General features: G+C 44.1%; 1 protein-coding gene and 1 long non-coding RNA gene across 6 annotated transcripts; one reads left to right on the top strand and one right to left on the bottom strand.

Moving 5' to 3' along the window:
* Window positions 1-19,288: 19,288 nt before the first annotated feature.
* GDNF (glial cell derived neurotrophic factor) lies at window positions 19,289-41,456 on the bottom strand. 5 transcript variants are annotated; one of them, XR_010608618.1, is made up of 4 exons: window positions 39,947-40,520; window positions 38,502-38,699; window positions 21,159-22,142; window positions 19,400-19,451 (listed from the first exon to the last, which is right to left on the bottom strand). XR_010608618.1 is itself a non-coding variant. In XM_065661934.1 (4 exons), exons 2-4 carry the CDS (start codon window positions 38,671-38,673, stop codon window positions 19,442-19,444), a joined length of 651 nt encoding a protein of 216 aa, XP_065518006.1. In that variant the 5' UTR covers window positions 38,674-38,699; window positions 39,947-40,520; the 3' UTR covers window positions 19,403-19,441. The 5 variants fall into 5 exon arrangements, 4 of the variants coding, with proteins under 4 accessions (XP_065518005.1, XP_065518004.1, XP_065518007.1 ...); XM_065661934.1 differs by having other exon boundaries at window positions 19,403-19,451; window positions 21,674-22,142; XM_065661933.1 differs by lacking the exon at window positions 39,947-40,520 and adding an exon at window positions 41,367-41,456 and having other exon boundaries at window positions 19,289-22,142.
* Window positions 41,457-42,085: 629 nt separating this feature from the next.
* LOC136005679 (uncharacterized) lies at window positions 42,086-43,303 on the top strand. The gene is made up of 3 exons (XR_010608832.1): window positions 42,086-42,459; window positions 42,729-42,913; window positions 43,006-43,303. It is a non-coding gene; the product is annotated as an uncharacterized LOC136005679 (long non-coding RNA).
* Window positions 43,304-62,271: the final 18,968 nt, after the last annotated feature.

Below are 62,271 nucleotides of genomic sequence, written 5' to 3'. Positions count from 1 at the left end.
AGTGCCATCCTTTATCCATTAGTTTCTTTGACCTCTGATGGCTTTGGGGGTCTCCAGCTTGAAACATCTGTAGCTCTCATCCTCCCTTAATACTGAATTGTCTGAATTTTGATGTGGCCTGTTAGTCACAATGGTATTGCAAAATCCTTCTTCTATTTCCTTGTCATGTTAAATGCCTGTATATCATCCTGTCCTGCCTCTTGGCAGTGGGAACTTACTGAAAGCACTGTGTGCCCTCATTAAAAATCAGTAGGCCCTTGCTGACTTTTTACCACAAATAGACTAGGATTTCGTGAGGCTCTGTCCCCTGTGGTTGATCCCATAGCTCTCGTCATCTGTTGAACTGTTTCATGCATACATGTAAATGTAGAGTTGGATAGTTGGCCAGCAGGGATGTCCTTATGCTTGCCTTGCGTTGAATCATAGACACATTTTATTATATCAGTTTTTAAATCCACTAGGATTTTTGATTAATACCATTTAAACACAATTCTGTATACTTCATCCATCCTCTGGGACTCCATCTAATTGCTTCATGCAGTCTGGATAGCTCTGGAACACAAGATAGAGAAATATCTGTAGCATGTCATCCTGGGTGAAATTTGCCTTTGTTCTCAAAAGCTTCCCATCCTACATACATGCAAAGGTATATTAGCACGCTGGCAGTCTCCCACTTTGGCAGCAGTGTCTTACACTCAGATCGGCGTGTTGGAATCTCCGTAGCCTATGTGTTGGTGGAGTGCTTTGGCAATAGTTCATGTTTTTTAATGGCTGATGATCAGACAGTATGTTCATCTTGTACTCTGAGAGATGACTCAAACGAAGGCTGATTCAGAAAGCATAGCCAGTAACTCTTCATTTTGTTGTTTTTTTTTTTTTTTCCTTTATTTTCTTTTCACCTTAGCTGTAATGCAGGGCTGTTGTATGTCATGGCTAGTACTTAACTCTTTCAAAAAAGTATTCCTGTATTCTTGTGGACTCTGGCCTTTTTCCGTATTGTATCATGAGAAACTATGCAACAGATGAAAACCTGCAGTAGATAGAAGGGTCCTTAAGAAGTTATGTAGTCCATCCTTGACTCAGGTTACAGCTGTACCTGAACCAGGTCTGTCTGGCATGTTTATTGGAACAGCTCTTTAAACACTCACGTGATAAGACAGTGCACAATCTTCTGAAACAATGTTTCAGTGCTTCATTCTGCTTAACAGTAGAAAACTTTTCATAATCTCTAAGAAAAACATTCTTGCAGCTATTTAAGCCCACTATTTCCTATCCAGTTCTGAGCAGCCATGAAAGTCAGTTTATGACGTTTCCCTTTGCAGAAGTTTTTTATTATGTTTGAATTTTTTTATCTTATCCTGTCTCCTCTTATTCTTTCAGTTTTCTTTTGTGGTTTATATTTTCTGGTATATTATCATTTATTTGATATATAAATATATTTGTGTATTATTTGCTTTTTCTGCCTTGTTCTGATTGCCCACGTTTTTTGAAGTGTTTCAGATGAAGCTACCTTTTTAGCACTACAGAGTAAACAGCAAAAATGCTTGCATGTCTCATTACGGTCACTTTTTTCTCTGCAGTTTGGCATTACAGATTTGTAATGTCCTAATCCCCCACAGACTTCAGAACCTTCAAAGCTGCTGCCCAGACAATTGACTGTCTGGGGTTATGTGTATATCTTAAGTGTTGGATTTAGTCCTTTGTACTGAATTTTATTGCATTTTCTCAAAATATATCACCATTTTGTTGAGATTAGTTTGAATTTTCTCTTGGCTCTGAAGTGCCTGTAGCTTTTTACAGCTTCTAGTTGTCAGCAGATGTAGCGAATGTATGCTTTGTTCGTTCAGCTAAGCCGTTACTGAAATCAGTGGTTAGTGGCAAATCCATAAGGTTTTCCGTATATAAGGGAGGGAAATGTTTCATATGCTGTTAATTTTCTTAAGGGTTCATAAGCTTTCAGTTATTGTACTCGGAAATTTTTTGGAAAAAGAGTCGGCTTTCCTAGAAATTGCTGGATTCCCTTCATATGCTTTGGGTTGGGATTTTTTTTTTAATGGCTCCGTCTGTGTCCAGCAGGAATCCTTCTGATATTAACAGATGTGGGAGACCTCAAGACCTCCTTATGTTCAGCATATCAGTACTCCACATTCTAAAAGTTTTTCCAACTTGTCCCAAATACGTGCTTTGGTCCTGAATTCTCACTTTAAGTTTCCTTCTACAGTAAAAGGTGTGTCTTCTGCTATTATCTTGTGTAACATGTGAATTAGCAGTGGGGCTAGCCACACACCAAGGGGTGTACATCTGGTCCGATCTACGCAAAGACTGAACATTCACACCTGCAAAGAGCTGTGTTACTGCAGTAAGATCTGTGGTTGCCTTGCTTGTCGTGATTTGGTGATTGTGTTGCCCACACACTGACTTCCTGAAACTCCAAGCATGATGGAAGCAGCAGTGTTTCTTGTTCCTTAGTTTCCCTGTTCACCATCTGCTCTTCCGGTGGCCTCAGGAACATTTTACTGAAAAATCATTCTTTAGTAATGGGCTAGAGAAATGACTAATGCTTGTCAAGATCACCAGGACTGCATTGCAGCTGATTTAAGAACACAAGAGTGTATGTGATGCTTATCTTCCATTTGTTAGGTGATTAGGTGGCAGTGTGCAGGTTTCCATAGTGCTCAAATGCTGAGGATCTTGGAGCGAGTTAGAGATCTTCCCTGGAAGTCTCTGTCTTCAGGCATTGTCTGCACTTCAGTTCCTTGCATGCCACTGACCACGCAGTATCTCTGTTTGCCACATCCTCAAGGGCACCATTGTTCCTAGATGGGAAATTGCCTTTTGCTGTTTCTCCTCTATTTCTGCGGAGTGTGCACCTGCCTGTGAAACTTGTGTTTCTGATCCATCCCTATCCTGTGTTCCTTAGCTTTGTTCTGTGGCTCTGCTGTGCAGCCTAGGATGCCCTTTACTATGGAGTTGCCATTGCTATTAACTGGCCAAGGTTCTGTATTGAGCTAAAAGGCCTCGGGACTTACCTGGGTTTGGATCTGGCTTGGGCTGCCTGCAGCTTTGTTTGAGCTTTTTTAGCTACTGTCTAGCAGCTAGGTGATTGCTGCTTCATTTATGTAGGGTTTTGCTTAGCTTTGTACAATGATGGGGAAACTATTTCATGGGGAGAAGTAATTCCATGTGGTTGTTCCGTATTGAATGAACTACTGATGACCCTAGAATTCAGATGTACCTTGGAGGTGTACAGTCATGGAGTGAGAGCAGAGGCTTCAAAGGTGTAGACACAGAACAGTAACAGCAGCCCTAGAGTGAATAGGAACTCACCAATGGTAATTACTGGTCATTCACAGAATGTTTTGGGAGCTGGATATGCTGGTTTTAGGCATAGCAAATCAAGTATCTTAACAAATATAAAGCAGGCCATATATGGTAAATCTGGCCATAACATACAGAGCAGCAGAGAAAGAGCAAGGGGTTAGTATGTCTTGCAAAATGTATAGAAAAAATTGCATGCTGACTCTAGAGGAGGAAGAATGCCATCTCATCCTGCCCTCCCCATCAACATCAATCTCCTGGTGAAGAGGTAGGGATGTTAACAACTTGTCACAACACCCATCTCCCTGTTTGCCTTTCAGACTCGAGCCATGAGCTTAGGACCCAGAGGGATGGCAGAGGGTGAGAAGGGGTACCTCCTAAGGATTGTGTGTGTACCAATTTTAATTGTATCCTTGTGCAAACTTTTGTAGAAATAGTATTTATTTTTGAGGTGGTGTGCATAGGCATGTTTCTTCATCCCACATAAACTGTGCAAGATGTAGTACCAACATTCTATACCATTTGAGGATTATTGTCCTTTGTATTAATCACTCCCCTTGTTACTTGGTGGTATCTCTTTAGTGCAATGGTTATGCAAGCAAAGGACTCCGAAACTTTTGAGTCTGCATGTGATTTTAGTAAAAGACATGTCTTAGCAAACAAAATGCAGATTTTTCTAACACTGTGACTTGCAGCATCAGCAAAGGGGCCGCTCTGCGATGAAGCTGGTGTAGTGTCAGTTGGCTCTTCATTTAAAATTACCTGACTAGTCAGAGGCAAACGTCAGGAGTTTTCCAAATAGAGGTCAGCATCTTCAAAACAGGCATTGCAAGCAATGCTATCAACAATGGCTCATCCACACCCATTGATTCATCCACACCCATTCTCCCTCTCCCCCACCCCGGGTAAACAGTATATAGGGATCTCAAGGAAATACAATGGCAAAAGTTTTTATTACATTTTCCAGTAATATCTCCTTGATTATTCATAGAACAATTTCAATGTGTCTTGATAGATATTTAAATTAAGTGGCTGAGTTGAGTAAAATTATATATTTGTTATAACTCTTTGAGGAGAATCTGAAGTTTCTAGTATGTTACAGTAATACCACTATACTTTGTAACAGTAAAGTGCCTATAGCCGTGTCCCCATAGCCTGCTAGTGCATCACAGAACTGGGACAAAACTGTTGTTATTGCAATGATTCAGAGAAATTTGATTCAATCCTTAAAGGAACAAAGGACAAAGGAGAACCAGAAGCAATCCCAGACTAAGAAACTAAGGCCCAGTGACGTGGGAATTTTCACCTGAAAATGGCATGTCATATGAACACAGCATGAGCTCTTGCATGACGAGGAAACAGGTCATGATAAATAATAGGGCACAGAGACGAGTGGGAGGTGATCAGTGGGATGCTGCAGGAATAGGGAGTTTATGTCCGGTTTTATGTAACATCATTTTAAAGTACCCCCTTTGAGATCATTAAACAGGATGTTAATGAAATTAACAGATGATGCAGATGAATACTGCAAACACCACTGAAAAAAGAGAAGCAGGAAGTAACGGGGAGTCACCCTGACAAATGCAAGATAATACATCTGGAAAACAGTAATTCAAAATGTAGATTAGTTTTTCCTCTGTGGTGGGATGAGTCTCAGCTACACCAGAGTTGGTGGATGGCAGTTCATGTTTCTGTGTTCCCTCTGACAAGGCAGACAGAAAAATGCACGTGGAGCTTTTGCCAAAGGGATTGCTCCTGTCTGAGCAGCTGGAGTGACACCAGGACTGTGAACAGAGCATGTTCTGTCTCGCAGCCACTGAGGAGCACAAAAGTGGTTGGGATGGCTTTATTCTGAAAATCAGCTTGATGCAGAGGAGAAGGGTCTCCTTTTGCAAGTACCAGATGCTGATGTCATGTGTGCTACAAGTAAAAGTTCTGCTCTCTGTTTGCAGTCTTGCAAAATTAGCCGGCTCTCTGAGAGGCCCGCTCTTGTCTGCTATCAGCTTTAAAAATCTGCTTCTGCTCTCCTGCATGTAGTTGCAGCAATTTGTGTCCTTAAAAGCCTAGAGTTGTCAAGGGATGTTGCAGGAAGATAGGAGACTTTTACTCCCTCTTCCCCTCTCTAGTTTGGAAATTTTCGCATTTCAGAAAGCAGTTGTACTGATCTCTCCCCAGTCATGCTGTTCTACATACGGATGTGCTTCAGGTGCTCTGTTTTAGAGTTTCTTAGGAATGTTGAATTGTTGGGACAGATTTTTTTTCCCTGTTAAAAACAATCTTTAAAGATTTTGGGGTTTGATTCATCCACACCCATTCTCCCCCCCCCCCCCCCCCGGTAAACAGTATATAGGGATCTCGAGGAAATAAATACAATAATGAAAAAATAAGCCTGTTATTGGGCCTGCCAGCTTATTACAAATTGTCCACATGTAGTGAGATGGAAAACAATTCGTGGTTTCTTAATTGACTAAACAGCCTATGCTTAACTTCCAGATCCATGATCCTTGTGAAATTTGATGTTAGGACCAGCACAGCGGGCTCCTGAGTGACAGAAGGCTCTTCCTCATTCTGCAGTGACACCACTACTGGTGACTGCTGCAAGGCAAATTATCCTTAAGTGCTTGGAGTTACCTAGAAAATTATTCTGAGAGGTCACATGCTAAAGGAACTGACATCAGCTTCATCCTTGCTTTGTCTTTAATGTGATAACAATTTGTATACATATGTATGTATACATATATTGTTTCCATTATTGATGGGGACATGCTATGCAAGCAGTTATACTTGAGAGGTAACATGCATTTTATCTCAAGTGTATGTCATATCTTAACTGTACAGATGAGCAGTTAATCTGGTGGGGTGTTTACCTAAGTCAAGGTAGTACCTTTGGTGAAATGTACAGGACCAGAGAAACTGAAGCTGGCCGTGGATCAATGAGAGGCACGGTCAGTGAAGGAACAAGTGGAAGAATCGGCAGTATTTTAATCTGAGAGACATTGAGTCTCCCTGACCCCAGCTGGGGTATGCTGAGGGAAAACACCGATATTAACACTTTGCAGAAAGGAACAATGCACTAGGATAGCCTTGAAAGCCACAACATGGAAAAAGAAAAATAAATGTAAAAAAACAGGAGAAAGTGAGATTGACATGGTGCTGAAAATGGTCTTCTCTGTGAGATTTTCCCCGCTGCTAAGCTACCCATTTTTACTTATCCTCAGCTCTGAAGTTCAGGCTTGCGGGTATCCTATTGCACTAACACTTTTCTAGGAAACCTTTCAGGATTGTTTGGGCTGGCAGATGGGCGCCCCAGGCCGCTTGTAGAATGAAGATGAGGGATGAAGATGATGCACACCCATGCACCACAGCCCACAGTCATTAAAAAAAAAAAATAATGATTCCCCTTTCAAAGGTACCATAATGTTTTCCAAAACCATTAAAAGGTAAAATCGTCCTGTAGTGCATGAAAGATTATGGAAGAAGAAAGTTTCCATGAAGATGATGGCTGTCAGATTCCCAGCTACAGAGAGAGATTTTGTTGTTCACAAAGTGATGACATTTTTGGTTGAGGCTCTATAAAATGTCCATTTGCAGGATTCTTTTGTTAATTTTTACTAGCTTTTAACTCAAGTTTACACTAAAAAAATAAAAGGGAAGCTTTGGTTCTGGAAATGAGGTAAGTATCACAGTAGTATATGTATTCCTCTGTTTCTTTTAACCACTCATTTTACTGTCTAGCATGCTGTCCTACTGTGGGACACAATACAGTTTAAACTGTTCTATATGAGAAGTTGTTAAATAATTTCATTTTATTGGGGAGGGAGGGATAACTTCATCAAATCCTACAGAGTATCCCCACTTCCCACGCTTCCTTTTTGCTGTGCAATAAGAATCCTTGTTCAAGTTCAGGCTTTTATTCTCTTAGGTGCTTCTCAAACATAGAATTATAGAATCATAGAATAGTTAGGGTTGGAAAGGACTTTAAGATCATCCGGTTCCAACCCAGCTGCCATGGGCAGGAACACCACATACTAAACCATGTCACCCAAGACTCTGTGCAACCTGGACTTGCACAGTGCTAGGGATGGAGAAGAGATAGTATCATCTGCTCTAAGAATCCAAATCGGAAAAACAGCTATTACTGCAGGATTGAAGAAATGGAAATACTAGATGAGGAGAGTTTATCAAAGTCACTTTAGTGGTAGATCTAGGAATTCTAGTTCAGCTATTTCAGCGTCCCTTTGGTGCTGTTCACAGGCATCTCTCTGCTGCTGAGAAGTCTGTATGACATCTTTTCAAACCAGGGAAATACTCTTTATCTTGTGGTTGTAATCTTATTTTTGTGGGTTTATGCCTGTAGCTGAGTTACAAAAAGCGCTGTGTAACTGCACCAGCAGCCACCTGGTTACAGGAGAAACTGAATCCTTTTGGCCTGGCTATATCACACTGGGAATTCAGGTCGAAATGGCTCATTTGGAAATACACATGCCTGACATGTCACTTAATTCTGCTCTGTGCTTGTCTGCCTTCACTTTGCTCCTTACTTGCTCCTCCCGGTGCACCATTCTCTGCGCATGACTGAGGAGTGTTTCAGTTTGGGAATTGAGGGGTTTGTGCTGCTCTCCACAACCAGGCTCAGTGTTGGTGTTGTTTATTACTGAATCATGCTATGCTCCTTCGTAGCCAGGGTTTTGTTAATTAAAAACAATTGGAATATCAAATGTGGGGCCCTCTGCCTGCAGGAATGAATGCAGGGGCTGCAATCCAACAGTCCTGGGCAGAATCAAACCTTGCTATTTCACTCATGCTGTTTATAAATGCCTCGACAAATAGACGGGACTCCAGTGGGACAACTAAATTGTCTTCTTGTCCCAAGGCATGATCAGCATTCCCGTTTGCTTCACTCAGAATTCCTGCATGGTTGGGCTTTGGTTTAACTTTTAATCTGTTGATTAAATGTGATTTATGTTTTAAAGGAAATCATACAGTTTTTACCACGTGGAGGATTTTTGCTGTTAATTACCATGGTTTCATTAGGCATAGAGTAGATGCTTGGAGGGGTGAAAGCTTTGCATATCTAGCTGCCCTCTGCAGCACAAACATTCAGCTCCCAACATTAACATGATTTGTTTGACGCCTACTAGTACCACAATCAAAAATATTGTGCCAGTAGTGCAGAGTGAATGGGAGTTCAAGAGCCAGCATCTCCACTGATGGAAATGAGTGCTAGGGAGCTGCTGTTACTTAAGCCAGCAGAGGATGTTGCTGTGGGTTTTAGCATGTTTGTTTTTCCAGAAATTGTCACAAAGACACTAGTTTTGTTTTAACTGGATGGAAAGATGGGACAGAGTTCTGTCTGCAGAGCATAGCATTGCAAAATGGAAGAACTGAGCCTGCGCCAGCACAATGTGAGCATATCTCTGAGGTGAGCTAGTTGATTACACAAGGGATGGAGACTGCCAGCTCTCCCGGCTTAAGAGCAGCTCTGGGCAGCAGTGAGGGAGAGTGTGCAGAGAGAGAAAGTCAGATGTCCAGTATGGGGATGGGGGAATTAGCAGAACTGTGGTTTGGAGGATCATAACATATGAGTCAGCTTTTACATGTAATCTCCTTCTGCATGCTCCATAATGAAGTGCCTTGGTACAAGCACTATAGATAATCCTCTATCTTTTCTGTAATTGTGAGGAAATTGTTCTGCCTCTTTTCAGTAAGTTTCTGTAGGCACAGGAATTTCTGAGCAATTAGAACTTCATAGAATTAGTATGTTAAGTGATTTAGATGAAAAGAACTGCAGAAATAGGGAGGGATTTTTAAAGCTACGATTCTCATTGCCAGAGCATAGTTATGTCAAAATATCAGGGGGGAAAAGAAGCTGAAGAAAGGTGAATTGCCTCAAATAGGATCATTGGATTGGTTTTGTATGTGGTGTGATCTCTGGAACCTGTATGTGCACTGTGCATAATATGCAATTTACCTGGAAGGCGTGCACAGTGCCTGGGTACAAATTGTTCATGTGATTCCTGCAATAAAAGCCCTGCTTTCTTTCTTCTTTTTCAAAAGTGGAATATCCATCTGAGGGATTTCCAGCACTACTGCGGGCACATCTAAGCTACCACATTGAATTTGTATCTGGAGTTTGTACCACTAAATAGCATCAAATATGCATGTGTCTGCTGTTAATTGATTGCAACGAATAGGGGCTGCAGATGCTGCTGTTGTAGTGCATGGCAAAAAAGAATTCTTTCCCCCAAATGTTTCTGGTTTAAAAAGTATTTTCATAGATGTTTTTTAAATCTATGGGAAACCAACCAGGTGCCTTTACTTGAGTATATGTATGTCTGGTGCTTGAATTAAGACTTGTATCAACTTACTTATTTGTTAGGCTGTACTTATTGACAGTTGTTGTAAAATTCCTAGGTCCTGCACTGAACATTAGTACCATGAGCACCAATACAACTGTGATGACCAGCTAATGATGTGTCAAGCTGACCAGGAGCAGCAGAAGTCTTGAGCATGTTTTGAAGAGAGGGTTTGCTTAAAGGGAAAATAACACCTTGAGATTTATATAATAAAATAATTTTAAAACAGAAAAATAAAATATCATTGAAAAAAACATCTGGATATTAGACAGTTATTCGGAGCTCGTAACACACTGTGGTACTGTATGTGGCTCACTCAGTAGCTAAAATTAGGTGATTATGTAAGGAGACCACAGCGTACATCTGAATAGCTACTGTATTGGGTTAATGATGTCACTCATCTTTATTGAGTCTTTAGCTATTCTATGGCTTGGCTGGGGGCAGCGTGAATTCAGGAGTCATGAAATCATAGCCAAGTTAAACTTTAGTGAAGTAAACACAACAGAGCTTTTACAAGGGAAAGCAAACCAACTCCCAACCAAAGGTCTCCTGTCAAGACTCCCAGGTGACATTATCGCTGCTGTTATTCCCTGTAAACCTTCAGGAAAGCATGCTTATAGTTTGTAAACCAATGATAATAGAAATGCTGTGATTAATCTGTTGTCTTGTAATTGGTTTGGAGAGATCAGACAGATAAACAATTAATTTTAGCGTTTTGATTGTCAGCTATGGAACTGGCAATATTTGCACAGAGGTCCTATCTCCAAGACAATTTGTGAACTCTGTACTGTATACAGTGCTGATGTGTTTAAATAAAGACATGTATGCCAAAGGTAAAGTTAGAATTAAATTTTACCCACACATAATAATATGGCTTAGCTTTCACACCAGATACAATCCAAATCCAGTCTCGTATCGTATTTTCCATGAAAGTGGGTTTATTTGCTCACCTATGTTACATGCTGTACCTTTTTCACACTTAGTGGTATATATGCCGTACATTTCTGCACCTAGTTGCTGAGCTCTTTTCTGAACAGTTGCTAATTCTGTATCAGAGAAGACCAAGGAGCATCCCAAGTAAAGGTGTGGATATAGAGACAGACAGGTTGGTTTCCGCAGATTTCATGTGGCTAAAGGGCTCTGAGCTGTGTCAGCAGTCACTCTCTGTCATGGCTCTGGTGCCTTCATCTGGAACATCCCTGTTTTGGTGAGCTTTGGGGCTGCCTTTAAAGTTTCTCTGTGGGTTTTCTCTTCCAGTGGCCTTGGGTGCTGGTATCACAGGCCCTGGCAGAGAAAGCCTCTGGAAGTAGATAAAGCCTGTTTCTCAGAAGGTGCCCAGACCTGCAAGGCGACAGGGCTTTAAAATGCCGGAAGGAATTGTTCTGGGGAAAACCTGGCTATGAGTGACAAGGGTCCATGCTGGGAGCAAGGCATTGGTGGTGCCTCTAGTCTGCAGCCCTAGCAGTGCCTATGTGAGCACTTCTGCTGGCCACAGGAAGAGCTCTGCTCCTGCAGAACAGAAAGCAAAGGCTGCATTTGGAAACTTACTGTGTTCCTATGTATCTGCTCCCTTCTTTGAAGTACCCATTCTCACGCATTTCCCGTCAGGGGTCCCCTGGGCCCCCACATTCTCTTTTCACTCACTTCTTCTTTAATCCAGCAAGCTGCCTGCTTTGGGAAAGTTTGCCTGGGATTTCACTGTACCCATTTGTTTGCAATGAATGAGAAGCATTTTTCATTTTCTCTCAATTATTGTTGCCAGATACCATGTGTATACATGTTGCAAGCCATCTTGCAGAGGGAGCTGGCAAATCTGCAAAGCTGATGTGCATGGCTTCAGCAGCTGAAATGAACTTCTTTCAGCCAGACCCCTGCTGAAGGCAGGAAACACACAGGTATTGATCTCTGTAAGATTTCAACAAGAGGGTTTTCTTCAGAAGGATTGAAACAGTGATATTGCAGCTTGTTCTCCCATCTCCACGCATCTTTCTGCTTTCTCACTGCATTCTCATCCACCCTGTTTGGTGAGTGTTTTGGCAATTCTCAGCATCACAGACAACCTAGATCAAGAGTTAGGCTTTTGGAAAACACTTAGGAACCACATGGGTGATGAGATTAAAACTATGTGATTTAATGCAGTATTGGAACTTTCTTTTTCTTCTCTGGGACTGGTGTATCCCGCCTGTCACCAGCAAACCAGGTGTCCCATACAGCAGCCCGTGACTGAAAAACCCAAACCCCTGCTTTTAAAGAGATTTTGCTTCTCAAACTCTGATGTGAAAGGTATTTCTGCTATCTTCTGCTGTCTTCAGCAGGATGGTTCTGTAGTGGTTAGCTGTCAGAAAGGAGTGGCTTTTTACTGCTTTTTTGTTTGTTTCACGGTCCTATAAAGTGTGAATACCTATGCCCTGATTAGCATCCCGTCATTTGGATTATCACAGGAACCATCAAGGTGGGCACAACCTACTTGCAGACCAGTTCTGGAAGTGAAGTGCCAGGAGAGGGTAGCTAACAATTTCTTTTAAAACCTGGTGGGATATTTCATCTGTGCAATGCCAGAGCACTTTGTTTCAGCTTTGATATATAGCCTGATATATGGTGTGAGATCCACGGGAGAGGTGACCTGATGTCACTTTATTGCTTGCCATAGCAAGCGTTGGCTGCATGGATGAATTATCTCAAAAGGTTTCCATTTTGCTGAGCTGACTTTTGATAACGAAACAAAGTGCTGTGTTTGAAAAACTGTAGGAAAACCAGTCAGTCTTTACTGTTCTCATAATATTTGTACATGGGAATGCATTAAAGTCCGAGAAGCAGGTAATTTGCTTGGTTCCTCTCCTAAACAGTTGCCTGTGTGAATCCCTGTAGGTCTAAATGAGGCTGATAACCACTAAGGTGTAATCATTTCTCCATGGTCTTTGTGTGCTATTCCTTTGACAAAGCTTAGAGGACATTCTTTAACTTGGTCAGCTCTGAACTGATCAGGCAGTTGGACTAAAAGATCATTGCAGGTCCCTTCCAACTGAAATAGTCCAGTCTAGTCTATTCTGAGACTTTGTATGCACACAGATGGCCCTACAGTGTGGGTAAATTCTGTGCACGACGGAGGCCACTACACATTTTCATACCACCAGTTTGCAGTGTCTTGCTACTAGTAGTAGACTTCTGCTGGATGTGAATATGGGCACATTTGCGTTTCTCCATTGCAGTGGCCTTTTTGCCCACGGTCACACAGTGTTTGTGCTCAGGGAGGGCAGCAAGGGCTGGGCATGGAGAGCAGCAGCCTGGTGCTGTGGACCACGGTGCCTACAGCTTCTACATTTGTGTTACTGAGCAGAGCAGGAAAAGGTTTTTTCCATGGGGCCTCCTGAAGAAAGGTAAATCAGTACACAGTGAGTTTCCACTGCTGGTTATGGCTTTTGGATGGTTTTGGACATAAAGATCAAGACATCAGTTGGGTTATTTCTAGCGTATGAGAGATCATTGAGCCAAAGCACTAAAAAGTGGAAAAGAGGCACCATTTTAAAAATATGCTATTTCTTGGGAAAAAAAAAAACAAACCAGCCATAAATGTCATCAGTGGGCTAGAGAAAAGGCAATAGCACCAAATGATGAGTGGGACTAGGGGGGATGTGTGTTACAGAAAGCAGGTCTCTCTCTCATAAGAAACAGCGCTTGACAGTTTGAGAAGAGCTGACAATAAAACACATGATTAAATGAGCACCAGAGAGCAGACTCAGCCATAAAACTATACATTTAGTGGCTGTCCTAGCTAAGCCATAGCAGTATTTATTGAGTATTACACCGGAAAAGGTGAATAAACATGACTGAGACCATGAGGGCTCAGATGGATTACCTTTGTTTTTAGGGCAGGCTTTATCATATTTGCTCAAAAATCTTCACGCAGTATGATATTAAAGGATGCTTGTGAGTCTGTAGTTAGTGTCAAAGAAAATAGAGGAGATGGTTTATCATGAGATGGGTACATTAAACTAATACATGAAACTTTTAATGAGCTTTCGTGTCCTAACTGCAATAGCATCACTGTGGCCTGTGATTCTGGGCACCCCTGTTTTCCATTTATCCTTCAGATGGTGGGGATGGAGAAACAATTTAAGGCTGTGCATTATTTCACTTTGTGCAAAAAAGCATGTCATGTCAGTGATATCATGTAGGAAAAATATATGTGAGATTTTTTTATTTTGTTAAATATAGCCAATATCACATCTATTCTAAAAGAATAGACATTTAAACAGATTTAAAACCGTCTCGCCAGAGCAGCTAGCCAGAGAGGTATCATATGACGACACAGAGGTGCTTCACTGGTTCACACTAGCACATGGCAAATAATACACAGACTCAATCACAGTCAACTATAAAACAAATCTACTACTGAGACTTAACTTGCATTGTCCTATACTAGTCACATGTTACTGACACTAAGAAATCAGCCTAAGATGTTACCAAGCCTTTCTTAACAAATCTACGGAACAAATTCCAAAGTTCTAGAGAACATTTTTTTAATAATTCTACATTCTGTTTCACCGGTTGTCAGATTCAGAAAAGTAGGTTTTTGCACCACATGCAAAAATGCCTTGAAACTGATTTGTTCTGGGTTTTTAATTTAGATTCCCACTTGTAGCCATAACCTTTCCTTCAGGAATTACTGTTTGAAAGAAGGGCCAACATACTGTTTGTGATTCGTTCTGCTTGAAGGCAGTCCTCTAAGTAGATCCCAGAAGACAAGATCCCATTAACTTTCTGTGAGCAATCAATGACAAGATTGTTCCTAAGTCAGATGGTTGCCTCAAACCTGGAGACTGTGTATCTCCATATGCTGACAGCTCTGGGACATGGGTATCAGCTGGTGCTGCACAGTGGCCCAACCCTAGGGCAATGCGTTGTGGCTCCACAGCAGCTGCACACAATGGTTTCACATCAGAAAAATTCAATCTTCTTTTGGCCACCACATGATATCTTGTACAGATCAGCACAACTGGAATTAGTTGGGTTCAGACCTGACGCATGGCAAGAAGTTTGTTGTTAAATAAAGGGTGCTTTCAGAAAGATGCAACATGTTGCTTCTGAAGTCATGTCTCTGGTGAAGTCATGTCTTTGATGAGTTCCCCATCCGTCACCTCAAAGGAGTTATTGGAAACAGCATGGAAAACAGAACAGAAAATACCATTGCACCTCTGTGGAAACCCATGGTTTGCTTCTGTCCAGCATTCTGATGGAAGCAACTTCCCCTCAGGAGGAACATGGTCTGATTGGAAGATAGAAGATACAAATGGTGAGAGATCATAGAATCATAGGATGGTTAGGGTTTGAAAAGACCTTAAGATCATCTAGTTCCAACCCCCTGCCATGGGCAGGGACACCTCACAATCAACCATGTTGCCCAAGATTACATCCAGCCTGGCCTTGAACTCTGCCAGGGATGGAGCATTCACAGCTTCCTTGGGCAACCCATTCCTCATCACCCTTACAGTAAGGAATTTCTCCCTTATATCTAACCTGAACTTCCCCTGTTTAAGTTTTAACCCATTACCCCTTGTCCTGTCACTACAGTCCCTAATGAAGAGTTCCTCTCCAGCATCCTCATAGGCCCCCTTCAGATACTGGAAGGCTGCTCTGAGGTCTCCACACAGACTTCTCTTCTCCAGGCTGAATAGCCCCAACTTTCTCAGCCTGTCTTCATAGGGGAGGTACTTAAGCTGCTTTATCATCCTTGTGGCCTCCTCTGCCCTATCTATCCATCCGTTCTGTAGCCCAGTCATAGAAGGCCACCAAATCGGTGGCCTTGGTCAGATATGAGGGCTCCTTAGGTTGGACAGATCCATGTGAACTACAAAGGTGAAGGAGAATTGGCAACTCATCAGGACACAGGAACGAGTGTGCAATTGATGAAATGGAGATTTAGTGCCAGCAGAGAAGCGCTTACTCTCATTGCACAGAATGAGATTGCCCCAGAGTACAGGGGAGCCCGAAATAATAAATTCAAAGAGAAGGATGTTGGGTGCCTTCCCAGGGAGAGAAGACCTGCCAAAGGCTGTTGGACACCAATAAAACATCTGGCTCAGAAAGTTCCTGAACTGCAAATTGTTGGAGCTGGGGTGGGGTTTCCAGGGAAAATATCACTCTCAACTTGCCATTTTATTCTACTCTTTCCTTTCCCAGCTGTCACTACCAAGGCAGGGTATTGAGAGATCTTCATCCTCGCTCTGGCTGTGTAGCCACTCTCACCCCCAGAGGACCTGCATAGTCCTGCAGGAAAGGAGTCTGTATATTTTGAAATTCAGAGTTATCCAAAGTTGATCTCTAAGCTCTGGGATTTTGTTGAGGACATTTTTCATCTCCAAATTAAAACTGCTATTAAAAATAATACCAAATGCTAACAAGGACTGCCTGTTCACCCCTGTTTGTATCCTAGAGGGGGGATGATATTAGCATGAAACAAGAGAATATTTGGACATGTTTACAGCATCTGTGGTGCCAGAGATGAATGTGGAACTGATGAGATAATCAAGAAAAAGAAAGAGAGCACCAATGGGGAGGGAACAAGGAAGGGCAAATTATAACATGGTAAGAGCACAGTGAAATGCCTCAAAGCTCTGGAAATCCCAGGATGCATGAAATTAGTAAGAGAAACTGGAAAAGGAAAGCCAAGGGAGATTGTACAAGTCTTTGTACGTGAATACTTCAGAGAGCATCAACAGCTTTGATATATTTACTTCCATTCCTATGAAACTGGAGATAGCCCACGACAGTCAGTGGAGCTCCTCTGGTGAGGATATTGGTGGCTTTAGACCTGCAAGGAGCACTTGGGCATAAGGTGTGCAGCTCTGGGCCAGGGACTGACGTTTGTATCTTCCCTGGGGTGACAGAAACAGAAGCATTCCTCTTCCATTGTGCTGGCAGATAGGAAACCAAAGGTTTGGGGCAGCAGGAAGAAACCTGTGGCCTGTGGCGTTGCTGTCAAAACCCTAGAGAAGTTGCCCACAAAAGTTCGACCTTGTGAGTAATTAGAGCAGCCTTTTGTACCCTTCAAAAGCCCATCATATTCTTTTTCATTTCAGCTGCAAAGCAGAAAGGCTTGTGAGTGACCTTTTTGGGAAAAGTGAAAAAATGCTGCTGTTTCAAAGCGAAAATATGCTGCTCTTTCAAAGCAAAAAGGCCGACAGCAAGTGAAGATGTGTTAGTGTTGCCTCTAGTACTGGTGCTTGCTGCCTGCCCGAGGAAACTTCCTGGCATCAGGCTGAGGTGAGCACTGTATTTCTCTTCCTCGCTGCTGCAGCTTGCCTGAAAGCCTCTGGGAGTAATACTGCTAGAATATATGGTTTGTTTAGTTATTTTTATTGACTTGTGAATATATCTACTGAATAACTCATTGTAACATTAGTAGTTCAGACCTGTGATGTTTGATATAGAAAATCTTGTCTTCAAGACAGTGAGAAATTTTGCTAGGGTGAGGAGTGCAGGCCTGGCCTCTGATTTGCCTTTTTTTTTTTTTTCTTTTCCATTGCAACACAATTAACTTTTTCATTAGAAGAGCTCTGTTCCAAATAAGCAAACTTCTCAATGTGCATTACTGAGCCATTTCAAGCTGTCTCTTGCTTTGGAACAAAACATCTTTGTTCCATCCATGCATGACATTTGAAGACCTATTTATACAATGTGTCAGTTCCATTTGTTTTCTTCATCCTGATATTTTCCTCTGTATATTCCCCTGTATTTTTGGCTAGCTATACAGGCTGCAAGGAGTGAGGCTGCTGCTGGTTTCCTCCTGCCCTCGTTCAGACTGAGGCACTGGCTGCTTTTGGCCTTTCTCCCCTTTGAGGGCAGAGGTGAAGCAACCCAAAATCTAACACAGGTTTTCCTACTTTATCCTCTCCTCACTGAGATTCAGCACCACCAGACAGCTGTGGGATGCGGTATTATCATAATTTCCCTCAAATCTCTGATAAGCCCTTCTTGTCTGACAGCACAATGGTAACTGATGGCACAAAACCGAGTGTAAAACTAAAAAACCTCCAAAGATCCTTGTTGAGATATTGAGTAATAAAATGTTTTCCTGACTTTAGTATTAAGTGTAAATAATTATGGGGGCTGGTCCATCCTCTCCCTTGTAAATAATTTCTCTAACTTGGGACATACCTTCTCCTTCCCGAAGGGGCACAGGTTAGTGCTGCCCCTGGTACTCAAGCAGTGACATGTCCCCCAGCACTGGCACTACCCAGTGACAAAGGAAAGCTCAAGTCCTTTTTGAAATCTTCTACACAACCTGCCAGCTGAAGGTTTCAAGCTAGTCTGATGGCTGCAAGATGCCAGGGAAATACTGCAAAGCCTTATTGTAACCAGAAAATGAATCTGGAGGTGCCAACCCAGCAGCGGTGAGCCTGGGGTTACAATGGCAAAAGCCCATCTTCTCCCTGCAATTTTATCCTCTCCAGAAAGGCTGGGGAAGGAGCATAAACAGCTCCATGCAAGCAAGCCTGCTCCTTCCAGCTGTTAAAGGCTCTGATAAGGCCAAGCAAGACTTCAGTGTTAACCTTCTTCTTCCCATCCACATAAAAGGAGACAGAAATTTTGGGCTATAAGATCAGAGATTAATCTTCAGAGCATCCCACAGTTGTGTTTTACATAGACACTCCCTCCAGCTCTTGCTAAAGTGCTCGATTTCTGCTGAACAAGAAGCTGCAGGTTATTTTCATGCCAAACACTGCACGTATACCATATTAAACCAGACTGCAATCAGCAGCCTTTGTGCGTGGTGGATGAGCTTCTGCTGCAAGGAGTGGAGGTAGCGGCACATAAGCAGGAATGCCTTCGATACCGTGTGCTTCAAAAGCAGTGTTTGAGAGCTTTGTTTTGTGTTCCAGTGCTGGGCTAGAGCTGCGTGCATGGCCTTGCTCGGCACAAATGAAATCAAGGCATCCATATGCTTTATATTAAGAGTGTTTGATCTCCTGCTCACTGGCTCACTGCTCAGACGCTCCCTCTTCCTCTCTGTAGCAGTTTTGAGCTGTACAGAGCCCGGTGTCTAAACCTGTAAGTCTGCATGCGTTTCCCAGCTCTGTGATGGGAACCGCAGCACTTAAAACAGTTGAGAAAATGTTGCCAGCCACAGCCACAAAACCTGCTGTCATCTTTTCCATGATGGTGATGGAAAAGAAAATTCCTCAATTTTCCTTATTAAAGATGAAGAGAAAAGGACTGCCAAAGTGGGTGGGATCTAGTCCAACTGATGTAACGCCTGGGCTAGCAAAGCAAAATACAAATCTCCTTCGAGTGCAGAAATTGTGGCCATGCATAGCCAAGGCCACCATGATGCTACTGCAGCCCTGCATGGGCAAGAGACAGCTTGGGTAACACCAGGCTTCCACTGTGTTGATTGCTGTGTCACTGCTTACCATGCATTTTCCAGTCATTTATTGCAGTGGCCTAATGATCAACTCTGACCCACAGTAGAAATGCTGGAGAGATAGCAGTGGGAAGCTTCACTTCATAGAGGACTTGCTGGCTCTTCAGCATTGCTCCATGTGGGTTAGGAACTGGGAAATACTGTAACTTGGAAGTGGTAGGATGGCGAAGAAGCACAAGCAACAACCAGGTAACAATAGAAATGAGTTTTATTTTGTAAAAAGTTATAAAATGAGTATTGTACAAAAATAAAGTCTGTAGAGAACTTTGGTTGATTAACACGAATGACTTGAGACATAAATCGCAGGTGAAGTAAAAAACTCCAGAGAAGCACACTCCTGTCTTCAGTAAGGTCTAAAAGATAAAAAAAAAAAATCACAAACTTTACCCTTTTGTATTTTGAACATAGTGCTTTGCTTTTCTTACAGCCTCTTCAAGCTGTGCGGAAAATGCTTTGGGGCAAGTAAAAGTACAGCTCTGAGTGCTGCCTCTGGGCAATTGCCCCAGCACAGCTGACACTCAGCTTAGCCTTTACTAAGCTTTAGCTTTAGGCCTTTACTGCCCAAACCATACCAGTGCTGGTGGTACCAGCTATACCAGCCCTGGCCAGCGCGGAGGGTGAGGTATCCCCATGGCAGTGCAAGAACAAACCCTGCAGGTGGGCTCTGCGCCTGCCCTCCGTCACCCAGGAAAGCAGAGGAGGCCAGGGCTGAATTACATTTCATACACTTTGTATATCTTTCTATGCCTGTTTTCAACTTCCTTGACCTCTGGACCCTTCTTCTGTGGTGCCCTGAGGGGCCCAGGGCAAAATGAATATGGAGAGCCATTGCATGCATGAGATAAAAGGTCAGACCTTTGTTTTTTTTGGGTTTCAGTAGGGATTTTTTTTTCTTCCTGTTGTTTTTGTGGGAGTTGATGCTTCACTGGTTTTCAGGTATGACTAGTGACCTGCATTGCTGCTCCTTCAGGAAAAAAGTCTCCAGAACTAGGGCTTGCATTATGAATTCCTTTGCTCTACAACCTCCCTCATCCTAAGAAAATTCAAACTGTTCTGCTGTGTGGGTATGTTTCAGCAAATTATACAAAACACTTTGGTTATTTAACACAATTGTTTACTTGCAGGCTATATTAAATCCAGGGCTAACTAATAGGAGGGATTTAACCTCTTCTATATGGAAATACGGAAGGAAAAGCTCAAATAAATACAAAAAGAAATTATAATGCTAAATGTGATTATTTTCCATTTGTCAATAGTTATGTGAGGTCAGTTGGCAAAAACTGTGAGAAAAAAAAAACGTGGCTACATTTAAAATATGACTAGAATTAGTTCTTCTAACAAATTGCTAATGTTGAGCCAAGTCCTGCAACCCTCGCTTGTCCAGAGCCATTGCTGCTCCTGCACATGTATGACTGCAGTAATTTTTACAGTATTAGGTGGAAGGGCTGCAGGCTTTGGCACTACATTTTGCGAACACAATCAGGATTTTGTTTTAAAGAAAAAAGGTAAAGTAAGTGATTTTTTGCATTCAAATTAACTATTTCAATCAAAAGCATGGACTGTTGCTCCCAACTTCATTGTCTCTCTGTATCTTCCAAGCACCTTCTACTTTGGCACCTTTGAAAAGAATCTTCAATAAATAAGGAAAGGAGACTCATTACTGAACTGTAATAAATAACAATAACTTAATCTCAATAAATATCTTCTGTATATTTATGTCTCTGAATGGATGCATTGCATCAAGTAGTCTCTGCTCACTCACAATGACCAAATAGAAATGTAGTTACGCAAGTGATGTTAGTCCTTTGTAAACCAAAAGAAACACGTTTTGTCTAGGCGGGGCTTGTTACTTGTCTTACTATACTAGGAAGAAGTGCTTAAAAACTCAACTTGTTTTCATAGGTAGCAGAAGAATGAAATCCTACACTCCTTTTCAAAAACACGAGATGGAAATAATCAAACTTAACCAGTAAGTGGAACTGTTTTGCTTCATATCGGTACTGGCCCTAGAGAACTTGAGCCTTGAAATTTTGATATTTGCCTGATATCATCTTACTTACAATGTCAATCTTATTATAGTTTTGAAGTTGTCCTAAGCGCTTAGGAACCACCCTTCAATGAGCAGTAGCACAATGTGTCTTTCAGTAAAGCTGAGGGCACAGGGGATGAGTAAGGTATTCCTAAACTACTTCTTGGCTAAGCTTCCTGGCACAGATGGTATAGTTACAACACAACATGGTATGGCAGGGTTGTGTTTTTAAGCACATTCCTCATGGATCCGAGTCCCACTGATGGTGAACTGTGTCAAACGGGAAAGGGAGCACGCATGCCATCCAGCCGTCAGCATCTCCACCTGAGCTTTTATGTACTTTCCCGTAGGACGTCAAAAGCCTCCATCCTCCTATGCCGCCTCGCGCCCTCCCCAGGCTCTCACAACACCTCGTTCTGCATTCTTGGTCCTTTTTTCTGCTCTGAGCAGACATATCCCCAGGAACCTTGGTCCCTATTTTTGCGTCATAGCAGGAATGCAAAACAGGCGCTGCCTCTGGCGTGCAGCAGTCAGACACATCCACACCTTTTTGCGGAATGTTTTTTCAGTATGTGGTAAACCAGGTTATCATCCAAAAAGGACAGGTCATCATCAAAGGCTGTGGGTCTGCAACAGGCTTGCTTCACTTTGTCAGTGACTAGTTTCTTCTTTCTGGTTAGGTTTTTTAAAATCTTGTCATAGGTGGTCTCTGCTGCATCACAAGATCCACTGCAATACCGGAAAATCAGCTCTTCTTTGGTTTCATATCCCAAATCCAAGTCAGTCACGTTTAAATGTATTTCTGTTAAGACACATCCCCGATTTTTTCCCTTTTGATTCCTTCTCCCCTTTTTGCTGGTATTCTCTGTGTGTGCGGCTGCGTTTTGCCGGTTTCTCTCCCGCCTATTAAAAATTGGGGTCTGTTTATCCGGTGACCTCCTCAGTCTTTTAATAGTGGCTTGAATAAAGTCCACTACCTCATCAAATTGATCTGGATAATCCTCTGGCATGTTAGCTGTTTGGAAAAGGAGAGAAAAGGTTTTGTCACAAGGCAATTTTCATTAAGTTAGTCCATTCATGGCTCAAAAACAACAGACACATGCAAGCTGCTCTGCCCATCACTTCAGAGTGCATGCCCAACACCCTCAAAAATCAGGGAGAATTTGGAATGGTTTGGATCATCATGGAAACTCATTTGGAGAAAAATAAATGAGATACGTATCTCCATAGGTGTCTGATGGTGCTTGGTAGCACTCCAGCGAGTATTTTAACACTGAATGAGCTCTATCAAAATCAAGGGAAGGAAAAGGATGCCATGATACGAGTATTAGTTAATGGATGGATGAAACTAGTGTAGAGAGGTTACACAGGCACCAGGCTCTTCCCAGCAAAGTAGCTAAAGGGCAAGGTTTTCTTAAAGCAATTTTGTGATTATAAATGTTAACTACTGTATTTTCACACCAGCAGTGGTTAGGATTTCCAAATACACCTATTGATAAGGTTTTGGGGTAAGACAGAATTTCCTGGGGCACCAGGCTGAGCTATTAATCCTGGCTGAATGCCTACTTTTTTACTGCTTCTAGGGGATAGTTAGTATCAGGGGTTTTGAAATTTTCTCGTTGAAGTATTTTGTAGCACAAGATGCTGATTAGACTGTATAGAAATAGTTCAGAATAGAATTATTATGCTAATTTTCAAATGAAATGTTATTAATTAAGTTTCTTTTTATGAAGTTAAAATACCTGTTTCATTTTTCACTTCATACATACCCTAACAGTGAAAAATTACTCAAGCAAATGAAATGTTTTGATACTAGCAGAATGAGCTTCTTCAAAGAGGGTGAAACTCAATGTGTTCTGGAATGTTCTAAGATTCCAGCTTTTCAGCATGATTTGGAAAAAAAATAATGCTTTGAAATCTTTAAACTTCCCATTGACCAACCCCCTCAGCATGATCTACTTTAGTGAACACAGTGATTTAATGGAGAGTTGGGCTGTCAGAAGTGTGCATGTAAGGTGTTCTTATATTGTATTATTAGTAATTGTCTTTTAAACACATAAACTACCTTGCAGTGTTGAGATTTTCTTTACTCATTCATTGTGCCAAAATCAAGACTTGAGGACTTACTTCCTTTCCAATAAGACATAAGAGGATGCTTCTTTCTGCATTTAGTTCCTAAGTTCCCACCCATGTAACAGACCAGTGTCATGCACCCAGCCCTGCATGTATGGGAGCTCCATCTCCAGAAGGACCCCTACAAATATCCCAGAAACTACAAACACTGGGAAAGGCGATACCCAATGCAGTGCATCTGGCCAGGGGCTGGTACTTCCAGCTGAGCCACAAATGCTCTTGCCTGGTCAGGTGCTGAGATAGAAACAGGTCCTTAGCAAAGGCTCAGCATCACATTTCCCTAATGAGCACTGTAACAGACAGGAGCCCTGATGGGAGACCAGGCACCATAGGTACCCAACTCACACCTGGTGGCATGGACTCTTTTTACAGGCATTGACAGAAGAGAGGAAGAATGAGACGGCTGTTTCCCATTGCCTAGCAAAGGTTCACCTTCGTATCTTCAAAGGAAGCACCAAACAGAGGAGATGGGGCAGTAGGATCTTAACTCATCTCGCGCAAAAACCTGCTAAAACACTGTGCATCTGCACATAGGGAAGAACATGGACCCCTTCCTGAAGCAGCCACATCCTAGAGGCCCCCTCCTCCTTGACAAAACAGTGATGGATCAGAAGTACAAGGTTTTCAAGGATGGCTCCAGCAAAATAGCATAGACTCGTAAAAGAATGAAGGCAGGCAGTCTTGTACCTTCACATAATGAGGGTGGCAAATGGTAAACAGGATCCTATAAACTGCAGAGTTTTGGACTGCAAAAAGTGAATTACACTTTGTGTTACAGACATCCATCCGATTTTGCAGACCAGTGACTATCAAAAGACACGAAGGAGGCATGACTGCTATCTATACAGCTATATGGGACCTGAACAAAGCAGGACCCTTCAGCCCCATATAGCCATGACACCAATGGTAAGTGCACCCTTCTTACACCCCTCATTACCTGTGTAGCAGGTATCAAAATACACACTACAAGCCACCCCTACTGTAGGGGGGGTCACTTGGATAGATGTTTCCATTGGATGCATCACCCAGCTCTGTTGCAGGACAGGCTGGTCTGCCTACACCATATAAATACTGCCCTACTGAGCAAGGCCCAGGTTGAGGTGATGGGTGGGCTACATTTCTTAAAAGCAAGAAAGGGTAGACACCTTGCTAAACACAGGCAAACAAGATGACCCACGTGGAGTTGGCATAGTCACCGTTGCTGTAGTACAAGCTTGGCCCTGGCAGAGGTACAGATGGAGAGGGGTTTGGCAGGAGGCACTGGCTGCTGTGGGACTGGGCGATTTCTAGGTTTCTTGTATAGAAAACTAGGTTTCTTAGCTCATAACCTGATAAAGGAAGAATGTGGCTCTGAGGAGATAGCTCTGCCTGTGCCGTTTTCCACTCTCACCTCCAAATTATCCTTCTCATACCACTGTGACTACCCCAGCCTACACCTTTGTCATATAATCCTGACCCAACCCTTGTAGCAACACTATAACACAACAGCAGGTTGGCTACAGAGAGTGAACTACAACCATGAGAGAAACATACTAGGGTTTAGTGGAATTCATGCAATGGTCAACCATCAGGAAGAGGATGGGAGACTGTCATGAGGAAAGCCAAACTATACATGGAGATTCCTGTCTACAACCTTAGCCCCATATTGGGCTGCCTCACAGATGTGGCCAGCAGATCAAGGGAGGTGATTCTCCCCCTTTACTCTGCTCTCACAAGATCCTACCTGCAGTGCTGTGTCCAGCTCTGGGGCCCCAACACAAGAAGGATGTGGACCCGTTGGAGAGAATCCAGAGGAGGTCACAGAGATGATCAGAGAGCTGGGGCACTTCTCCGTGAACACAGGCTGAGAGAGTTGTGGTTGTTCAGCCTGGAGAAGAGAAGGCTGCATGGAGACCTTGGAGCAGTTTCCACTGTCTAAAGGGGCCTACGAGAAATCTGAAAAGCGACTTTTTGCAAGGGCATGTAGGGATAGGATAAGGGGGAATGTCTGTAAGCTGACAGACGGGAGATTTAGATTAGACATTAGGAAGAAATTCCTTACTGTGAAGGTGGTGAGGCACTGGCACAGATTGCCCAGGGAAGTTGTAGATACCCCATTCCTGCAAGTGTTCAAGGCCAGGTTGCATGGGGCTTGGAGTAACCTGGTCTAGTGGAAGGTGTCCCTGCTTATAGCAAGGGGTTTGGAGATAGATGATCTTTAAGGGCCCTTCCAACCCAAACTATTCTATGATTCTGTGATTCTGATACTTACCTCAAGCCCAGTATGCTGCCAGTGAAATGAGGGGAATAAATGTCCCCTACCTATGAAGGGAGAAACAGAACTGTGCATTACCTGAATAGATAACAAACCCACTAGTCACATCATATTTAAACTGCTTGCAATTCAGGTACGAAACTACCACCTACCCCTGTAATAATGCTATATGAAGGAGTCTACTCTGGTTAAATATTAATCAGACAGTTACAGGATTCAAGCACTGTCCTGCCCAAGCTAATCCAAGTATGCCTTGGAGGGTAGATAAAGAGGAGGAAAGGCCCACGTTGTGAACTGTGTCCCTTCTCAAAGCCCACGCTGACCCCTATCCTGGTTCATGCATGATCACTGCCCCAACCTGAACAAGGGAGCTAATGTTGCTGCAAGTGGCCTGTGATGTTTAAGTTGGAGGAAACACCATAGAAGAATTTCTGTGGTCTGTAGTATATGCAGGACTAACCATGCACACTGGTAATGCAGGCATGGGGTATCAACATGATAGAAGGTGGAAGCATTAGGGCAAAAAGCAAATCAAGTAATCAAGCCAACAGTGTATCCAACTAGAGAAGCCTTACCTACACGCATGGACTCGTTGCAACCAGAAAATGGGTTAACTGGCAGAATCAGTGGTCCTGCTGATTTCACTGGGTTCTAATAGAAACCATGGAAGAAGCATTCCAAGATGTAAGATGTAACCTGGGATGAGTTGTGTGTGGCTGATAGCTCTAAAGGAGCTGGAGATCCCTGCTCAGCTTATCTCCTGTTGCAGCATTAAGCTATTTGGGAGACTCACTCTGAGGGATTATTGAGGGATGCCAGCACTATGAGTAAAGTGAATGCCAATTTTCTCTCTCCAGGGTGAACTGCAGACTGGAAGATATTCCAAGCAGAAATCCAAATCTCTTGAGAGGACTTCTACAGTGACCTCCAATATTTGGAGATTACATTACTGGAGGAGACACAAAGTTTATGGGTTGTATTAGGGAACCTGTGGGAACAGTGGGCACAGAGCTCCACTTAATAAAATCTGTTGGGCCTCTTAATCCTGGTCAGTGTATGCCCACCTACAACCACACATGCTGCTCTTACACAGCTATGTAGGTACAACCTCATGAACACAATGCCAGCTGCATTACAAGGTTATGAAGTGATCCTTGCAAGTTCCTATAAGTAACTCCCCCTCTGCCTGTGGATCCCCAAACTAGTCATGCAATGATTCTCTTTCAGCAGCTTCCAACTGGACTGCCAATGTACCCCAAGTCTGCTTCTGTAAGTTAGCACTATTTGAGGAACACCTCCAGTCCCTGCTATCAGCCAGCCTCTGGCTGGTGCAACTCTAAATTATTATACAATCCCACAGAGCCAAGTTTCAATGCACACCCGACAGCATGGGCCTGTGCTCTTAGTACTGCATCAAGTGCAGTTGGACCCAGCAATCACTGAAACATGGACCCAAACAATGGAGCTCATACTGATCATATGTGGCCTGGAGCTAATTTTGCGATGCTTTACAAAGCATAATCATCAGCATGATTACAAACAGTCACTAGGAGTAGTGCACAGGGGTTTGAGGAGAACCTTGACAGGCAGGAATGAAGTGACAGTTGATTTAGCAGCCTATGCTAAGGTGCCAGTCAGAACTCAGTAAGGATATTCAGCTTTCCAATGAGCATTGGTGCAAAGCCTGAGAGCTGGAAACAAATACTCTAAAAAACTGCTCTAGTAAGATCCTGGGCAACCAAGTAGAAATGTCAGCATTAACACCTTGTCCAGACATGCTGAAACAAGGCACTAGAGCTAAGGAAGCTTCCACCAGACATCACACATGAATAAGCAATAAACCTTGACCAAGGAGTAAAGACTGTAAAAGGCTAATGGACAGAAGGGAAGGTGGAGTAGGCCGACAGCAGGACCACCTCATCCTGATGGGCACTTCGTAGATGTGTCAAGGGATGCCGAGACCTCTCTGCACCACAGCAACCACATACCGAGAGCTTGTCTGGTCTCTGCACTGTGGAAAGTGCTGCTGGGAGTGAAGGGGGTGCTGAGCTGAGCTGCATGGCCAGGGAACACCACTGGACTCACAGGGGCTGCCTTAGCATCAAGTGGCAGTTTGTAACCTTAATGAAGCCACTTGACTGAGGAGTGCTTAGTTACCCCTACGCCTCCAACGCTGTTTGGAGAACGTATATCCTCAAATGAAGGTCAATAGCCCGGCAGCTTTGCCTTTTTAATACTGTCTGTGCTGACTTGACTGAGCAGCAGACAGAGCTTCTCATGGGGATTTCACACCCTAGGGGAAGCATATATTATTATCCCTTCCTATAACATACACAGATTGCACGTCTGCATATATGTGTTGTATTTACACATACACACATGCAAATATATCTGATTATACATACACATATTTTTTTGAAAACAAACAAGTTTACTGACAACACTTGCCTTCTGGTGGAAAAGCTGAGAGAACAAACACATGACAGATGCCTGTCACACTGTACAAAGTGCCAGCAGAAAATGTTCAGATACCATGGCAATAAAAGCAGTAAGGATCTCTGAGCAGTAGTCCCTGGTCACAGCTCCAGTGTGTGAAGGAATTAGAATTTAAAAATCCAAAACTATCCTGATTAGGACAGGATAGAATGGGACAGGACAGGTTAGAACAGGATGGGATAGCCCACAACAGCATGTACTCAGTTAACTAGGTTAGTGAAGGTTGGCTCACACAATACACCTCAAAGGAGGTGCTTCCCAAGAGAAAGGACCACATGCCCTTGAAATTAAAATCAGGGAACATGGGACCTCAGTGTATCTTGTTCACAGCATGGGAAAAAGGCTCACAGACCATACTGTGGCAGGGTGATGGGTTGAGCCCCACCACTTAGACAGCAGTGCCATGAACACTCACAAGACTGGTGCAAAGTCATGAGGTTTTGTTTGGGTTTCATGTGACGTTTCTGAAAGCTGTTTCCTGACCGTCCAGCTCGCTGGGGAGGTCTCTTGAAGGCAGTCTGTGTGTGGGCACGTGCATGCATTTTGCATCACCTCTGCCTAGCACCCTGCTGGCAGGAGTGTGGGGCAGTCAGTGGTGCCTGCAGGAGCTGTGGCCAGCACTCTGTGTTCTGCTCCCACTCGTCTTGCTCTCCTACAGCGCCCTTCCACACTCCTTCTTCCAGTGCTGTGCCAAGGACCTGGCCACCCAGGAAGAAACAGGCAGAGCGTTTTCCTCTGATGGCAACCAGAGGATGAGTCTGCTCTGAAGAGCTGGAGTATCAAGAGTGGGGGTTATGGGTGGAAGCCCAAGTGACAGTCTGGCTCTGGGCAGCTTCTCTGCCTCCCATGCACAGCTGAACCAGGGCTCCTGATCTGACAGGAGTTTCTCACATGACCAGAAAACAAATAAAACAAAGAAAGAAAGAATGAAACATCACAGCACTGGTGCACATGGGAATCCAGAAGAGTGATCAGGCTGGGGGCAGAGCTGGTGAACATCAAGTGTCCAGAGCTCCAGGAGTCAAATAGAAGAAGAAGACATGGTACTCATTTAAAATACTAATTAAAAAACCCTAATAAAATCCCACAAGAATATTTGCATCTTCTGCTTACTTTTTGCAAGCTGTTAGCTTCCTTTCTGAACCTTTAGGGCACACTCAGATCATCAATTTGACACATCCTCTCAGGCTAGGAACGTCCCTCTTGAATGCAAACTGAAATTCTCGCCTCACTGATGCCCTCTGGAACCTGAGGCTTTGACCTGCTGTCCTCAAGCACAGTCGTGTCCCCTGGCACTACAAGAGCTGGCAGTACAGGTGCAGGATCCTGAAGCCAAATACCCATGGCGCTCCCCATCAGCCTCTGCTCCCACATAAAACCCTGGAGCTCTGCTTTGGAAATGCAGGAAAGCATGCCTTCCTCCCAGCATCTTCCCCACTGAGAACCCTCCAGAGCCTGTCCTTGCATTTCCAAGTAATTAAAAGCACCACGTGCCAGCAGGACTGTGATCTGATGCGCGTGCTTTTTATAAGAATAAATTACGGAGTGTTCAGATAGACTTCTACACAGGATAGATCTAAATGAATACCCGAACCAAACTCATCAAATTCTCAAGAAAACAGTCTCCATTAAGGAAAAATGGGCAATTTATTCATGTCTAAATGTGATCATAATTACATTTTGTAAAACTATTCCTTTGATTTCACTAGCAACAGATTTATTTTAAAGCCAAATACTCCCCACAGTGACAGTAACCCAGCACGGTAGAGCAAGAAACCTCCAGTTTGTACCTGACCACAAACTGATTTCAGTAGGAACAGATGGATCTTCAGCTTTTGAGAAAAAGATCCAGTTACTCATTTGGTCCCTGGTTATGGACTTAAAAGGCTAACTACAGCCTCTTCTGACCATGCTGTCTATTATGGCTCAAAGGAAAACAACAAAATAATAATTTTTAGTGGGTTTTCATTAAAAAAAAATATTAAAAATCTCATAAAACATGATGGTTTAAATTATTTGAAACTGTGCTTTATAGAATAGGTTTCCATACTGATCCTGGGAAAATATAATCACATCACTGCAGCATCATCTGGTACTTTGCATGTTCTGAGGTAAAAAGGTGTAATAGAGGTTGCATAAGGCATACTAAAAATGATACTATTAGATTTTTGTTCTTCAGTGTAGCTTTTATGCATGCATTTGTGGCAGCATATAGCCACTACATCAAAACATCAGGCCAAACATTTAATAAAATTACACTTAAGCACAGCTGTCTTTCAAGTAGAGAAGGTCAGACAGCAGTAGAAGAGAAGGTCAGACAGCAGTAGACTGGTTTAAAGTACGACTTAAAAGTTCAAGTGCTCACTATAATGGTAAGCATTATTTAGGAAATTCAGATCTAGATCTGTGCTAGGATCAAATGGTCCTTTTTCAAAAACAGTTCTGGTACTTTACTCTGCACCCTTCTTAACTAAAATATTTTCATTTCCTTTCTTTGCTTGGTATTTTTTAAGTTTCCTCCAAAGTTATGCTCACAAAGATGTTTCTTCTTAGATAATTTCTAGTCAGAAATAGACAATTACTGTGCCTCTAACAGTGACTGCAACAAATCATCCTCGTTTTTTTGTTATGAAAATCACTTTGGTATACCATTTATTCATTATCCTCCATCTCACATCACAAAGACGTATGTTAGTCTCAGAGTAACCTGTTCGTGGAATTGCAGCCTCACGTTAAAATTACTGATGTGATGATCATTCTGTTTTGCAAAGTAAAAAAGCACCAACTGTGGTGGGGATAAACCATTTATTTTATTGAAAACGAAATGTTTTTCATTAAAACCAAAGCCTATCATGCACACATCTGAGCAGTGGCAGGTGTTAAAAATAGTTACGCTGAAAGGTTTTCAGGATTTAAACAATGAAAATATCACCTCACTGAGGCATGACTTTGCTTTCATGCCTTTCATGAAAATCTGTGGGGCTAAGAGTGAAATGGAAACCAGTCGGTTGTGTCCATTAGGAAATGGAGCATCAAACACACCAGGGTCAGCTCATCTCTAAATGTTTAATACAGTTCTGGTTCACTGCTTCACTCCCTACCTTGCCAGCTCCCAAGACACACTGTGTCCTCCCCTCTGATGCACACAGCCCTGAGAAATGGAGCCTCTCACCAGTGTCACTTGTCTCTCATCAAGGTAAAGTGCTAAGTAACCTGGAGGATGACTTCGGGGCCACTCACACCACTCAGGTATGATAAGACAGCACTGGAACAAGGCACAGAGTTAACCTTCCTTGTGTGTTTCCTCATGATGGAGCGGCCAAATTTTTTATTTGTACCTCACTAGCTAACTCTGTTGCTTCCTATATGTTGGTCATAAAGGCAGATCTGCAGAGTACTTTGTATTTTCACAGTGCCTTTCTTCACAGTGCCTCCGTTGCATCCTTTGTCCTGCCTTCTCAGAGGTATGAGACACTGGTTCCCACCAGGACAAGAAAGGGGAGAAACAATAAGATCATCCAATTGCTGCCAGCTGGGGGAACTCCCTGAGAGCAGGGGGAAACAGCAAGCTCAAATGAGCTAGGTGAAGTAAAGGAAACTGCCTTGCAAGCTGACCTGTCAACAAGAGTTTCTTGTTCTTCACCTTGTCTAGGTGGGGCTGTTCACAATGTTCTGCTTGATTTTGGGCTGGCACTGGTGTCTGGCCTCTCTGATGTGGGCAGAGGAGTGTCTCATCTAGCAGTCATGCAGCAAAAGCGCCGCAGGAGAATGTGGTCCTGCCTGTGATACAGAGCTTTGAACAAACGTCTCTCAATCACTGAGGAGCAGACAGCTTTTCAACAGTAGCAGACAGCTTTTCAGCAGTGAGACAACTCAGCAGCAGCCTGTCCACGCTACAGCCTTATCTTAGACGGCTGAGTGGGTACTGGAGCACCCACAAAGCAGTCTCTGGATCTGAGGAAGTTATGGCATGGAGTGTAAAAAGGGAAAAAAGAAAGTGACAGTGCCCCACCTGAAGCTATTGATGGAGCTGGAGCCAAACCTGGGCAAGGCACGTACCTGCCTGTTGTCTCCTCACCAAGGTCTTGTACCCCTCCAAATCCATACCATGTTGAATAAATATCCAGCTTCCCAGTAAACCCTGGGTTTATGCTTAATGCTTGGTTCTGTATGAACCCTGCAAGAGTCTAAAATGAATATGAATGAGTGGGGCCCAAAACCTGTGGCCTGTATCAGCAAGAACACATGCAGCCAGCTAACAGGCACAGCAGTGAGATTTTAATGGAGGAAATGCTGTTGGTAATAAGAATAAATTCTCTTTAGCATGCCTGATGCAGAAGTGACCCAGATCAGCCCTCACATGACATCAGTAAAACCCCACATTGCTCACCCAGCCCCACTTTAGTGCCAGCTCACTGAATGGGAACAGCATTCCTAAATAAGTAACAGCAACTGTTCCCAGGCTGCCTGCTCTCTTACCCTGCATCTCCTGTTGGGTTTCGGGGCTGCTCCCAAGGAACAAGCACAGGAATTAAAGCAGCAGGAAGGGACCCTATCCCAGTCTGTTCCCTAGCGGCAGTAAAGCAGAGTTGTCCAGACAAAACCATAGCTGATGTCCCTCCTGTAGCCATCTCTGCTGCTGTCAGATTTTGATCTGACCTATAAATAATACATGTTCCCCCACTGTCGCCTTTCTCTAACTGCATTTCAACGTGTTTACAACGGGAAAAGTTTTAATATTGCAGTTTGGAAACTGTTATCATAATAACCAGTCTTTAGCTCTAGTGCAGGTGCTGTGTTCTCTGCTGCAGAAGATCTCATCTTGGGATGTGTAGACCATGGCCTGCCAGAGAGCACTGGTGTGTGCTCAGAAGAACAAGCTCCTTCCTAGCTACTACACTGGGTCCACTCCTCTCTGTCACAAACTTCCCAAGTAATAGCTGGTTCTGCCAAAGAAATCTTACATGCTTGGGATAGGAGCAGAGGTAGTCCAGACGTTTGTATATATAGCTTGTTAGTTAAAGCTTGTAGCTGGATTCAAACAGATTGCCTCTAAAAGCATGGCCACCTGAGTTTTGGCATACTGCTCTAACAGTGCTTGGCCCCGACACAGGAAAACAACTATTTTGATTTCAGTGTTTGCTTTTTTTTGAAGACTATTCCTGTTCAATAATGATTAAAGCATGAGTACAAGTCCCACTGACTTCAAAGTAGTGTACCTGCAGGTTTCAGCCTGAGCACTGTACCAATACATACAACCTAAATATCTGGCAAGTCATACACTGTGGCATTACTCTTTAAAAAGAATGTTGATATTTGAAACGCTTCAAATAATTTTCTGTCCTTGATCTTAAAACCAGACATACTCTAATGTATAGTTTGTGTCTGATGTCCATCCCTCATCATCTGCAGTTGTGGATGTGACTTGATGACCCCAATGGCTTCTCTCAGACTCTGTAACTAAATATTTAAGGGCTACTTTATGCAATCTTATCAGGAACAGTACAATTTACAAACACATTACAACCTATCAGTCTGAGGATCCTTTCATAGAGTACAAATAATGCCTCCCCTGTCAATTCATCAATAGTCACCACACAGCTGGATTCTTCAGCCTTTCCAGAAGGGTTTTGCAGCTTGTCATCTGCAGACCCTGAACATGGGGATTTCTAAAATACATTGAATAGGCCTATGAAAGATGACCAAGAAAAGCATGTTTAGGTATGTTATCTAGCAACCCACACCACAAAACACCTAGAAGAATCTTCACTTCCACTGGCAAATTTTAAGGCCTGAATTGAAAGACAGCAAAGACATAAAGCTTTAAACAAAGGGTAACTCTTATAATGAAGAAAAATGCAACAAAACAACCCCCCTAAAAAAAGCCCAAACATATTCTCTTACATTTCAGTCCTTTCCTCCTTCAGTCCCAGAATACTTTTCCTAGGAGCATATTCATAGAATCACAGAATCACAGAATGGTTTGGGTTGGAAGGGGCCTTAAAGCTCATCTAGTTCCAGCCCTCCTGCCATGGGCATGGATACATTTCACTAGACCAAGTTGCTCAAAGCTGCATCCAAACTGGTCTTGAATGCTTCCAGGAATGGGACATCCATAACTTCTTGAGGAAACCTGTTCCAGTGCCTCACAATGAAGAATTTTCATGCATATCCAGTGCTTATATTTGAGACTGTGGAGAAATCAGCTACATGCATCTGGATTTAACCAGATTTTTTTTTTCTGTTTCTAGAATTTTGGCCATAAATGGACAAACTTGAATGTTTAAGATTTCTAAATGCCGAGATAACCTAGGCATGCCCACAGACAAACTTCACTACACTTATGCTGGCCCAGGGACACAGGCAAATTAGGTCAGGCACCTAGATGCACCGGCTGTACTGGATACACACAGAGCAAATGATGCAGGGTGGCACCTGCTCAGTGTGGCTGACACCTCTCCAATGCACTGGATTTACTGTGCATGGACAGGTTACCTCTGTAGCTCTGTAGTCTTTGACTAGAGCACATACGTCATGCCATATGTGTGTTGTGCAGGAAAGACTGACAGGAACATCAGAGTTCCGGTTCGTAACACTGAATGTGGCTAATCAATATTGTAGGAAAGGAAATGCATTCAGTTGGAAATCTAATTTAATACTGGTTTTGCCCTACAATATCACTGTTAATTCTAGATACTTTCCATATTAGTTGGATAATGTTGCAGCTAAACAAAGTAACTCAACATTAAACAACCCTTAGCAGGAGTATGAAAAATTTTTAACAGTTGTTTAACACACATATACCACGGTGTGTTACAGCATAATAAACATGCTAAAGGTACTTCTACTCAGATGTTATAAAGCAAAAAAACACCTCTTCCTCCTATGAGGAGGGAAAAGGACACGGTGGGATTTTTCATTTAATCCTACATGCTTACCACTAAAGATTACTTAGCAAAGATGGCCATTTGATCAAGAGATTATACATCATATACTGGATCTTAGGATACTCCAGCCCTTACATACATGTTGAATATGGCTGTACAGCAGCAAGCATTTACAAAATGTATTTGCTGGGAACTGTGTATAAGTCAAACCAAGTGTTTGGCTCCCTCTGCACTGTCATTCTTCTGAAGCTGCTGACAGAACTTTTAGTTTATAATAATGTAGCTTATATTTGTTCTATTTGCAGTTACTGTTTAAGCTAATTGTATCATTCCCCCAGCAGCTCTGTAGTATCAGAGAAACAAAGAATGGGTTTTCTAACCTTACAAACTCTATGGCTGCTCTTCTTTGTGCGAAATAAGCTATCCCATGACCACTGATGTCTAAAACACCTAAGAACACTGGATTAATCTTAAATGCACTGTATTTATGGAAGCTAGTCTCATTCCAGCCTCCAGTCCACTAAAAAATGCAGAAGACTGCAATTGCCAGCACCCCCTCTGCCATCTCTGATTACTGCCCTGAACAGCAAAGGTCAGCACATTACACATGATAAGCCTGGGAGGTTAGGACATTGACTGTAGGCTGGAACGAAGGAAGGTTTCAAGCCAATCTGAAAGGGATGAGGTAGCATCAGGTGACTTCAGAGCACTTTGCAGAGAAAGCAGTCCCATCAAATTAGAACACAAAAAGGTGTCAAGGGCCTGGGAAAACAGATCTGTGCTCCAGCAAGGTGTCTGGCCTGCCCTTAGGAGCAGGACTTGATCTCACAACCCTAATAATCCCTGCTGCACACAGTGTATGGAAGACCTGACCTCTCTGGTGTAAGAGCAATGAACATGTTGGAGCACAACCACTACTCCCCACCCAGCCTGCATGGGAATCACTTGAGGGAAGAACAGTGCACTCCTTTTTGATCAGACACAGCACCCAGTCATGCTTCTCACCTACACACTGCCCTGTGCCAACATGGGCACTGACAGTGCTCCACTGCTGTGTGAGCTGTCTCCTTCAAAGGCACTCAAAAGCAACTGACCAAAAATATCCGCAGACATATTAATACATGGCAGGTCCACCAACAGACAAACCAGGGAGCTGCAAGCATGCCTGCATGCTTGTGCCTTACTGCCCTATGCTTGTAAGAGAAACCTTGTAGAGGACAGAGAAGTCTACATGGTATAAATGTGACTCCTCCTCTGCAAACCATTATACATCTTTTGTGTGCTGAAGAGCATGTGCTACCAAATGGTAAGCGGAGAGAAACAAATATGTCGAAGACAGTGATGGTGATGACTTAACCAAAATGCTGCTGCAGCAGGAAGGCAGTGATGTGTCTGGGTAGAATCAACTTCATGGGCTTTGTATGCAGATAGCTCTCCAAAATCAACTGAAAACAGCATGAAAGTGGATCAAAGTATTTCGCTGCATTCTTACAGCCACTTTTCTGCAGGTCTCCCCTGACTCTTCTGACTTGGCAGTGTAGTGGAGAGAAGAGTTTCTGACTTTTGGCTATGGGTGCCGTGTAAACTGTGCAAAGACCAGAGAAACTCCCTGGATTTTTCCCAATCTCTGTTCTGAAGAGTAGCACTGCTTACTTTCCCCTTGCAGCCAGGCCCATCTGTTTGTGACCTGCAGAGTTAAGAGACTGAGACCAAACTATCAGCCCTTTCTCAAATGACTATCCTGGGTGATAACCCTGGACCCAGCTCTTCTTGGCAAAGCCTATGTCCGTACCCTGGAATAGAGGTATGTGGAAGAGGATGTCTGTTGATACTATCATAGCTCAGGTAAAACACAGGTTGTCTTTCTTCCCACTTCTTGTTTACGCAATTCATAAGGAAAAAAAAAAAAAAAAAAGAAAAAGAAAAAAAAAGGAAAAAAAAAAAAAAAAGAGAAGAGGCTATATAGAGAAGTTTTGGACACTAAAAAGAGAAAACTGCTATGGTGGTCTGTCCCCTTGACCTGCTGTGGACAAACTATCACACCAAGAACTGTATTCCCAGAAGTTTCAAGATAAGAGCAGGCATAGCACAAATACTATCACCCTGAGAAGATGAAGCATTAATGCTCTCCCACTGTGTAGCTCTACTAGAGCTACAAACTGACTGGTGCCACTTCCCCCCTAATGCTCTTCTTGCTACAGACACTGCAGAAGGGGAATAGCTGTGCAGGTGGACCAGACCATGACCTGAAAAGCTGATCACTGCCTCTTGTAGGACAGTGCTTACCCCACCACACAGCTTCCTGCAGAGAAGATGATCATCATGTGTGGTGCCCCCACTGCCCTGACAGGCTGGAGCCCTGCGAGGAAGCACTTTTGGCCAATCTCCCTTTATGGAGGGGATGAAAAGATGTCAGGGGCTGCCAGTCTGCAAGCAGTAGAAGCCTGGGCTTGGACGTGCAGAGGCAGCAGCTTCATTCCAGCAAGATTCCAGCATGGAAACACAAGCAAGAAAAGGAAAGACAAGATTCAATGGGAAAGGACATATATGTGTCTGCAGAAATGAAGATGGGGACTGGGGAGGGGATAAAAGAGGAGTCATGGCACACAATTCCCTGCTCAGTGCCTCCATGCTGTGTTAGCCTGGCTATACCAGAGAAACGAGAACAGGGCTGTCCATGGCTGGAGCTGAGGCAGGCGCAGGGGAAGGACATGCCTCCAGATAAGGAGATAAAAATGAATCCCAGTTACTGAACACTGTCTGCATCCTGCAATGACCTAAACAGAGAGAGCTGAGCAAGGGCAAGGGAGCAACCTTCAAGCTACGCCTGTGCCTTTGCTAAGTGAACATCTTCACGATTCGTGTATTTTACCACTTCTGAGTCATATTAACTTTCACTTTAAAAAGCCACTAGAGTTAGCATACACTCACATACCACTGTGAAAAAACTGTATCTGCTATTGTAGGAGACCTATTATTAGCAAGGTATTATTATTATCTGTCATTTGGATTGTAAGCTGTCTTACTGTGAGACAGTTCATGTGGATTGCTCTGCATCAAGTTCCTAACCCTGCCACTGCTACTCTTCTGTAAGTTTCCATGTGGACACACTAATTTTGGGATCAGGATCCAAGGAGGATTTAATGAAACTCAGCAGCACTTCGGGATGGGTATGGTGCCTCCCACCATGGAGCCCAATCTTCATCAGGACTTGCGCCCGCTACAGGCAGTGAATAATTTCATTGGCAGGTTTGAAGCAGCAGGAAAGGAGTTTCAGTGCCTGCACTGCGATCTGTATGCACCTGATCCTCCTCTCAGCTCCTCCGCACACAGCTAACTTTACCTTCTCTCCAGGTTTTTCAACCAAAGTAATCTTATGACTGTCAGGAAGATAGTGCTCGTGGTGGGGCAATTGCCACTCCTGAGCTTTGCAGAATGACTTGGTTTAGAGCTGCTGGAGCCAGACCAGAGCCAGTGACACTGCCTCGGGAAGAAATGGGAGGCAGAAAACATGGCGGGGTCCTTTCCTCACCCTGATGCCTGAATAAAGGGGAGCAGGTTTAGCAAGACAGACAGAGTGGCTACAAAGGGAAATGTTTCTTACAGTCACTGTGCACAGCATAGGGAGGCAGCAGGCTGATGGGGGAGAGATCGTCTTCAGGCCCCTCTACCACTGAAGGGGGCCCCTTGAGAGGCGTCTTACCGGTGGGCAGGGGTGAGGTGGAGACCGTGTTGAGCAGCACCACACAGACAGCCACAACATCCCATAACTTCATCTTAGATCTCCTTCCAACACGGGCCCCTGGCAGAAAGGAGGGGCAGGGTTAATCCTCAACTGCTGTGCTCCCAGATCCCGCTCTCTGCCTGCCAGTCCCAGGACAAAGCTGGGCAGCCTTGCTCCTCAGGTCAGCTAGATCCACCCTGGCCAGGCCCAGGGACAGAGCAGGGGAAACAACCTGTCCCCAGCTTCCCACCTCATTGCCTTCCAGAGCAAGGGAGGTGAGAGGTGTGGGAGAGCAAGGCCAGAGTGGCTTCCAGCCCCTCCATGCCCAGGCTAGCTGCTCTGGGGGATGCGGGCAGGCAGGCCACAGCAGCCTGTGCCCAGGGACGTGGGGGTGTAACCATGTCCCTGTGCTGGCAGCCAGGTCACCTTGTGCTTGACTCCTCCAGCACCCGGGCTGGGCCAGGGTGGACCAGGCTGATCACGCGTGCAGACCTGCACAGATTTGTTGTGCAACAGGCAAACCTGCCTTTCCTTTTCCCTTTATTCTTCCCCCTCTTCCTTTCCTTTTTTTCCTCTCTTTCCTTTTCCCTTTCCTCATTTATTTTTAGCTCTTTCCCCTTTCCCATCCCCTTCCCAGTTCTTTCCTTTCCTTTTTTTTTTATTCTTCTCTCATTTCCTTTTTCCTCTTTCATCCTCATTTGTCACCTTTTTTTTTCCCTACCTTCTTCCCTTTTCCCTTCCTTTCCCTTTTCCCTTTCTTTGCTTTTCCCCTACTCTTCCCATTTCCCTTTCCCCTTGTTCCCTTATACTTTCAATTTTGTCTTTCCCTTTCCTTTTCCTCTTTGTTTCCATCTCCATTTCCTTTCATTTCCCTCTCCCTTTCCATCTCGAGTCCCTTTTTTCTTTCCCCCTCCTCTTCATTTCCTTCTTCTCTACTTTTCTTTCTTTCCTCGTTCCTCTCTTTTCCCTTTTCCTTTCTCTCTCCTCCTTTCTCCCTTCTCTCCTCCCTTCTCCTTCCATTTCTCTCCTCAACTCCTCGCCCCACGGTCGCCCCGCCAGCAGTCCGCCGCCACCCGATGCCCCCCGCCGGGGACGGCAGCTGGTCCCAGCCCGGTTCAGCCCTGCCCGGTTCAGCCCAGCCCGGCCGGTGTTATGGAGCAGTGTCCGGGCCCCGGGTCCCTGGCAAATCTCGGAGAGCTGCTGCCGCCCGGTCCCCGCCGGCCTCTGTCCTCGCACCTCGCCGCGCCCGGGGGGTGCCCTGTGCCCCGGGGGGTGCCCAGTGCCCCGGCCTGCCCGCCCCGCCGCGATCCCCTCCTCGCCCTCACCTCTGAGCTGGTCTCGTTGGACCCGAGATGGACATTAACTCCGGGGAGCCGAGCGGCCGGACGGGTGGTGCATGTGGGCCAGGTCGGGGGCCGAGCGCCGGGACCCTCTTTGTGCGGAGGGTTTGGGGGGGGTTCGGTATGGAGGAGGGGGGCAAGGTCGCAAGTGTGGATGGAGAAAAAGGGCAGCCGCCAGCACAAGCCCCGCGCCCTCCCCGCCGCCGCAGGTGCTGTGGCCGCAGCAGGAGCGGCTCCGCGAGGATCTCTGCCTGCTCCGGCCCCGGAGCCGCGCTCAGCAGCGGCGGGAGCGGCCCGAGCCGCGGGGAGCGCCGCCTGGCAGCGGGAGCTGGCTGTGGGTGCTGCTCTTGGGACCCTGCCTGGAAATCTGAGAAAGACACTCCATCAACAACTGCGGGGAGTCAGATGAAGACATCAGGGCTCCTGTAACGCCAGCTGGTCCAGCACCGCAGGGAGCCGCACACCGCTCGGACACGCACGCAACGGCGGGAAGGAGAAATAAAAGAGGGGAAAAAAATACCCCCAAAGAGAACACAAAAAACCAAATCACGAAAAAGCCCCACCTCAGCTAAGGAGGGGGAAAAAATATCTAAGCACCCCCCGCAGTCTGGTGGGAGAATCAGAGGCCGGCGCTGGGATTTGTAGAGCTCCTAGCAGCAGCAGCGGCGGCGACGGCGACGCTTCCTCCTCCTAATCGGGGGTCCCGTCGCAGCGAAAGCTTAGATCCAAGGGGAGAGCGCGGCGGGACGCCGGGCCGGTGCCGGGGAGCGCCCGCTCGGCTGCTCCGGCCGGGCTCCCCGGGCGCCGGCGGGTTCGGTGGTGGGGCGCGGGGCTGGGCGAGGCGCGGGGGGCACCGCTCCCGCGGGCGGAGGGGAACGCGGAGCCGGACGCACAGACGCGGGGTCTTTGCCAGGGCGACTCGGCGCTGCAGATGGATTTATAGGGCCCTTTGGCAGTGACGCGCCCTCCGCTGATTCGCTTTCAGACCCAAACACACGCTGGCCCCCCGCACCGGACCCCGCGGAGCCTCCAAATATCTCCCGGCTGAAGTCACCGGCCCGACATACCGTGAGCTGCGCGTCCGCCGGCGCAGCCCCGCGGCACCCGCTGGCCCCGCGGCGGCGGCGGGGCCGGGCAGGGGTAACCCAACACCCCTCCCTCCCCACCGCCGCTCAGCCGCGCACGGACGGGCGGACGGGCTGACGGACCGACGGGCGGACGGCGGCGGGGAGGCCTCCCGTCCTCCCTCCCCCTTTCCTCTCGCCGGCCGCAGGTGCCGCCGCGGGTCCCCTCCGCGCAGCACGACCCCTGCGCGGGGGGCGGCGATTTGACCCGGCGGAGGCTGCTGCGAAGCCACTGTAAACAGTCTCGGCTTTCAGCCGTGCGCCGTGTATTTATGACTCACCCAGTTGTCCGGAGGTATGAGGTCCTCATGTCGCCGGTGCTATGAAATTAACGCGGCGCAGACCGGGCTCTGCGCCGATGCTGCCTTTTTAAAAATTTATGTATTTGTTTTATAATACGTATTTTGCTTTTGGGTGTTTCCTGGGGGTTTGGCGCTGGGGTCTGGAATGAAGCAGTGAAACCCGCAGGAGACCAGCTCGCTGCGGAGAGCGCCGCGCCGGTACAGCGCCGAGCTGCGGGGACGGAGGGAGCGGCGCTGTGCACGGCCGGTCCGGCGGCAGAGCTGACCCAAAAGTTGTAACCTGGCCGCGGGTTTGTTTCCGTACTCCCCCCTCCGCCCGGTGTGTGTATGTGTGTGGTTACGGCAGTGCACTCACACGTCCCTCTCTCCAGCGAAAGGCGAGCAGCTCCCGCAGCCCGTGGTGACTGCCGCGGGCGCGGCTGCCTGCTGTGGGGTCTGGCAGGCGGGCGGGGGGGGACCCGCTCCGAGCCTCATTCCTCCCGGGCACCGCCAGCGTCACCCTGGGCTGCCTTTCCGGGGCTGCCTCTCCATGGCTGCCCCTCCTGCGACACTTCGTCTGCTGTAGACCCCTTTCCCTTTCCCATTCCCATTCCCTTTCCTGTTCCCATTCCCTTTCCTTTCTCCCTTTTAATTTTCCTCTTTCCCATTCCCTTTCTCTTTTCTCTTTTCCCCTTTTTCTCTTTCCCTTTTCGTTTTTCCCATTCTGTTTCCCTTTTCCTTTTTCCCCGTTCGCTTTCCCTTTCCTTTTACCTTTTCTCCTTTCACTTTGCCTTTTTCCTTTTCCCTTTCCCCTTTTCCTTTTCCCTTTCTCTTTCCCTCTGTCTCTTGCTCTCCCCCTTCCTTTTCCTTCTCTTTCTCCCTCTCCATCTCTTCCTGCTTTCCCTTTCCCATCTCCTCCCCACTGTCCCATTCCCTTGTGTATCTCCCAGACAGCCCAGGCCCCGCAAGGACAGGGCGCAGGAGGCAGATGGCACCAGCTCCCTCTGCCTGTCCTGCACAGCCCTTGCTGCCCTCTTTGCAGCCCTTGGCTAGGAAGTAGGATGAGGACCTCAGGTGTGGATTTGAGCGCCAGGTGTGTGCACGTCAACAAGTGTTTGTTTACTCTCCTTCATCAGTATGAAACATGCAGAATCCTCCAAGCACCCAGTTCCAGAGGAGATCTCAGGCCAGGGGCTGTAGGTCTGTAGAGGGGATCACAGTCATCTCACTGGGTGTAATAGGAGTGAGGCTCAATCAGGGTCACAGTCAGGGTAGTAAAGGTTTTTAAGATGTATTTATTGGAAATTTGGAGGGGTCTGCTAATGTAATCTGAACAGGCTGCAAGAACAAATATTTCTGCAGGAGGCAACTTCTAAATTTCGATTGGATGACAAGATGGAGTGATGAACATGTACTTCCTTGCGAAGCCCGTTGGACTTCATGGAAAATGGGTTTTCCATTGCCACAGTCATCTGCCTGCTGAGGGGAAATTTCATAACTGTCTTCTACTGAATGGTGCATTTGTGATGAAGGGTCAGCCTTCCTTGGTAATGTGTCCCCCTGTCTACAGGAGCCACAGATTTGTGACTCAGAAATAATGTCTAAACAAATTATTTATTTATTTATTTTATAATTTCAGGCTATTTATTTTCCTAACTGTGACATTTGGAGAAAGTCTAAGTTGCACAAAAGATTTATCAGAAGAACAGCAGAGCAAAGTACTCCCCCAAAGTTTCTCCCGTTATGAATTTGAAACAGCGTTTTACATCAGTAGTCGCTTAAACGTCATCTTAACTTTTTTTCAGTATAAACAACCCATTGATAGGCACCTGGAATAAAAGTTTCTGAAGTGCAGCCTCTTTACAGACAGCAGCAAATGGGTGGAACAGTGACAGAACAATTTGTTAAAAATGGTATTCATACAATAAAGACATAAGCATCTGATAAATGCATCTGTTTATATATCTGAGCATGCCAGAAGGGGACAGGAGAAGGCATTACAAGAAGCAGTGGTTGGTTTGGCTCAGTGACACCATTCATGTCGTGCTACTTCTGCCATAAAGTTATTTGCACGTGGTTGTGAGATGCATGATAGATGCATGCGCTGTATGCACCAAGTGCTGTATGCACCAAAACCCCTATGCACAAAAAGCCATTCCCGGCTCTCAGCCTGAACAGAGCAAGCAGAAAGGTTAGAGGAATGGATACAGTGCGAAGTCTCTGTTAGAGGGCAGAGACTGAGACACATTAAAATGAAAGTCTTGGTTACCCTGTTAATATGCGATGAGATGGAGTCCTAGTATTTTAACTAAAAGACCATTAACTAGATAAAATGAGCTTAATGCAGTATTCTTTTGCATAGGTTTTGTCAGGGCAAAGCCACTGATTTTCTTTAGATGACATTGGGTGATGAAGCCAAGACAGAGATTATACACGTGTAATATTGCAGGAGTTCGTTTTTCCTTGCTATTAAAAGCCACTGAAAGCCCAGGTTTTAACATATGCATTATTTAGCTCACATGTACCACGGTGAAATGAAATGTTACGCAGATGTCTTAGCTGCACTAATAGGGTGGTTGAAATAAATGGAGAGTAAACCTGCTGGTTCTTAATCACACAAACAATGTACCTGCCTCTCCCTGCACCGATGTGAGTGTCTTGGCGAGGAGGGTTACTGAGAGTCCTTGCTTCTTGGAAACTAAAGTAGCTCCTGGAAAATTTCCATAGCTCTATTAATAGCTAACAAAAATGACAAAAACTTTAGAATTGATTTTATTTTTTCTAGAGAGATCAAAACATTTTAAGCACAAATGTTTAGGAGCTGCTTGAGATAGAATTTTTTTTGGTGAAGGAAAAAAAAGAACTTCTGCTGTCAGGAAAAGAAAAAAAAAACCAACCCAAAACAGAGAGAGAAAATGACCCTTCCAGACGTAAATAAAGTGTGTCTTTACATTGTAAACGTTCCCCCATTTAAAACAAGATAAAAAGCTGCTTGACATTATGCAGTATGTTCTCGATTTTTGTTTATACGTGTCAACATGATGTATAGATCTCTTATGATGTCAAGCGCTCCATATTGTAATTTCTAAGTTACCTTTGAAATATGAAACATGATTTCCTAGTCGCAGTATGACTGCTCAGGCAATAAGCCATTGTTTCTTTGGTGTTAGTAACATAGGAGATTCTGCTGCTGTTGGAGTGAGTGCCCTTGGAAGTCAGATGAGCACCAGCAAGTTGCCAAGTGGCTGCATGCCTTGAGAAGCAGTTGTGGTTTGGGCTACACCTGCATGATTCTGCCTGATGTCAAACACCCTTGGTCATCCCTGGACCTGCAGGAGGTCCCTTCAGGACTGGGCCATTGCATGAAACCTGGTTTTGAGCATTCATTCCCTTTCTTTAAGATGATTAAAGTTTGTATGAATTCGCGTGTTTGGGTACATGGGTAGCCATTCTGCTCTGCACTGGCATCCAAGGCTGTTCCTGCATCCCTTGGTCTGTGTATTATGGAGACTCCACTGGTGGACAAGGGATAAGACCTTAGTTTAGATAAGAACCTGAGTGAAAATGTGGCAGCGTAGATAACCCCCTGCGCAGAGCAGGTCTGTCAGGGCCCATGAAGATTTGCTCAGGTCCCCAGGCTGTGCTGGAGCTGCAACTATCTGCATTGTTCAAGCAGTCTAGTTAAAGCTGACCCTAGTTGCTGGGTTTATTAGAATTATTATAAGCCAGTGCCAAGGTCTGTTCTTTAGCCTGAGGGCCAACTGCTGCCTTTTGACCACATCCTTCCTGCTGCCTCTTGAAGAGGGTGGCTGCATGCACATAGCCTTGGGGATGACTCCTGGTCCCTGTGGACTCCTGCACCTGTGTGGGGATGGAATTGCCTGGGACGGCATGGGCCCTAGCATGCCAGTGACCCTTCTCCCAGCACGATGGTATCGATGGTTGGGCCTGGCAGCATCCCTGGCTGTGTTTATTTTCCTGGGATAGGTGCAGCCAGCGTGTCTCCACCTGCTTCAGGCATACCTCTCTGCACAATGGAAACAGGTCCTAAGAAGGGGGTCTTCTCTTGCTGGGGGGCAAGAAGGAGGGAAGACACCCTGCTTCTAAAATTGACCCAAGATGTGGCAAATGGGTCTTAAACAAGCAACCTTAGCTTTTATTCTCTTTGGGTAGATATTTGCAGAATTTTATTGTAGATAATATTGCTTGTGTTGTGTTAACTTGTACACTTATAGGTAAATGTTACGAGGAACACTGTGGGCAAATTGTGTTTAACAGTTCATCTGTGCAGGTTCCTGTGCCCTAATTTCCTCCATAGCTAAAGTTCTTCTATCCTTTAGGAGGAACTTTTCAGCAAAATACTACGAGATCATGCAAAGCTTTTCAGCTAGAACTTTTCATGCAGCAGTTCTCTACCAGAAAGCTACTCAAAAGACTAGGGAATGATGAACTCAAGAACTATTTTGGTTGCATACTTCAAAGAGGAGCCTGATAACAGAGTGTATAAAACTTGCTAATTAAAAGTACTTGTAAACAGCTGTAACATTCTGCTACTGTTTTAATTGGCATTTATCACAGCTGCATCTGTACTATGCTGCCACTGGGATCCTGGTGTATTTACTCTAATCTCAGAATGTGTCACCTTCTGAGAGATTAGGAGATCATAAAAGCACGAGGGCAACATATTTGTCAGGGTTGAAGGTCACTAATACATGCTGAAAGCAGCCAAGAGGGGTGAGCCATGCAGAGGGACAACTGGAAAAAGCAAGCAACATTTTGCAAAAGCGATGAGCTTTTCCAGTTGGATTCTCTGTCCTAAGGGCTTTTTCCTGCATTTCTGCATTTGTATTCTGCTGTCAGATGTCATCTTAAGACATAAGGAAGGTCATTCAGAAGTATTCATTAGCTTGTTAACTTCAGGCCAAGTTGGTAAAAAAACCCAAACAACCAAAACACGTACATCAGTTTTTACAAGGTATGTAGCAGAAGCTTTGTTCTTCTGGATGAACACCGCTCTTAGCCTTTTACTAAGGACAGGAAGAAGAATTCCAGCAGTCTGAATGACTGTGATACATTCAGCAGAGTATGCAGCTGTTTGCTTGTGGCAGACTTGCAGCTGTAACTGCATTGTCATTGTAAACCATTGGAATGTCAGATAGCAGTGGTTATACTTAGCCAGGGCACTTAGGCAGATGTTGCTGTTAGGGCGAACAGAAACACGTCATAATTGGGATTGGTTATGAGAACAACTGGGTTATAAATCTGTTCCTTGCTTATGTATATTTCATCATGTAAGGACAAATAAATGATACTTTTTCTATCCTTGTGGATGTGGAATCACGGCAGTGTTTAAATTTTTTTAATATAGAACAGTCACAACGTATGCTGATCATCAGCTCGTGATGCTTCAGCATGCTGACTTACATTGTGAAAACTTCACTATTACTGAAATTAGAAACTTTTGTTTGGTTTCTGTGTTCAGAAAATTCATGAATATCCTTTTACGGAGACTCACAGCTTGATACAAATTCAGATGAAATAGCTTACATGGAAAGTAGGTGTAACAATGATTAACAGAGCTGTGAAAACCCATCTGAAAATCTTCAGCAGTTACAGAAAAAGGTTCTGAAAACTTGAGGCTGTAATCTGGAAACGAACATGCAAACTGGCACGTTTTATTTATACCTTTTAAAGTCACTCAGAAGGATCCAGTGACTTTTGCTTTGATTTCTGTGAAGTCTTTGCATGGATGGTGCATAGACCTGTATCTTTAACAAGGAAAAGCGTGGAGTACTGTACCATATTCTCGCACCTCTTAGCTCTCCATAGTTAGTAAGACGCTGAAGTGCAATGGCATATGTGATCTTAAAGGAAGTCCTTTGGAGGTTACATTTAGCATCTCAATTCAGCAAAACAGGGAAACTTTGACTTTGAGCCAGGGATGATTAGCATTCTTAGACATTTGCAAGCTTCTTTCTGAAATGGCTCCTGGATCTTTAAATGTCTTGGCATGGAGTTACATTTACACTGCTTTTGTGCAGGCAAAGTGAACAAAATAGACAGTATTAATCAGCAAACTGAAATAGACTGCAGCCATTTAGAATGTAGAGGTAAACGAGGGAAGGTGTGAAAGTATCCCAGATTCACAGGAGACATATGATCATTCATTTTCTGGCTGGAAAGAGATGTCAGATATGTTAAAATTTGCAACACAGTTTCTTTAAAAAAAAATAAAAAAGTCATATTGTGTTTCTTGGTATGGTGGCTTCAAGGGTAAGTATTGGTACATTTGCTACAAAGATTTCCTAGTATCTTTTGTCTTAGGTTCATGAAAGTCAGTACAAGATCAATATTGGGAATTTTCTCTGCTGTTCTTATTCCAGCAACTTCCATTGCCTTCATTGTTATGATTTCCTGAGGGACTGGTTGCTTCCATGGCTAGTGTGGTGCTGGTAGATGAGGGAGAGTTCCAGCAGGCTTGTCCAAAAACTATTTCCTGTGGAGAATCGTTGTGTCCTTGGGTCAAGTCACACCCTCATTCCCACTCCTTCTCTTTTCAGATCCTTTCACAACATCACTCTTCCCATAAAGTATCTAGTCTGCAGACTCTGAGCCTCTGTATCAAGTTTTTAGCACTTCTTGTTTCCATTTCCTATTTCCATTCCCACAAGAAAACCTGAAGACATTCTTTATTTTTGTAAGGAGAAATACACTTTTCTGCAGGAGTTAAGATTATATAATTATTAATTAAGATCCCAACAAATTCACTGTTCTGGAGATGGGTGAAAGGGGAGTTTCCCCACAGCCTTCCTTCCTAATTTTTCACTTTGTGTTTTTCTTCTGGGACATTTAGAAAGAAGCCAGGGAAAAACTGTCAGGAAGGCCATGTGATATAGTAGTGGGAGCTGTTACAGATTGTTTGTTCAAATAATCAATTATTCTTTATTCTAGTCATATTTAAAGCCAAACTTGCATTTTTAGAGGGGCATGAACATACCTTGCAAGACTCTTCCTTTTGTTTAGGAGAAAAAAATCACCCCAGTCCTTTGCTATAGGAATGAGGGCCAGATGTCAGAACAGTTTAGTACGTGAGGAAAAAAGCAGGGAGGTTTTAATCAAGGTAATTTTTAAAGTGAAGTCAGGTTACCCAACGTGTGGTCAGCACACGTTGAACATCACAAATTCCTTAATTTACAGACATCCCAAGATATCAAACTATCTGTTCCTGAAATCGAGGAGTCCACTGCCTGACAACCCAGGACACAAGCCCAGTTCTGGCTCCAGTCTCAGTCAAAATTTCAGTGATGTTTGGCTCCTTCGATGCTCCTTCACACTTGTCTGACTGTTCATGTTGGGATGGCAATAGCAGCTCTTGCCTTTCCATACTGCAACCTTCTCCACTTCATTCTCTTCACGTGGTGCAAGCAGCACATTCCGCCTGCTATTAGTGACCTTTGCATCACTTCTCACCTCTGCCTTTATAGGTTTTCTTCTGTGCCTAAAGCTTGCTATTTCCTTCTCTGCCATCCTGTCCTTAGTCTTCAATGATGCTATTACTGGGGCAGAAAGGGTTTGTGCCTGAGTGCTGGCAGCCAGCAGGTGTGCAGCTGGGGGCACCCACTCCTCAGATCATGGAAGTACAGAGTGCAGGTAGCAGGAAATGGTCCTCTCTGCTCATGGCACTCCAGCACTTACCCCTCTACTGGCAATATAAGAGGAAGCCCCCCCAAAATGCTGCCTCTTTGCCAGCCCCAAAAAACAACCTTCCACCAACCCAACAAGCAAGCAACAAAATAAGGAAAAAGAATCCCAAACCAACAGAACTGCTTGGTACTGAATAATCTGAACATCTCTTTTAATTTCTGTTCCTTTTATGGGAATTCGAGCAGTCCTTGTCCCATTCCCCACTTAGCACCAAGGTGGTTACAGCTTTTAATGAGTGATTTTTGTGGGGAATTTCATGGGTAAAGAGGGACAAGGGAAATGGGATTAGATACACACAGACCATTGACACTGATGCTCTTAGACTGTCTTCTGCCCCTTCAATGTTACCTTATTTTGGGAAAAGCCCACTGAAAGAGGTTGAGAGATAGCGAAGTACTGTGAGTTAGCCCTCCTTCTCCTAACCTTTGACAGGCAGCTTGGGTATCAAAGTGAGAAGCCAGTTTGCCACAGGCTTTTTCAATAGTTCACAGAGGGCACAGCCTCTTCAGAAGACAATTCAGCTCACCTAAGAGATGAGCAGCAGCTCTGTGTTTCTTCATTGGTGTTAGAGGAAAGCAGAGGTGACCAGTCTCATCGAAGAGGCGTCTCTGCAGAACAAGCTTGGATAAGAACAGGTCCTTAGGAGGGGAGAGAAGACTTGTTTTCTGATCCTTGAATACACATTGTCAGGAGCACTAAGAAGTGTATTTTTCGCACGGAGCATTTGTTCTGTGGCCTGGGCCAGCTCACATGAACAGTTGTATCCTATAGAAACACTCGACCCTCAGTACTCTGTGGTCCTCAAAGCCCTTCCCTTCCCTGAGTCCTGCTCTGCACCTGCTGCTGCCAGGATGGCTTGCCCACCTAATATGAAGTATCTCTGGCCTTTACTTTTCCGTCAGCAGTGCCATGGGATGAATGCTTCTCTTGTCCAGCTTTGCTCTGTGCATACACTATACATGCACATAAAGCACATGAATACTATGTCCTCCATAACTCCTCAGAGCACAGTGGCGAGAGGGGGCTCAATTGTGCTTCCCCTGGCCTTGGTTCTTCCAGGTTTACTTGGCAGAAATTTTGCAGGCAGCTTCTCACAGAAGATGTAGCCTAAGAATAAACATGAATCTTGGCTTGTTCCCTGGCATCAAGGGTAATGCAGCACAGGTGCCTAGGAAAATGTAAGGGCATAGGTACTGAGCACAGCAGGAAATATTGAACAATTGCCAAGTTTAATGAATTCTTGCTAGTCTGATGATACTTTGGAAGACAAATGCTAACAGTGGTGTTATAAGCATGCAGTCTTTCACGTAAGATTCCCTAGGATGTCAGTGCCTGTCTGATGGGCAATGGAAAGTGAAGTGCCTTCAGCTTTCAACAGCTGCAGACCCAATAACCGGCTGTACAGCCATCAAAGCTGCAACAAGCTCTGCATAATTTCTGTCTTCCCTCTGTGTATCTGCTTGCTGCTTATGCTGACTTTTAAATGGAAAACACATGGGAGTAGCCCTCCCCCTTGGCTTCATCACAGCTATATCAGTTTTTCTGCACAACTTTGAGTTAGCTTAGCACAAGCAATTTTAGCAAACTTCAGTACAATCCATGCAAGACCTTTTGTGTCACCGCCGGTCTGTGAAGAGAGAGGATGGCTGTAAAAGTAATGATTTGTCTGAAATGGCTGTTTAGTTTTTTGGAAATTATCTGAAAGGTTGGTTAATAAGCAAGTTTTTACTGTCATCTGTGGTCATTAATGATAGTATTAAATCCTACTGTAAAACATGCTGAGCAGCTGTATTTCTGGTGTTTTACTAAGGAAGAGACCTTGCCCCAAGCTTCTGCACAGGGAATAACTCTATAATAAAACCTCTGAGATGTGGAAAATTGGAGACCCTAGGTAATTTTAGACTGACAGTCTGAGGAGCCTGGAACAATGTTCAGATGAGTTGGCTCCTATTTTCTGTGTTATATTTATTTCATAGAATCATCTAGTTTTTAAAAGACCTTTAAGACCATGAAGTCCAACAGTTACCCCAGGACTGCCAAGCCCACCCCAAATCCATATCACTCAGGTCCTCATGTGCATGGGTTTTTGAACACTTCTGGGGACAGTGATTCCAACACTTCCCTTGGAAGCCTGTTCCAATACCTGATCACCCTCTCTGTTTTTCCTAATATCCAATCTAAACCTCCCTGGCACGGCTTGAGGCTGTTACCTCTTGCCCTATCACTTATTACTTTGGAGAAGGGACTGACCCCCACCTCACTACAACCTCCTTTCAGGCAGATGTAGAGAGTAATAAGGTTCCCACCCGAGCCTTCTCTTCTCCAGACTAAACACCCCCCTCAGCCATTCCCCATCACACTTGTGCTCCAGACCCTGCATCAGTTACGTTGCCCTTCTCTGGACCTGCTCCAGCACCTCAATGCCTCTCTTGTAGTGAGGGGCCCAGAACTGAACACAGGATTTGAGGTGCAGCCTCACCAGTGCCCAGTGCAGGGGGATGATCACTGCCCTGGCCCTGCTGCCATGCTATTGCTGATACAGGCCAGGGTGCTGTTGGGGTTTTTGGCTGTGTGGGCACAAGCTGGATCATGTTCAGCTCCATCAATCAGCACCCCAAGGTCCTTTTGTGCTGAGCAGCTTCCCAGCCACTGTGCTTGTAGCCTTGCATGGGGTTGTGACCCAAGTGCAGGACCTGGCATTTTGCCTTATTGAACCTCACCCATTGGCTAAAGGCCATGGATTCAGCCTATCCAGATCCCTCTGCAGAACCTTCCTACCCTCCAGCAGATCAATGCTCCCACCCAACTTGGTGTCATCTGCAAATTTACTGAGGGTGCACTTAATCCAAATCATCAATAAAGACATTAAACAACACTGGCCCTAACCGAGTTGGTGACCGCCATTCACCGCTACACTTCGGGCTCGACCATCCAGCCATTTTTCACCCCAGTGAAGAATCCACCTACCCAGGCCATGAGCAGCCAGTTTCTCCACGAGAATGTGCTGTGGGAGACAGTGTTAAATGTTATATTGAAGTCCAAATAGGCAGTGTCTACAGAACAAGTGCAAATGATCACGAAACTTCTCCCAGTTATTAGAAGAATGCTTTTTCCATAGCTTCATCCTGGTTGGGTGGTCTGTAACACGCTCCTACCATTTCCCTGTGGTCTAGGGCTTTCCTTGTGTTGGGATGGTATGGGGATCCCCAGAGGCTTGCAGCCCCTTGGCTGATGGGCCCCTTCACCCTCCCCAGTGGCTCTCAGAATCTCCTTTGGGGTCACTTCTGAGGCTATTGTGTTGTCCTCTTTTCTTCTGATCTTAGATCTGTACATGTTTCTCCCACAAAAATTTTGTGGTTTGATGTGGTATTTGGCTCTATTTGTAAGTCTTTATGTCATCACTTCGTTTTAAAATTCTTATTTTTTCTCTATGCTGTATGAGGGACTAAATAATCCAGAAACTTACACTTGGTTACATCCCCATCAATTGTCCGGGGATCTGCACTCCTTTCCCCCCTGTTCTGTTTGTTTGGTGTTATTTCTTAAGGACTTTCATCAGAGAAGCATAGTTGCAGGTGGAAGATTTAGTGTTTGAGTCACTGTTTTTTCCTGGGATGAACTCTGACTTTAACATTTTTATAAATATCGACACTCTGTCTTCTGGATCTGCAGCCCTCCCGTTTGAGATACTTAACTGTATATTTATCTCATCTAGATATGTTGTAATAAGCTGAGCTGGTCAAAGTGTCTTCCTTACCATGTAATAGTAACTTCTTTGATTAGGTGCCTTGAAATTATAGTCACTATCTCATAATTTTTTAAAGTTAAGCATGGCATCGGCTAGCTATTACATTGCAACTTTTAAGTAGCTTGTGCACAAAACCATAAATATCAAAGCAAGTATAATAAAACTAAAAGAGAAATAAAAGGGTTCTCACAGCTGATGACAAAAAGTATGTTTAGACTTTTTTAAATGGGGATTTTCTTGAGACTGACACAAGTTAATGAAAAACTTCTTATTTTGCATCTTTCTCTGACAAGAATCTGTTTCTAGCCACTTTTAAGTGATGATTCTCCTGCTGATTTCCTGCACGCAAAGCTTTGCCATACTTTGGTTCACACATGCTTTCAGGTCTCCACCAGCTGATGGTAAATACTGTTGTACTTTGCTTACACTGAGTTTCACCATTTCCTTTGAGGTAATTTGCTTTCCACTGGCTCTGTGAAGCCCTTCTGGGTTTGAACCTGAGCTTTTTCTCTCTTTGTATGATCCGCTCACACCTTTCACATTCCAAAGGGCCATGCAGATAGCAGCCTGCTTGTCTCACCAGTTCATAAATTTATGCAGACTGGGCAGCTGCTACTTCATCCCTTAAAGTCCCTGCCCAAAGATGCCAGAGATACTGCTGCCCTTTCACTCTTTAAATCAAAACTGAAAGCTTCTTTCCCACAGGGCTCTCATCTGTCAGCTAGCCGCCGCATGCCGAGGTATTCTATTGTGGATCATTTGGAAAGCATCTCTTGGCCTTGATCCGCAGAGGGGCTGAGAGGCCCCCTTGTCCGTGAACTTTGCTGGGGGAGTGAAATGGCTTTGCAGGGTAAAGCCCAGTGCATGGTGCAGGCAGAGACGCCCTGTGCTGGAGGTGGTGGCAGGTTTCCCACTGACCTGAAGAGGAGCAGGACTAAACTGTTCCATTGTGTTCAGCTTAAAAAACAAAGGTCACTTATAATCAGGATGTTTTAAGAAACATATCTATTAAAGGAAAAAAGTGTTCCATTGCTGGGCACAGGTGACTAGATAAAGCAGTCCAGCAACTTGATTAAAATAGCTTTTCTATTTTTAAGTGCAATTCATTTTAAGGAATGTTTGGCTGCTTTTGTGTGACTGATAAAATCCTGAAAACCTCTCAGGATAGCACTTGGATTGTGCTTTTCTTGATTATAGGTTGGTTACTATCTCGCTTATAGGATTTCAAAGCATCACTGCTTTGAAATAAACCTACTAGACTGAGTACATTCATTTGGATGACATATTTTTGAGCACTGAAGTTTTACCCATTAAATAGGAAACCTGATGCAAACTGACCTTTAGCTCTCAACTGAGTCCAAACTATTAGAAATCCAACTGTTACATTTCTAGTGACAATATGAATTGCTGAATGTTACATATTTGCATGCCAGAATAGCACATATACTCACATGCATGTGTCTTCCACCCCAGAAATACACAGGAGTGCAGATGGGACCATGGGAGATGCAGAATGGATTTTGTTAAGAGGAGAGGTATAAGGCTGGTCCCAGTCCAGTGAGTTTGTTTATTCGTTGCACAACAAGATCAAAACAGTTATAGTAACACTGTCAGCACACCATTGCTGCTGTTGACAGCGGGAATAAACACCACCTGAAGGGCATGAGAGAGGCTGCCATGCCCCACTGCCATGGGAGGCCAGATCATCTCTGTTTGCTATGCCGGGTGTGCACAGGAGATCTCACCAGGAGCCTGGCTTCTCTTGGAAGAAGGAATTATATGAAGAGAGAGGAAAAAGATGAACTGGACAATCTAGCTGCTGTTAGGTTGTTGCCTACTTGTATGTATTTAGCACAAAAAAAAAATTTTGTGTGTTTTGACACATTGGTTTCTGAAGTTACCACTCAGACCTTGACTGATGGCCCTACAAAACATGCTAGAGAAGCTGGAGTTCTTGATGTTGGCTGTGGTGGTTAACCATTGGTTCACATTAATTTTTTCTGCCAGAAAAAAACTCTGTTTAAAAAATGTATTAGCTAAGATTCTTTTATGAGCAGAAATATTGACTTCTCATGGATTTGAAATATTACACCACCAGCAACCATACTACTGTAATCAATCATTTTACATTGTGGTGAAAATGAGCAGCAGGGAAGGAGAAATGAAAAGTAAAAAGAAGCTGTGTTTAGATATGAGCAGTGTTGACATCTGCATTTTGATTAACTCCATTTACCAGAAAGAACCCTTCTGCAGAAAACCAATGACATGTAGTAATGACTTTAGATGCTGAAAAGAGCTGTTTACTGCATGCAAAACCCATTATTTTATATAAATCACTAACCTTTTCCTCTTCCAAACTTACCAAAGGTCCAGTCATCACTTAGTATATGCAGATGTTGAATTATTGTGAGCAAACTTTTAGCTGGACTTGATCAGGTATGACATTTCTGTCATGCAGAAATTTGGAGTTAGTTTTGCAGTGAGTGATTTGCAACTATCTTGGAGTAAAGCCTGATCTTCAGCCAAAGGTTGGTTTGCTTAGACACCATGCTGCCTGCACATACAGTAACTTCTGTGCTTGATTTGTTCCCTGTTACAGGGAGAGTTGGTGCCTGAAAATTTGTCTCTTAATTAAATGCAGGCACAATTTGAATTTTGTCTTTTCGAACTACTCCTGTGGTGGTGAGGAAAGATTTTTTTTTTTTTTTCCCCACTTCCGTAACTTAGAAGCACTGAAAAAACTGAATCTTGAAACATGTCCCAAATACTGTGGATGGACACAGGTAGAGAGAAAATGGGTAAGAGGATGCACAGGCATAGAGGACCATGTGATGGCTGCAAATACCGAGTTTGTTCTGTTTTTGTGCCCTTGGGGTGGGGAAAGGCAGGCTGGGAATGGCTTGGCTGGAAGGGAAGAAGGGAATAGCTGAAAAAATGTGAGTGGTGTGGAGGGGTGAAGGGGCACATGGGCAATGCAGCTGATAGGGGTTTGTCATGGGACTGGAGCACCCAGCCAAGCTGCACAGGCCTGGCCATGTCCAGCCTACATACAGAAATGTTATTGGGTCTTATGGATCCTTTCTACTACAGGTTTTTTTCACTCCTGAGTCAATGTATTTGAAGGAAAAGGTAAAACTGCACTTGAATGCTTCCTGCTGGACTCTGGGAGATATCCTTTCCATCACTGTGGGAGAAGGGGGGTGTACTCTAATCAGACACTCAAACTTTTCTTTCTTCCTTCTCTGATGTACCCAACCTTGGTGGGGCTGAGCCTGCCTAGAGCAGAAAACAGACCAAGGGAATTGATAAAGAGGGAAGTGTCAGGTTAGACTGGTGATGGGCAGGGTGAGTCTTCTGGTGAGCAGCATGGGTTTTACCACCCTGGAGGCTGTGAAATGAAGCTCTGCAAGAAGAGTGATCTTGGCTAAGGTTGCAACATCCCTGAACCAGAGGACATAAATCTAAATTCTGCTTTGCCTTTGTGTAAACTATTCCCCTCTGGAGCAGCCTGCACTGCTGCAGCTACACGTTTGCTTTCACAGACCCCAGACTGTCAAGCAACCTCACACAAGCACGCGTTGAACTCATGTGATTGAGCTACATGTGTTTACTTTGTTATAGGTCAACCACTTGAGCCTACCCTCAAGATGAACTTAATGTTTGCGGAGGAAGGGCAGCAGCTATGTGACACTGAAACAGGCAGAAAACAGAATCAGAGCCTTGAACAATAGGAAAAATAATATCTACCTTAACTAGGTATACTATTGCATGTGAGTATATTCACCTATAGAAAATGTTACCACGCACTTCTGCAGTGTTTGACCAGAACGTGGAAATCTGGTAGGTGAGGTAGAAATTTCTCAGTGACATTTTCTCATAAAACTGGAAACATGATATCAACAAAGAAGCATGAATCTGGTAAACACTACAGAAAGTGAGCAAAACACAACCATAAATGAGTGTTATTTTTGGCCCTTTGAATATGGCTAAGCTTTGCACATGCTTAACTGCTTTACCTGCAGCCAGGGACAGAAGAGCGAACTATGTGGTGGCAAGCCTTCCTTGATGATAAGCCTGACTGAAAATATGAATAAAACTTCTGGTAGGTCTAAATTACAATTACTATGAATTTAAGATTTTTTTAATCATTATTATTATAATTATAATTTTTTTTTTTTTTTTTATATACCAGAAGAACAGTAGTGAGGACTTTGGTATGACTTTCTAAGTTGTACACAAAAAACTTAACATAAACTCTTGTCTCAATAATGCAAATCCATTTGTTCTAAAATGTTGCAATTTTAACTTTGGAGAAAGGTTTCGCTAAACAGACAGTTTAAACAGACGATTTCTGCTTTTTTTCATCTCCTGAGATCTTACATAAAAGAACCAAAATGACCCACTACATTGACTAGCTTTCTCATAATTAAAATCACAAAATGTACTACTACAAACAGACATTCAAGCTCTTTCTATAAAAACCAACACAAAGATAAACACTGTTCTCTGTTAGCTTTCATTATTTGCATAGCTTTACAAGTAAGAAAGTGAAGATTTGAGAAACAAACATTAAAGACTGAAAAGAGCTCATTCAAGCATCTCTAGGAAACCAGCATAAATGAAAAATTTTGCTCCTCCTAGGCCTTGGGCTGTCTTCGGGTGAAAAAAAATCCAGTGTAAGATGTGAGGAACAGACTTCTTGGCATTTTCTGTGCAAGATGTTTCATGGACTTTCCACTCTTACCTAGTCACTAACCCTTTAAGATAATTTCCTAGGTGATCCAACATGGTATCCTCACATGTTTCTGCAGTCCTGGTTCCTCTCATTGACTGTCTGGAGTGGCATGGTGACCCTTCAGAGCTGAAGTGAAGGATATGGGGCTCTCTCCATGCAGCTTCTGTTGGGTTTTGCAGGGGGAAACACTTCCCTTGATACATGTGGGAAAGCGGCCCTGGTCCTGGTGGGAACTCTTGTTCTGAGGGGCTGCAGTGATAAGGCTGGCACTGTGCCTTCGCTTGCTGAATGGTGGAGTGCAGCCTATGTGTAACTTCTAGTCAACAGAGGCACGCACAGATAATAGAACATTTCAGTGGCCTCTGGGGAGCTTCTGTTATAATCTGCCAGAAGATTCTTTCTGTGGTTTAAACTTTGGCATATGAGGAATGCCAATGCTTTATATAGACAAAATGTCAGTTACGTGCCCTCAGGCAGCAAGATAAAAGTGATATTACCCTGTTGATGGATCTGCATTTAGATCTTTTCAGCTACAGTAAGTTTCTTGATTTAAACTCTGAAGATGTCTGTGCCAGTCAGCTAAACTAAAAATTGCAAGATGTCACTGGTTTTCCACTGATTTTAAAGCAGTTTGAATAAATCACCAGTGAGAAGAAAAACAATGTTCTTCCAGAGACTATCACCAACACACCAGTAATGTGCAGCCACAACGCCTTACATAATGCAGCTGGATGAATGAACTGCTACCCAAACTCTGCTGACCTAAAGCCTGATGCTACTCCCGCTGGCTTCAGTGGCATTCGATTGTGCAGTGTTACTGGGTCTGCTATAGAGAGTGATCCCTATTATGAAAGCTCTTGATGTCTTCAGTCATTGCTGCAGGAAAATTGCTGCTGCCCTGGGGGAAAACATGTGTGACAACAAACCACAAGGCGAGGCTGGTAGGCCATGCCCGCCTGGTGCCGCTGCCGGAGTAGCACGCCCAGGGACAGGCAGAGTCAACAGAGGACAAAAGTCTCAATAGCAGAAGCCAGTCAACAACCATATGTGCCTTATCTGCAAGATTAAATCACTGTGCTGCAGAGAATTATCGACAATAAACCGCAAAAGTAATGCTAAACATGAAGTGCCTAGTTCTTACTTACAGCAAAGCCACTTTTATATCCCTCTGGAGTGTGCAAGTGGTCCTCAAAGGGGAGGATACTGCAATAATTTACAGCCAGTTTATAGCTGTGTTAGTTTACAAATGAGAGCTGGAGCCCAAACAAGTAGTAGTTTGCTGATTTTGAAGTTTCTTATGCATTTAGAACTTGTTAAAAAATTCTAACAACACTTTAGTAGAAGATTTAAATTACTAATTGGAATTTAGGCTAGAGGTTTAAATTGTTTCAGTCAACAGAAGTTTGCTGGGATGGACGGCTGTTCTTCCATAGCTGGAGAAGACCACAGAGTGCCAGCCTCTGTGAAAAAGCCTGTCTCCAGTTTCAGTCAAACTATTAGAATCCAGGATTGTGTGATCGATGAAGTCTAAAGTGAGTGAAGAAATAGGGACTCTGGTCAAGTTTTTTACCTTACTCATACCAATGTAAACCCAGGCAAATTCACCTCAAATCAAGGCAGTCATTCCAGGCTTACATAACCTTAGCTAGTAAAAGAGTCTGATCCTTTTATTTTCGGGCTACTGGAATTCCCTAAGTAAATAACATGGACAATTGTGCAAATTCTCATAATAGAATGAAGAATTTTTCTGGTAATAACCACATCAGTCAGATCAGGAAAGAAAAGAAGAGACAGATGGTAGATAACGAACAAGGCCAATGTAATAACTGAGCTGGGAGACAAAAGACAACTCCATGAGATCTACAATGCTACAAACATACTCCTTAAGGCTGCATCCAAGTATAGCTTGAGAAGCAAAGATACAGGTAAGACTCATGTGAGACAAATAAGTCCTCCCCTCATGGTGTCCCCATTCTCCTCATCCTGTACTTGCAAGTATGGCACTACTGAAGATTTTACTACCTCATCTGCTCTAGATGCTGGCTGTTGTGTTATTTCCTAGGACCAGATTACTGCAAAGATCCACCAGGACCTTTATCCACTCCTTCATTACACCTGGCCATAAAAACATCTAAGATCTGCTGGAATAACAGCACAGTCACACCAGTTGCTACGCAGCCAAGGGCAACTAAATTTCTGCCCTTAAGTTCTTAACTGTTGGCGTACAGCCAATGTAATTCTGTGGAAATTCTTGAAAAAGTCCTGAAAGTCTTGTTGTCTTCTACAGATTAATATGAAAATGTCTGTCTGCTTCTTTTTTTTCACTAAAAATAACATTTCTGAAGTTTGTCACTCATCTGTGAATCAAGAAAATGATATAAATATACAGAACTCTATGTTCTAATATGTGCTGAGTACAAAGCCTAAAATTATATCTTCAAATAGTAAGTTATATTTTGGTTATATATGTGGTAGGGTAAGAAGTATTTGCATAGCATTTTATTTAATTTATGCACAAAGAGTGCACAGTGTTTCCAAGAAGGTATGTGCTACCTGGCTTCATGACACAAAACAAAAAAAAGAGGTTAAAACTGCAGCTGGCCAGAGTAGATGGCTTCACACTGTGGGAAAAATACCACAGCCCTCCTGTGAAGTCTTATACCAGGAACTCCAGAGCAGGTGCTTTGCCTCTGCATGCATCTGCTTTGGGGAGGTTGTGAGTGAGTATTGATTGATGTGGTAGTAATTTCATTGATCTTTTCCCAGCACCAGTTACCGCAGAAGAGGATTCTTTTCTGAGTCACTTCTCTCTGTACGCAAAACTCAACTGAGTGGAGCAAGAGTTGGAGAAGAGGGACACTAGCAGGCTGTACTGCGTTTTAAGAGTGATTTCACTTTTCTCAAGTAATCTGCATACACTAATGAAATTCTAGGCCTTCTCAAAAATTACCCTAAAAATCATGGTGGCTCACTGAAACGCATGTATGAAGAGCGGTTAGTTTAAAATGTAAATTAAGTAAAGCCTGGTAAATCTTCATAGCTTGGAACTTTGCAGCAAGGTGGAGAAAGGTCTCAGTTACCAGTGGATTTGCTCCATGACTAAGTGAAGATATTGTCTGTTTTACTTTGAGGATAATTGATATGCTCTTTGATTTAACAAGTGATAGAAAATACTGGTGCAGCTGGCCGTGTGGGCCTTCTATAGAAACAAGTGTTCCAAGTGTGTTACAAGGCAGGCGGTTGACCATAATGGCTGTGCACACCTTTTAATGGAACCATAGATGATTGAGGAACTAAGCAACCAATTTTAGCATCTGCTTTCCACTTGGTGCTTATTTTTGCCAAACTATTTTTCCTGTGAAGCAGTCCTAATGAAGTGAATGTTGTTAAAAGCTCTTCCACAATTGCTATTGTTTCTGAAAGTTGGGCAGGAATACCATTTCAGAAAATACAGGGTAGCAGAACTTTATTTCATGGCAAGCATGGCCAGGAATTTTTAAAGGAGCCCATGGGAAAGGATATGAATCACAGCTTGGATGGCTTCTGGGGTGGTGCGTAAGTGGGACAGGACATACGTAGTCATATCTACGCAGGAGAGGAGTGGTAGCTAAGAGGGGAATAATAATTTCCTCAATCAGACCTAAGGGTTGTATAGGAAAAGTTAAAACTAGTGACGGAGTAGCTGTTCAGCCAGCACAAGGGGTGTATAAGACAGAAAGTGACTTTTTACCAGGGCCTGTAGTAACAGGATGAGGGCTGGCAGTTCTGTACTGAAAGAGAGTAGATTTAGACTGGACATAAGAAATTTTTGTCACAATAAGGAGGTAAGATACTGGAACAGGTTGTGCAGAGAGTTTGTAGATGCCCCATCACTGGAAGTGTGGAAGATCAGAGTGGACAGAGCTTTGAGCAACCTAGTCTAGTGGAAGGTGTCTCTGCCCACAGCAGGAAGATTAGAACTAGATCATCTAGAAAGGTCCCTTCCAAACCAAGCCATTCTATGACTTTATACAGCTCCAACAAGGGTTAGGGTCCCCTGCCTCTTTTCTCATCTTCCTTCCTGGGCATCAGCTCTTTTCTGGGACATAATTTTCAAACAGGTTAATAAGTAAGAAAAAGAATTAAATTTGAGGTTGGATATGAAGGTGTTTTGTACACCTTCACATATAATACCTCCTGATGATTATGCAGCTAGTTTTCCAGATCCCTTCCATGCAAAAGAAACAGGAAAATGCTGAGTATGATAGCTCCTGAGAACCTTGCAAGGAGAAATGGGAGCATGGGAAATGGGAGTATATTCCCAGTTGCCCTATGCTAGGGAGATGGAGGGACAAGGAAGATAGAGGACTAGGGAGATAGAGGGACTGATCCTTGCAATCTGGCAGTGCTGGGTTTGTTCTGATTGTTCTCATTCATTCTTGCTGCTTTACTTCTGTGCTCTGTTCACCTTCAGTGGTATTTTTTGGCTCTTTATGTCTTTTTAGAAACTCTGCCAAATGTTGGTAACAGCAAAGATATGCTCTGATCACCTTTTTCAGGCAGGAGGCTTTAGAGATGGCCTCACATACACCTTTCCATTGTGAAAATTACTATTTTAAAGAAACTTCTGGCTCAGCAGCATATGCTGAACGGGCTGGATTGTACACTTCTTGTCTGAATCCAAGGCATGCTTCATACTGCCTGGAGCCTCGAGGAGCCTCCACAGAGATGCTGTAGGG

Source organism: Lathamus discolor, chromosome Z (genome assembly GCF_037157495.1).
Source record: "Lathamus discolor isolate bLatDis1 chromosome Z, bLatDis1.hap1, whole genome shotgun sequence".
Classification (NCBI taxonomy): domain Eukaryota; kingdom Metazoa; phylum Chordata; class Aves; order Psittaciformes; family Psittacidae; genus Lathamus; species Lathamus discolor.
The sequence above is the reverse complement of the archived record's forward strand: the minus strand, read 5'-3'. Positions and strand labels throughout refer to the sequence as shown.

Excerpts from the sequence above, each read along its gene's own strand:
- GDNF (XM_065661933.1), bottom strand. The coding sequence starts at position 38,673 with ATGAAGTTATGGGATGTTGTGGCTGTCTGTGTGGTGCTGCTCAACACG. Across the intron at positions 22,143-38,501 it reads CTATGCTGTGCACAGTGACT|CTAACATGCCAGAGGATTAT; the intron begins GTAAGAAACATT and ends TTTTCCAAACAG.